A 72,089-nucleotide genomic window follows, 5' to 3' on the forward strand; every position below is an offset into this window, starting at 1 on the left:
GAACCTCTGAATCTGGAAGGTTCGACCTTATTTGACTTATGCAAAGGTTATCTATCAGAATCAACGTCGAACCTCTGAATCTGGAGGGCTCAACCATATTTGGCTTATGCACAAGCTATTTATCCGGAAAGCAACATCGAACCTCTGAATCTGGAGGATTCGACCATATCTTATTGACCATTAGAATCTGTTATCCAAGAGGCCTTGATCCTTGATCCTGATTTATGATACATTTGCATCTTCATTAACATCTTGCATTCATGCATATGCATCCATGATTACCAAGACTCTTACCTTCTTCTTCTCCATCAGACCAGTCAAGACGATTCCTCAACACCAATATCTGACAAGAGCTCACAGACAAAGAATCATGGGGAATTTCAAACAAGATCAAGCTACTATCAGAAAACCCCATACCTCCTCATGGGGGCACCTTCCACCATTAGAGCCTAAAGACTTTGTGTTTCTCAGAGAACATTTCATTTACATCATAATAAGGCCAATCTTGCCATTGTCTAGATTTCTCAAGCATTTTCAATTGTAATACTTTGTTGTTATCAAGTACTTCTCATTGTAAGAAACTCATTCTGTTTGAATAAATAAAAATAATACAATATACATGTTTTTCTCAAATCATTCTATTTTTGTCATTATGTTCATTGATATTCAACTCATTTGTCTTAAGAAACTAAAAAAGGAGAATGATGAAAATCAAAAAATACATGAACTATTAATCGTATGCTTTTGGAACAAGGATCCTGCTGACGATGTACAGGCATTATTTCAATTCCCAAACACTGGAGTTATAAGGGAGTGAAACCCTCGTCAACCCCTTTGAGCCTAAGGAGTAGTAGCTTCTTTTCAAAAAATACAAAACCCTCAATCTTAACCAGGGGCAGGGTAGTCTTCAGTTAGTGCGACCGAGCGCTCAACTTTCAGGTATTCCATCAGAGGATCAATCATATCTCAGATCTCACAACAAAAAAGGAAGAGCACAATCCACAATGGATGTCTCTCATTCACTAAGAAGAAGGCGATCGCTACCTTTTCTACAAGTCAATCACAAAAGCCATACAACTTGTTTCCGAACGAGACAAAAAGAATGAAAAGAAAGTTACGAATCATGATCAAAAAAAAAAGAAGAAAAAAAAACAATAGCCTGCTAAGTCAAAAAGAAAAAATCTTTGAAGCAAATGACTTAGGCAAAAATTAGGGCATATCCCGCTGGACAACGAAAACCAAAATCAAAAGAAACTTTCTGTCCAGGTAAAAGTTAGGGAAAGCAAAAGAAAAGAACAAGAACAAAAATCTTCCAAGGGACAAGTTGTTATAATCATCAACGAAAGCACCAAAGGGTGACTGCCACCTCCATCAAAGCCATAAAGGATCCTCATCCATCACAATCCTTCCTGAAAGGCGAATACTTGTGTCGAACTAGCTGAACGTAGGACTGGAGAACATCACGAAGAAGGGATGGGTTAAGTAGAACTTGAGCCTTTATCCTTTATTTCTCAAACCATGAACCCGACCACGTTACAACCCTCAAAAGTCCTAATTTAAGCAGGGTTCGTTCCGAAAGCATACAAACTGTAAAATCATGTCAAAACTAACTCCTAATGTTGCTTGTCACTTGTGTTAGTATCAATACAACCTTCTGACAAATAAAAACTTTTCTTCGAGATTAACATGTGAATTGCATTCTCATTATCTTTTTTAAAACATAATCGTCTCTAATCTGAAAGTAAGTACTTGATACCAAGGAAAGTTCAACATTGAAATTCCATCGAGTAGTCTTACAAAGGCAAAGGTTGGTCATCCGCTGAGCAAATATCCAAAGAATCCATTAAGTGGAAGAGTTCCTTTCAATCTGGAACATTCAATTATTCCATGATCTACACTGGGGCAGACCATTTCGACTCTCCATGATTCAAGCATTATCAAAGTCCTACATCAAAAGATCATACAAGTTGGGGCAAGCTAGTAATAATTCATCTCTTCATCTTCAATCAAGTGTCAGATATCGAGATAGGTGACGAGAAGTCAAGCTCAAAACCTCACCTTCACAAGGGCTATCCTTCAAGCTATGACCTTTCCATAAAGACATCCTCCATCCACTACTTATATCTTGGGAACAATCATTCCATTCATAATCATACATACATCATACATATCATTGCATCCCCATTGGCATATCTCCCTTAATAATCCAATCACCAACAATGCAAGGGGCATCCACCTCATCTTAAATCAAGCAGAGTTTCTGAACTCCATCCAATCTATTCCATACAAAGCAGAAACCCTGACAGATCAATCAGTACACTGCATATAGAATTCATTGCATTGTATCTCCAGAAGTGCACAAATAAATCAAACATTGCATGTGAAGCGTGAGCCAAGTTATTCATAAGATGAGTTCCCTACAAACATTCAACTGATATTCCATTGGATCACTCAGAGTTACCATTGTAGTGTCATCTCCCATAGTCAATCATGTTCATCTTTCTTCAACCCAGAGTCGATGTTTTTCTGTTCAACCCAGAGTTGACTTTCCTTTCATCTTTTAACCCCGAGTTAATTATATTTTCCCACTCAACCCAGAGTTGACAATCATCATTTTTCTCCTCCCTCTAACCCAGAGTTGACATATATCTTTTACTCAATCCAGAATTGATTCCTTTTCCCACTCAACCCAGAGTTGACGGTTATCTTTTTTCCTTTTCGCACTCTCCTAGAGTTGACGGATATTTCTTATTGATTTCTCTTTTCCCCCTCAACCCAGAGTTGACGGTTATCCTTTGTCTTTCCTAGTCAACCCAGAGTTGACGGTTATCTTTTAACTTTCCCACTCAACCCAGAGTTAACGGTTATCTTTAATTCGACACAGAGTTGATCTTTTCTCCTTCCCACTCAACCCATAATTGACAGTTATCTTTTGTCTTTCCCACTCAACCCAGAGTTGACGGTTATCTTCTTTCTTCCCCACTCAAACCAGAGTTGATGGTTATCTTCTTTTTTTCCCACTCAACCCAGAGTTGACGGTTATCTTCTTTCTTTCCCACTCAACCCATAGTTGACGGTCATCTTCTTTCTTTCCCACTCAACCCAGAGTTGACGGTTATCTTTTGTCTTTCCCACTCAACTCAGAGTTGACGGTTTTCTTTCATTCAATCCAGAATTGATTATCCTTTTCCCACTCAACCCAGAGTTGACGGTTATCTTCTTTCGTCCCCACTCAACCCAGAGTTGACGGTTATCTTTTGTCTTTTTTCAATCAACCCAGAGTTGACGGTTATCCTTTGTCCTTTCCCACTCATCCCTGAGTTGACGGTTATTTCTTATTGTTTCTTTTCCCACTCAACCCAGAGTTGACGGTTATCTTTTGTCCTTTTCCCTCTCACCCAGAGTTGACGGATATTTCTTATTGATTTCTCTTTTCCCCCTCAACCCAGAGTTGACGGTTATCTTTTGTCTTTCCCAGTCAACCCAGAGTTGACGGTTATCTTTTATCTTTCCCACTCAACCCAGAGTTAACGGTTATCTTTTATTCGACCCAGAGTTGATCTTTTCTCCTTCCCACTCAACCCAGAGTTGACGGTTATCTTTTGTCTTTCCCACTCAACCCAGAGTTGACGGTTATCTTCTTTCTTTCCCACTCAACCCAGAGTTGATGGTTATCTTCTTTTTTTTCCCACTCAACCCAGAGTTGACGGTTATCTTCTTTCTTTCCCACTCAACCCAGAGTTGACGGTCATCTTCTTTCTTTCCCACTCAACCCAGAGTTGACGGTTATCTTTTGTCTTTCCCACTCAACCCAGAGTTGACGGTTATCTTTTATTCAATCCAGAATTGATTATCCTTTTCCCACTCAACCCAGAGTTGACGGTTATCTTCTTTTGTCCCTACTCAACCCAGAGTTGACTGTTATCTTTTGTCTTTTCCCACTCAACCCAGAGTTGACGGTTATCCTTTGTCCTTTCCCACTCAACCCAGAGTTGACGGTTATTTCTTATTGTTTCTTTTCCCTCTTAACCCAGAGTTGATGGTTATCTTTTCTCCTTTCTCACTCAACCCAGAGTTGACGGTTATTTCTAATTGTTCATCTTTCCGCTTTCAACCCGTAGTTCCAATCCCTTACTCAACCCAGAGTTGACGGTTATCTCTTGTCTTTCCCACTCAACCCAGAGTTGACGGTTTTTCCTAATTGTTCATCTTTTCTCTTTTAGTCCATAGTCATTCTCCAATTCTTTGTCTAACCCAGAGTTGAATTACTTTCTCAAAACAGACCCTGCACGAGTTAAACAAATTAGCTTTCCTTTACCCAAATTCACCAATCCATATTCATGAAACCAAATGATATTCACAACCTAACCTACTGCAATAAACCAGCCCCACAAAATTCCTTTTTTTCACTTACATGTTCATATCAAAACAAGTTACATCCTTCATTTTCAAACCAGTTCAGTCCCTTAACCAAACCAACCGCCATATTTAATTTAAGACAAAAAACAGTGCAGCAGGCTATCAATAAAAACAGAAGAGAAATTCTTTGTTTTCCAACAGAGCCAAAACAGATTTGCTAACTAACTTATAACTACCAAACCTGTCAAACAGAATCTTAACTACCTCCCTAACTAACAGAATCATAACAACCCTATAACAGAGTCTAACTAACTCCTGAACAACCATAACAGAACTAACACAAGATAACAGAAAGTTTTGGGGAAGAGAATTTACTTCAGATTCAATCTCCTCCACTTCTATAAAATCAGAATCACCACCAATTCAGAAGCTCCTTCACTCTTTCTTCCTTCGATTCTTCACTTTCTCACTCTCCACAATTATTCAAATCTTCCTCTTCCATTCATCACGCATATTTAACCATTTTCTTCAATCTCTTCTCTTCACCACCTCCAATCATCACCTTCACTCCATCTTCACCTTCTCACTCTCACTCTCTGAATTTAGAACCACCATTCTTCACATTCATCTTTCAATCTCCACCATTTTTTTGACCTTCACCACTTTCTCCTCACTTTTATCTCCATTCTTCACCATTTTCATCATCTCCAATCCACCAACCTTCTTCATCATCACTGCATAACCATCTTCATCCTTCTCTTCATCTTCAATTGACCTTCTCCATAGTCTTCACTGTATTCTGAAAAAGGAACGCAATAAGAATTCAGGAGAGGAAAAGAGAAAGATTATCACAGAAAAGTAAAAAAAATCTAACCAATTTTGGCTCTCGATCTCTTTCGATTCTGGTTTCGCGCTTGAGTCCTTGTAAACCATCGGAGATTACCATTCACGATCTTGAACAATCATCGCGCGATTCATCTTCGATCATCAAGAACACCAATCGAAACAATTCAACAACGCTTCTCAATACACCTCGTCGACGTGAATTCGTCCAACTCAGCAACGTTGATCTGCGGCATCAACATCAATTCGTTCAACACGACTTCGGCGTTCAACAACATCTTCATCTTCAAGACCAATCGACAACAAAAGTTCTCACCATCATCGCGAGTTGTGAACGAAAAGAAGAAGAAGAACATGAAGTCAGAAACGAAGGAGATTTGAGAGATCAAAATTGATTTTGATCGGAGAAGAACGAAAGAATCGCCGCCGCACCTTTATGCTGGTAAAGAGGAAAAGTGTTGAGCTCGTGTAATATCAAAGGTCACACTTTCAGAACCCTAATCCTTTTCTGATTATTTTTTTATTTCGTTTTAATTCTTTTTGTTAATTGAAAATTCTGAAGATTAAATGGATCAATACGAAAACAATCCTGGGCCGAGTTAATGATCACACCTCCATGTGGCCCATCATACTTTCCTTGTTATGTTTCAATTTGAATAGAAACCGCCTCGGGCCGAATTGCTATAGTGCACCCCCTCGGGCCCATTGGCTTTTTTGGCAACACAAATCTGAACAAAATAACTCTGTGGGCCTGTAACTGAATTGCTGGACGCACCCTCTCTGGGCCCATATCATCTTTTTGACATAGAAAAGTCTGAAAACAAAAAACATCCTTTGGGCTGGGCCCTGCGCCCACTGCTCTTCGCACCCTGTATTTCAGTTTGCACCCCCCTGGTTCTATCATTTTGTTATTTAGATTAATTAGTTTTTTTTACCATTTTCTTTGAGTAATTAAATTGCTAATTTTTCTTAATAATTCTTAGACTTTGACAAAATTTTGACATATAGAAATAATCACAAAAATATTAGTTTAGACTATCTCTTTTAATTCTTTTTTTTGGTTAATTAGAATTCAATTTCCTTCATAAAAACCATATAAAAATAGCAGTGTGATCAGTGCATATTTATGCACATTCTCCTATATTTTTACTTACGCATTTCTTTACTTTACCTTGGTTATTTTTCTATTTTAATGTGTTTTTATAAATCAGTTTATTTTTGCACTTATTTGATTTTCGCAATCTATTTTCAGCATTAGCAGTCTGCACTAAATTGATCATAACTGGAGTTTCGGGAATCGGATCGACGCGTTCTAATAATCTCCGGAAAGCTAAGAGAAAGAGCTACATCTTTCATGTTGGAGTCAAAGGCAAATTCGAAATGCATAGTTCCCAGAATTTCGTTGAAGTTTCAATCATTAGAATAATTTATTATTGGGTCATTAGTTTATGGGCTTGGGTTATGTTTTTGACCCAGTTTGAGTTAGTAGAGAAGAAAACCTTATTTTGTTTTATAAGGGTTGGCAGCCGCTAGAATAGGGGAGACCTTTTTTGCCACAAATTTCACTTTTGGTTTCATGATTAGAATGAAGAACTAACTCCCGAAGGCAAATCATGCTGCTTATGGGTTCCATTGCTTTGAGGTTATTCTAATACTAATTTAAATTCGATTTCTGTTCAATTCTTTTCTATGAAATCATTTGCTTAATTTGATTACAATTGTTTGCTTAATTCGATTGTTGTTCATAGGATAGAATTGATTAAATTCGATTGTATGCATGTTCCTAAATTTAATTGCGTGTTATCGTTTGCTTAATTCGTTAACTCGTCATATTCTTAACCGTTTGCTTAATTCGGTAAATAGGAACATAAATCGTATGATTTTGATAAGCGCTTGTCTGATTAATCTCATAATCGAATAGGATCGAAGCCGTTTAGGGATTGGTGTTATTATAACCGATGATAAGTCGGAACCCGAATCAGTAGGATTAGTCGTTTAGCTTATTTTGATAATCACTTAATTTACTCTGTTTTATAAATTGATTCTAAAACCATAAACCCCCAATTTTATTTATATTAGTTAGTAACGAAACAAGAATCCTTGTGAGAACGATGTCCGAGTTGTCGTTACCGTTACACTATATTTTCAAAATACTCGTTTTTGATCCGCGCGCGACAGCGGGTCAAATTGGCGCCGTTGTCGGGGATTCTTGTTGTTATTAACTAATATTAGGCATAGTGTTGTTGCTAGGATTTTTTTTGTGTTGTGTTTGTTGATTTTCAGGGTTGCAATTCTGGTTGGTGTACAGTGATAAGTTTTCCAGCCTATCAGGTAAGTTTGAAAGCTACTGTTTCGAATCGTTCAGAATTTTTTCCACAAAGTCAGAAATAAATCGTTGAACAGTACTCTTTTAGAATAGAATTCTAAAGGAATTTGACCCTCAAAATCGCAAATTCGTTGTTTTTCTATTTTTTATGAATTATTTACTGTTTTCATAGTGTCAAAAAATTCCAAAAAAATTCTCAAAATTTTTATTTGTCTTCATTAGATTAAATTTCGTGCTTTTGTATTTTTTTGAATTTATTTTAATCATATTTGTTTTTTCGTGTCAAAAAAAAAAAAGGAGACTCATTGGATCAGTTGGCTTATCTTATTAATTTGATGGAAGCAAGAGAACATCAATCGTGCTATCAAAATCATATTCCACTTGCGATTTGCAATATTTGTTCTTCAAATTTTCATGGTAATGATGCATGTCCTATGTTGTTAGATACTAATTTTTATGGTGAGGCCCAAATGGTAGGTGATCTTCAAGGACAATACTCATACATTGAAGAGCAGCCTATTTGGCCATATCAACAATTTCAACAAAATGCATCATTGAAAGCTGACACACAATCATATTTGGAAGAAATTATCAAGCAAATGGCTGAAAATAATAAGCGAATGACTGAAAATAATTTGCAATTTCAACAACATATGCAATCTATGTTTCCAGTTAAAAAAGTCCAAGGTGAACAAATAATCTCAAGTGTCCATCAAATTCAAGAGAACGTGATGTTTCATGATGATGTACAACCTGTTGCATCATTAGAGTTAACACAATGTGGTACCAGCCTTGATGAATTTCCAGGTGAGCCCATTAAAACTGTGTTTGTTTCATATAATGAACTCATGGTAAGAAACAAACATTCAAGTGAATGCATGAAAGAGATTATGCCACAAAATTTCTTGAAATCTGATTTGGATGAATTATATACTTCTCTTGAAGTGGATAACTCTCTTGAAATTTTTGCTTGTGAATGTGGTGTTTGTAATGTTTGTCTTGAGATCAGTGCAGCCATTTCAGGTGAAGATAGTTTGATGCCGACAACCACTTGTGCAGAAATTCTAGCAAATTCAACAACTCTTGAATTTGCAACAAAAAATATGGATTTTTTCCATAAGCAACCATTGCCCATAGCAGAACTTTTTTTGGTGGAAACTCTAATTAAGCCAAACAACATGGAGTTATCTTTCACCATTTGTGCATCTCTTCCACCTATTTTATCAAACTCACTAGCTAAATGTGGATTTTCTATTCTTCATACTTTTTTTATTGCAGGTTTACCATATGTGCAGACTATTCCTCCTAAGCCACCAGATTTTTTACTAATATCCAAGTTCACTTGCTATTTACTTTTTCCTATTTCATATGTTCGTAGTGCAGAAAGGCCTCCACCAAAACCACCAGACATGAAAGCTACATTCCACCTTAACCCCTTGGGTGTGTTCTTTCCTTTCTCTCACTCTTATTTTATATTTATGTTCTTTCATTGAGGACAATGCATGTTTTAAGTGTGGGGGAGGGAATAATTTATTTTCTTTATTTTCTTTATTTTCTTTGTTTTTGTTTTTTTTCCTTTGTTTTCGTTCTTAAAAAAAAGCATCTTTTTGAAAGTTTTGGGCTATAGACTGATTTGAGTCGAGTTTGCGAAGACTTGGGAAAAATTCATAAGATCGGTATCGTTTTAACACCGTGAGTCTCTTGCATATGGAAATTGATTTGGATTTTTTATTATGTTTTAGCCTTAAATTCTCATTCTCTGACAGCTCTTGAGTAGTTTATTTCAGCAGTCGGCACCATCTCTCACACACTTTACGCAGGGAAGCCGATGAATATAAGTGAGTGTTCCGGAAAAAAAAAGAAAAGGGGAATGCACCTTCTAAGTTTGGTGACCCTCACCCGGTCACTTAACCCAACGGTTGTGAAATCTTGAAAAGAAAAAGTTGAAAATAAGACTCTTTGTTAGTTGGTTCAGCGGTTTCTGGTGCTGAACTTGGTAGGGAGGATTACGGTCCGATCCCCCGCAACTAAAACTGAGTAAGCAAAGGGTTATGCCACGTAAGTACCAGAACCCCGTGCAGAAAAGGATCAGAGTCACTAACCGGCCGTCTTGCTATAAGTGTGTGGAGATAACGGGCTTAATGTGATTGCGCCTGAATGAAAAAGAGCAAAAAGGATGAGTAAGTTAGGGTATGGTATAATAATATGATTTGAATTCGTTTGTGTATTTAGGAGGCTTATGTCTGCACAGTTGTGGATTAGTGTTCCTATGATATCCTTAGTGTGCAAGATTAGTACCTATTGATGCAAACTTAATCGAAGACTTTTAGCCTGAAATGAGTAACTGTTGATGTGTTTGTGCTTACTTTGTTTTGATTTTATTTTGCTCGGAGTGCAAAAGTTCAAGTGTGGGGGAATTTGATTAGTGCATATTTATGCACATTCTCCTATATTTTTACTTACGCATTTCTTTACTTTACCTTGGTTATTTTTCTATTTTAATGTGTTTTTATAAATCAGTTTATTTTTGCACTTATTTGATTTGCGCAATCTATTTTCAGCATTAGCAGTCTGCACTAAATTGATCATAACTGGAGTTTCGGGAATCGGATCGATGCGTTCTAATAATCTCCGGAAAGCTAAGAGAAAGAGCTACATCTTTCATGTTGGAGTCAAAGGTAAATTCGAAATGCATAGTTCCCAGAATTTCGTTGAAGTTTCAATCATTAGAATAATTTATTTTTGGGTCATTAGTTTATGGGCTTGGGTTATGTTTTTGACCCAGTTTGAGTTAGTAGAGAAGAAAACCTTATTTTGTTTTATAAGGGTTGGCAGCCGCTAGAATAGGGGAGACCTTTTTTGCCACAAATTTCACTTTTGGTTTCATGATTAGAATGAAGAACTAACTCCCGAAGGCAAATCCTGCTGCTTATGGGTTCCATTGCTTTGAGTTTATTCTAATACTAATTTAAATTCGATTTCTGTTCAATTCTTTTCTATGAAATCATTTGCTTAATTTGATTACAATTGTTTGCTTAATTCGATTGTTGTTCATAGGATAGAATTGATTAAATTTGATTGTATGCATGTTCCTAAATTTAATTGCGTGTTATCGTTTGCTTAATTCGTTAACTCGTCATATTCTTAACCGTTTGCTTAATTCGGTAAATAGGAACATAAATCGTATGATTTTGATAAGCGCTTGTCTGATTAATCTCATAATCGAATAGGATCGAAGCCGTTTAGGGATTGGTGTTATTATAACCGATGATAAGTCGGAACCCGAATCAGTAGGATTAGTCGTTTAGCTTATTTTGATAATCACTTAATTTACTCTGTTTTATAAATTGATTCTAAAACAAACCCCCATTATCGTTTTTATTGTTAGTTAATAAAATCAAGAATCCTTGTGAGAACGATATCCGAGTTGTCGTTACCGCTAAACTACGTTTTCAAAATACTCGTTTTTGATCCGTGCACGACAGCGGATCACAGTGTTTTACTTCATTTTGTACTATTTTTTTACTTGTTCTATTTCATGCTCTTGTACTTATTTTCATGTATCCTACTTGTTGACTTCTAATTGTGATCTTTAATTTTCATGTTTCTTTTATTCCTAACCTTATGTAGAAACCATGATAATATTAGGCTAGTTTTCATTTAGGCTAGTTTCTTTTCCTTTTCAACTTTAAAACACCTAACAATATCCAAATTAAATCCCCCTAAAAAATACCAAGAAAATACTAAAAAATCATTAATAAAAAAGTGAAAATCATTAAATAGGGAATGGAAGCTTGAATCTCCCTTGCTTAAGGGAATCATTCGAGTGCTTGGATCTCCCTTGCTTAAGGGAACAATTCGAGCGTAAGTTTCCAATTTCTAAAAAACACAAACCATAGAGCAACTCGAGTCTCCCTTGCTTTGGGGTTCGACTTGAAACGCTTAAAATCTCTTCTTCATCTCGCCTCCGAGGCAATCTTTCCCTTAATCGGACATGTTGCTTCCTTTCGATCGCAGACTGGTAACGCATAAGACTCCACTCAACGAGCTACTATCCTGACGCTAGATTGCGAACGTAACTCCGTCCACTAAAAAACACAAAAACAAACAAAAACATGTGAGCCGAACTACGTCGCTCTGACTCCTGAAAAGGATACGTAGGCATTAGGTCGCGGGGCCTAAGCGAGCACAACTATTTATAACCCTTATTTTCCCCGTGTTTCTTTTCTTTCTTTTGCATGCATTCACTTAGCATTGAGCTCTACACACCCTTTAGATAGCAACAAACATAGGTGGATACCATCGAGTACGATGGACGTGAGGGGTGCTAGCACCTTCCCCTCGCGTAACCGACTTCCGTACCTATTTCCTTTGGTCGTAAGACCTTCCTCTTATTCGTTTTAGGTTTGCTGACGTTCCTTTCCTTTTAGGATAGATATGTTAGTGGCGACTCTGTTGTTCATTTTCGCGAGCGTGCGACAGTATGTATCCGGATTTTCTGAATCATTATCGTGACTACGAATACCTGAAAAGTAGGGCTATATTGGCGTCGACCATTGAAATGGTTGACAACATTAACGACCATGGTTTGGCTATGATGCCAGGTATAATCAATTATAAAAACCGAAGCTATATTATTGCATATGATTATCGCGTATATTAAATAATCTATGATATTCTTTGTAGGTGAGTTGAAGGATTACTTTAGCTCTAATTCAGTGGATCGGTCCGAGATACATGGCAGGGACATGCTTGATGTCCCCAGTCCTGAGTTTTTAAGCTCTTTGAAAACTTCCAGATTGCCTAATCAGCACATAAAACTAAAGGTCGGTACACCAATTATGTTAATGAGGAACATTGATCAGTCCGAAGGTTTGTGTAACGGTACACGACTAATTGTTACAAAGATGGCTAACCATGTTCTTGAAGCGCACATCATGGGTGGCAAAAAACATGGCAACTGTGTATATATCCCCATAATGAATATGTCCCCTTCAAAGTCTCCCTGGCCTTTCAAGTTGAGCCGTCGTCAGTTTCCAATTATTGTCTCCTACGCAATGACTATAAACAAGTCATAGGGTCAGTCCCTAGATTGGGTCGGGCTTTACATTCCTCGAGATGTTTTTACTCATGGATAAATATATGTCGCACTTTCAAGAGTCACGACAAAAAAAGGAATGAAAGTGTTGATCCATGACGACAACAACAACGCGAAGGTTTCTACAACAAACATCGTCTACAAGGAGGTTTTCAACAATGTATGAAGAAATACCTTCCCTGATGCAAAAAAAACTTATAGTTTAGGTTTCTACAACAAACGTCATTTTTTGTCTCTTTTGTTTTCTATTTAGTGTTTTTTGTCTAAATCGAGGAATCTGTAGCATTTTGCAAAATTAAGATGTTTATGACATTGAAAATTGAAAACTTATCACGAATTCACATTAACATTGAAACAAGTATCATAGAAGCAAGAAGATTCAGATTTATGAAATACGAACCTTATATACGTGGAAAGTTTTTTTTACGTCGTTTACGTCCAGTCTGAATCTGATGGTTTCACCACATGCAAGTTTGTTGCTTATGCAGAAATCACCCCATTCGTATCCCAATTTTGTACGCTCTGGGTCATCTGGTTAACGACTAACAGAGATTGAGTCATATCGTTGTCGCCGCACAGTGTCAGTACCTCATAATCGTTATCTCGCAAGGCACGGTCAAAGTCTGGCGCCAATTTCTACACAACAAATACAAAGTAGTTGCTCAGTATAAGACCAGTCGGTACAAATGCAAACTACTTTTTGAACCTGCGGTTTTCACTGAGGTAAAAGAACCACTCAACTATTTTACGTGTCGACACATTATTCCCTTAGAGTAATACATCAAAGACATAGATGCATATACTCTGTGTGAACCTACTGTGGAAAGTTGGCAATTGTTCATTGGTTAGGACCTCTTCTACACCTACGATCTCAAAAATGTTTTTACCGTAATATCCAACATAGACTATGACGTCGTTTGAGATTTTGTAAACGGAGCACAACTGTTCCCGACCACCAACAACAACTGGGAAATCCTCATTTATATTCACAATTAATTTGTTCACTGTTCCGTCATTGTCCATAAAATTCCAGGTCCGACTAAGATCTGTTAAATGGTTTCTTACAAACAATGGCTCCACCTCTGCAAATTCCTAAAGCATGATATCCAGTTTGTAATAGAAATACAAAGTTAGTATTTGTTCATATAAAAAAATAACACATGAACATTGCAAGTTCACAGATTTGTGAAACACACATACTTACTTGATATGATAACTTGGCAATTGCAAAGGTATCAAGTAGATCCAGGTGGGGGCTAAACACACTTCCTACCATTGTTGGGGTTGCCTCTAATTGCAGATCTAAAACGTGAATTTAACACAACCACCTTCAGATCTAAGTTTGTGTATACAGCAAGAGGTAGGGGTGTATATGGATAATTGCCTTTGTGTGGTGAGAGAGTTTTATTGCAATATCACATGTCAACAATATAGCAGAGATTCTTTATGACAACTGAAATTCTGGACTCAGACACGCGATGTCGAACAGGATGTCACGACATTACTATCTGAATATTCTTAAACAAACGAACAAGAAGTAAACAAGCATATAACAACACAAGAAAGTTGTTAACCCAGTTCGGTGCAAACACACCTACATCTGGGGGCTTCCAAGCCAGGGAGGAAGTCCACTATAAGTAATATCAATTTAGAGTAATACAGTTCAAGATTACACCTTTCACTTAATATCTACCCAATGCAACTTCAACCTAATATTACTTAGATCAGAGATTCCACTCACTCCCCCTCAATCACAGCAGTGATGAATAACGCTCAATGAATATGGATAGAAGACACACTTCAAGGACACAGCTTGATCTTGCTTAAAAGCTTCAATCAAGTACAATGGTACTCTTGCTTAAAAGCTTCAAGTACTTCTTACAACTCAAACAAAAACACCTAGACCAAGACAATCATCATGATGATTGTTTGGCTTACAAGAAAGCTAGAACGTCAAAAAACTTAAACACGAAAAACTCTTAAAGCTTCTCAATTAAAAACCCTAATCCGGTCTGCAGCTTCTTCATAATATATATAGCCTTCAAAAACGCAGCAGCTGGGCCTTGGATCCAAATTAGTTTTAAACCTAATTAAACTAATTTCCACAAATCAAGGAACCTAAAATAAGAGCAATTAAAGACGTCCTTGAACAGATCATGATCCAATATTTCCAAGTAAAGCGCATAGGATATTAACAAATCACATAACCAGAATTAGTAACAGAAAGAGACGTAACAGCTACGGATGTCATGACATCGGCCTTGACATCAGGTAAAGGCCTGCATAAATAAAAACTTCACAACAGTAGAATGCATGTCATGACACCAGTGTTGACATGATAAAATCACAATGAGTTTTACCAAAAATTACAGCCAATCAACAACATCTACAAACTCCCCCTTTGGCAAATTTTTGGCTAAAACACGAATAGATGTAACCATATAATATCAGAGCATACACAGCAGCCAACAACACCAAGAGTACAGAAAAATAAATTCTGTAGTAAAACAACAGCCAGCTTGTTTAATCACCAGAAAACCAGAAAACATCTATTTAAACATCTGTTACAGACTACCACTTAGCATTGTCAAGGAGAACCAGAAAACATCCAAAATATCAGAAAATAACAACAAAAAAACCAAAATATCCATCACTCCCCCTTTTTAGCCACAAAAGGAAGCCAAACACAAACAGAAGATCAGCATAAAAGGGGAACAAAATCAGTCAATCAAAAGAGACACCAGTAGAAGAGCAGTAGAGCTAATTGTCAGATCCATCAGTCTCTTCATCACTAGAGCCACTAGTCTCTTCATCAGCATCACTACTCCCAGTATCTTCAGTACCCTCACCATCCTCAGCCTCTTCCTCATCACCACTATCAGCACCTTTGTCTTCATTCATATTGTCACCATCACTTCCACCAGCATGATCATCATCTGCAAACTGCTCAAGACTTTGAATGAGCTTTTCAAGCTTCATCTTCCTGTTGTCCAACTCTTTACAAGTCTCTTTCAGCTCAGCAATAAGAAAGGTTTTGTTCACAGACTTGCTGGTTTGTGATGTCCCAGCAGATGTTATGTCATCTGACCTTTGGAGCAGCTTATAGTGAAAAGACAAAGCACTCTCCCTTTTACACACAGAATCTTTAGCTTTCAGAATTCCAGGGTATTGCTCGAGGATTATCCCACATATCAGGGATGGAAAAGCAATGGGTAGCTTGGTAGCAGAGGTACCAACATGCCTCATAGTTTGATCAAATATGTAAGTCCCATAATCAAATTTTGTCTTGGTTCCCACAACATATATGAATCTACCTAGGCCAACAGCAATGGTAGAAGTGTGATTTGTAGGCACCCAGTTAGCAGCACCAATTTTATGCAGCAAGGCATACCTGACATTCAAAAGACTAGCAGACAATTTACTCTTTATGGGCCATTTCTTAACCTTACCACCAGTGATAACTTTGCACACTTCATTGTCAGTCACTTCAAGCTCAGGTTGAGCCTCATCATCTCTACCTAGATAGAGGTTGATAACAGTAGGGGAAAAATCTATACATTTTCTTCTAACATACACCTTATGAAAATCCTCAGTTCTCCCATCAGCACAATCTTGAGACAAATTTACTATAAACTCCTTCACGAGCATTTCATAGCATTTAGAAAAATGAGTAACAGTTTTAAGCAAACCTGCAGATTTGATGAGCTTCATGACCTCTTGACATTCCAGAGCATCATTTGCAAGTTCTCTTTCCAGAGCCAGTCTTCTTTGATACACAAACTTCCACTGGATAGCATTTGAAGCATAGTGCAAATAAATGTTGTCCAAGGGAACATCACGAACCTTTGTGGAGGATTTGGTGACAGCAATCTTCTTCTTTGAAGGGATGTCAGGGACATCACTTAGGACATTATCTTCGGAGTCACAAACACTTCTTTCTTTTCTCTTCTTCACAGCAACCTTGCTCCCAGTTCTTGAAGGTTCAGCAGAGACCTTCTTGATTTTTTCTTTGGTGGCAGTCTTTAGAGGAGCAACTTTAGTCTTGGGAGGATGTTGATCATCAACCTGCTTTCCCCTTCGAGCCTTGACTCTGTTGGAAATGCTAGAGATGAGGTCATCATCAGCAATGTCAATAGGATCATCAAGATTATCCAGATCCACCACATCATTTGCATTGTCAGTAGGGCGAGTAGGCTTCTCTTTAGGAGAAGTAGCAGTGACCTCTTCAGCTTTCTCTGTTTCAAGAATCTCCGCATCTTTATCTTCAGATGCTTCAACATCTTTAGCATCAGAACTCTCAACAATGTTAGCTTCAGATGTTTCGACATCAACATGATCTTTGCTAGCATCAACTTGATCGTCTTTGCTGTTCTCAGGAGCAGGAGCTTGAGCTAAAGGAACAGATATTCCTTCTACCTTGTGACCTTCATTCAAGATTCTCGTGACAAGACCTGCGATCGCATTGTGGACATAAGAAGAACCCTCTTTATCCCTAGCAGAAAACGTTTTTGGAATAGACCCACCAGTTGATTTTCTTGCATGCATCTTTCTTGGTATACTACCAACAGGATCAGTAGCCGGCACCGAGTTTAATGGCACAACATCCAGCACAACATCCTGATCACCTACCATATTTGGTGCCCTAGAGTCAGATGCTGTTTCAGAGCGTGAAGTAGTCTTCTTTGAAGGAGAAATCTGAGACATGCTGAGAGTGAATGAAATGATGGAGAAGGGTTTGTGAATGCAGCGAATCAGAGAGGTAGAGTGAATGCCGAAAATAGGTTTTGTGGGAATGGGAACCGTTTGGAAGGAGTGAAAAGGAGGGGGAAAATACACTTTAATATGTAATGATAACAAATATTTGGAGAGTAGAATACTGTTGGCCCCACACCCAGTTAATTGCTATAATCCCTCATAAAGACAAATGCCTAGCTTACTTCTCAAATTTTCAAATTGATTAGCATCCAAAGCTTTTGTGAAAATATCAGCCAGTTGAAGGTTAGTAGCAACATGTTCCAAGGCAATTACTTTATCTTCAACAATATCTCTTATGAAGTGATGCCTAATATCAATGTGCTTGGTCCTGCTATGCTGGATAGGACTCTTTGAGATATTAATGGCACTTAGGTTGTCACAATATAATGTCATGACATCTTGTGTGTCATTATATTCTGTTAACATTTGTTTCATCCAAACAAGCTGAGAACAACTACTTCCTGCTGCAATGTATTCTGCCTCTGCAGTAGATAGGGATACACAATTTTGTTTCTTGCTGAACCATGAGATGAGGTTATTCCCCAAGAAGAAACATCCTCCTTAAGTACTTTTTCTATCATCAGCACTTCCATCCCAGTCTGCATCACAATATCCAGTGAGAATTGGTTCACACCCATGAGAGTAGAGCTTACCATACTCACAAGTACCATTCACATATTTCAGAATCCTCTTGACTTGATTTATGTGACTGATCTTGGGTTCTGCTTGATATCTAGCACACACCCCAACAGCAAAAGCAATATCAGGCCTACTAGCTGTGAGATACAGCAGGCTTCCTATCATGCTTCTATACAAGCTTTGATCAACATTTGTGCCCTTTTCATCTTTGGACAATTTTAAATGAGTAGGTGCAGGTGTTCTTTTGTGACTAGCATTCTCCATCCCAAATTTTTTGACAATGTTTTTGGCATACTTGCTCTGAGAGAGAAAAATTGAGTCTTCCATCTGTTTAACTTGCAGTCCAAGAAAGTAAGTTAATTCTCCAACTAGACTCATTTCAAATTCTGATTGCATCTGGTCAACAAAATGTTTAATCATCGTGTCTGACATCCCACCAAACACAATATCATCCACATAGATTTGAGCAATCAGGATCTTTCCTCCTTCATCTTTAACAAAGAGAGTTTTATCTATCCCTCCTTTCCTGTAACCATTACTAGTAAGAAACTCAGTTAGTCTCTCATACCAAGCTCTAGGGGCTTGTTTCAGCCCATAAAGAGCTTTTCTTAGTTTGTACACATGATCAGGATGGTTTGGATCAGCAAAGCCTTTAGGTTGTTCCACATAGACTTCCTCACTCAAGTAACCATTTAGGAAAGCACTCTTCACATCCATCTGGTATAGTTTGAATTTCAGAATACAAGCAACTCCTAACAACAATCTAATTGACTCAAGTCTAGCAACAGGAGCAAAAGTTTCATCAAAGTCAATTCCTTCAACTTGAGTGTATCCTTGAGCAACTAGCCTTGCTTTGTTTCTGATTATAGTTCCCAGTTCATCTGACTTACTCTTGTAAACCCATTTAGTTCCAATGACATTTGTATCTTTAGGTCTTGGAACCAGCTCCCATACTTCATTCCTTTCAAACTGGCCTAATTCTTCTTGCATAGCATTAATCCAAAACTCATCTGTCAGAGCTTCCTTAACATTCTTGGTTCAATTTTTGATACAAAACAGGAGTTTGAGACCTGTTCTCTTGACCTTGTAACTACTCCACTGTTGGGATCTCCTATAATAAGTTCACTAGGATGATCTTTTTGAACTCTTATAGATGGTCTTTTGTTAGAGGGTTCAGCTTCAGCTTTTGTAATAGTGGGACTGCAATCATCTTCTTTCTTAGATTCTTCAGCTGCGTGTTCCCAGAATGTTCCAACATCATATGTGACATCTGCTTGTTTGTGTTCGTCATCAACCACCGCATTTATGGATTCCATGATTATCCTCGTTCTTGAGTTGAAAACTCTATAGGCTCTGCTGTTTGTAGAGTAGCCAAGAAAAATCCCTTCATCACTCTTGGAATCCATCTTCCTTCTGTGATCTCTATCAGCAAGGATGTAACACTTACTACCAAACACATGGAAGTATTTAACAGTGGGTTTTCTTCCCTTCCAGTTCTCATACAGAGTGGTAGAGGTTCCTTTCCTTAAGGTAACTCTATTATGAACATAACAGGCAGTATTCATGGCTTCAGCTCAGAAATAAATAGGGAGTTTCTTAGCATGAATCATAGCTCTGGCTGATTCTTGAATGGTTCTATTTTTCCTTTGAACAACCCCATTTTGCTGTGGAGTAATAGGGGATGAAAACTCATGGTGTATACCTTCAGAGGAGCAAAAATCAGCAAATTTTTGATTCTCAAATTCCTTTCCATGATCACTTCTGATTCTTACAACATCATTTTCCTTTTCCCTTTGAATTCTTTGACACAGGTCTTTGAAAACATCAAACACATCTGACTTTTCTCTAATGAAGTTTATCCAAGTGTATCTGGAGTAATCGTCCACAACCACATAAGCATATTTCTTTCCTCCAAGACTTTCCATTTGCATAGGTCCCATCAAGTCCATGTGAAGCAGTTCTAGAACCCTGGAAGTAGTCAGATGTCTAACCTTTGGATGTGACATCTTGGTTTGTTTTCCTACCTGACATTCACCACAAATTCTTCCTTCATCAATTTGTAACTTGGGAATTCCTCTCACAGCTTCCATAGAAATAATCTTTTTCATACCTCTTAGATGAAGGTGGCCAAGTTTTTTATGCCACAACTTTGCTTCTTCTTCTTTAGAACATACAGTTGAGTAGTTAGATTTATGAGAGACCCACAAGTAATAGTTATCTTTGGATCTGACTCCCCTCATTACTACATTCTTTCCTTTATCAGTGACCACACACTCAGTTTTAGTGAAGTTAACTTGGTATCCTTGGTCACAAAGTTGACTAATACTTATGAGATTAGCCGTCAAGCCTTTGACCAACAAGACACCTTCCAGATTTGGAACTCCTGAGCAGTCTAGTTTTCCAACCCCTTTGATTTCTCCTTTAGCTCCATCACCAAAGGTTACATAGCTAGTAGAATGGTTTTTGATATCTACTAATAGATTCTTGATTCCAGTCATGTGTCTGGAACATCCACTATCAAAATACCAATCTTCTTTGGCTGATACTCTGAGAGATGTATGAGCTATTAAGGCCATATTTTTAGGTGTCCACTGTTGCTTCTTGATGGGTATGATCTGCTTGGGTCTGTAGTATGGAGCTTGATCTGGGTGTCCATATAATCTGAAACAGAAGGGCTTAATGTGTCCAAATCTACCACAGTAATGACATCTCCATCTTTGAAATTTCTTCTTCATTCTACTTTTGTCATGATGTTGAGTCACATGTTTTGACATCGGGTTCAACATCTTGGATTCTGGTTTAGTATTACTGCTAGCTTGAGGATGTTTCATAGCACCAACAAATCCTATACCAGACATATCTCCTGAGCTCTTTCCAATCTGTAGAATCTCTTCCAACATATCAGAACTACTGTTTAACATTTTGACAGATTTTGACATATGATCAAGTTTGGATGTTAGCATGGTAACTTCACTGTTTAGACCAGATATAGTTTCACGAAGCCCTGTGTTGTCTGCCTCCAACTGAACTATGTATTTCTTCTGCTTTTCACCTTGTTGACAGACTTCAGCACTTCTGATGCATAGCTTTCTGTATGATGCTGCCAATTCTTCAAAGGTTAACTCATCTTCGCTAGAATCTTCATCAGAGACACAAACACCAGTAAGGGCTGTGACATGTTTGGCAGATTCTTCTTCACAATCACTCTCAGAGTCTTCATCAGACCAGGAGACTGACAGTCCTTTCTTTTGTTTCTTGAGATAAGTGGGACATTCAGCTCTAATATGTCCATATCCTTCACATCCATGACACTGAATTCCTTTGCTTTGATTGTACTTTTCTTCAGGTTTAACCTTTCTGCTAGAATCATAGGATCTGTTAGTGTCAAAAGGGATGTTCTTGACATTTGGTCTTGACTTCTGATCCATTCTTCGTATAATCTTGTTAAATTGTCTTCCAAGCATGGCTATAGATTCAGTTAGATTTTCTACTCTACCTTCCTCTTCTTCTTCTTGAGAGTTGGACACAAAAGCTAGGCTCTTATTTTTCTTTTCAGTATTGTCACTGATCCCTATCTCAAAGGTTTGAAGGGATCCAATTAATTCTTCTACCTTCATCTTGCTGATATCCTGTGCTTCTTCTATAGCTGTGACTTTCATATCAAATCTCTTAGGCAAGGATCTAAGGATCTTTCTCACCAGCTTTTCATCAGACATTTTTTCTCCTAAAGCTCCTGAGGTATTAGCAATTTCAAGTATATTCATGTGAAACTCTTGAATACTTTCATCATCTTTCATCCTTAGATTCTCAAACTTTGTAGTTAGCAACTGAAGTCTTGACATTTTAACTTTGGAGGTGCCTTCATGAGTAGTTCTGAGGGTATCCCAAACATCTTTGGCTAGTTCACAATGGTGTACTAGTCTGAATATATTCCTATCAATTCCATTGAATAGAGCATTTAAAGCTTTAGAGTTGCCAAGAGCCAGCTCCTCCTCATCTTTGCTCCAATTTTCCTCAGGTGTGAGGGAAGACTTGCCATCCTTATCAATAGTGACAGGATGTTCCCATCCTTTGTTTGCAGCTCTCCATGCTTTACTATCCAAGGATTTCAGAAAAGCCACCATACGAGGTTTCCAATAATCATAATTAGATCCATCCAGAATGGGTGGTCTGTTCACAAATCCACCACCTTCCTTGTCCATAGTACCAGAAAATGCTGTCCCTAGATCTCACCCAGTAAGAAAAACAGGAAGGGTGCCTGCTCTGATGCCAATTGAAATTCTGGACTCAGACACGCGATGTCGAACAGGATGTCACGACATTACTATCTGAATATTCTTAAACAAAAACAAGAAGTAAACAAGCATATAACAACACAAGAAAGTTGTTAACCCAGTTCGGTGCAAACACACCTACATCTGGGGGCTACCAAGCCAGGGAGGAAGTCCACTATAAGTAATATCAATTTAGAGTAATACAGTTCAAGATTACACCTTTCACTTAATATCTACCCAATGCAACTTCAACCTAATATTACTTAGATCAGAGATTCCACTCACTCCCCCTCAATCACAACAGTGATGAATAACGCTCAATGAATATGGATAGAAGACACACTTCAAGGACACAGCTTGATCTTGCTTAAAAGCTTCAATCAAGTACAATGGTACTCTTGCTTAAAAGCTTCAAGTACTTCTTACAACTCAAACAAAAACACCTAGACCAAGACAATCATCATGATGATTGTTTGGCTTACAAGAAAGCTAGAACGTCAAAAAACTTAAACACGAAAAACTCTTAAAGCTTCTCAATTAAAAACCCTAATCCGGTCTGCAGCTTCTTCATAATATATATAGCCTTCAAAAACGCAGCAGCTGGGCCTTGGATCCAAATTAGTTTTAAACCTAATTAAACTAATTTCCACAAATCAAGGAACCTAAAATAAGAGCAATTAAAGACGTCCTTGAACAGATCATGATCCAATATTTCCAAGTAAAGCGCATAGGATATTAACAGATCACATAACCAGAATTAGTAACAGAAAGAGACGTAACAGCTACGGATGTCATGACATCGGCCTTGACATCAGGTAAAGGCCTGCATAAATAAAAATTTCACAACAGTAGAATGCATGTCATGACACCAGTGTTGACATGATAAAATCACAATGAGTTTTACCAAAAATTACAGCCAATCAACAACATCTACAACAACAACCACTTTCTGTTGTTTTTTGTTGGACTTTAGTGTTTGGTTTAATGTCCACAGTGTCCACAATTATTATTTGGTGTTTTTTTTGAATATGTTTCATTGAGCATGTTGCACATTAAGCATGTCAATTGGAAAATGAGGACAATATTTTAAATGTTAATAAAGCATTTGGGTATACTACAACATGTGGAACCCACCACATAAAAAATGAAAAAAGAAATTGTGTGTGTAAACTTGAACTTTGTGGTATTGTACAATAACCCATGCATTCACACATGCAATATAGCAGGTTCATAAAATACAAACATAATATGACTATAGGAGCATAACAGACAAAACATGATTGCGAATAATTCCAAACAACTATTAAACACTTAATTGTACCCAAAATGGCAGTTATAAATACTGCATTAAACATGAAAAACACAATATGATTTGAGGAAGTTGCTTACAAAGCAACAACCTCCCAATATCCTTGCATCACATGACAAAAACCAGTCTACTACTGGTGTAAACTATTATACAACATCATGATAACATTTTTCTTCAAAGTTCAGCCACACCGTTCGACACCTTCTTCGGGGATTCACCGACCAGATTGTAAACGCCTCACCGACACCAGAATCTCTTCCTCTGGGGATACCTAATGCAGAATTTCAAAGTGTCGCCTGCTTGGAGGTTCCTGTCTTTATAGAAGTCGGACCAACCACCGCATAAATACCTTTCAATGCCGTCTTCCCTTTTCTTCATCTCACAGAAGTATGGGACATTGGTGTTGCAGTCGACCAACTTAATCCTTGGAATGTGACCACTTTTGTAGGCACGAATCACCCCTCTGGGAATTTGCTGCATCAGTAAAGCAAATAACAGGGTTACAATACAATAAAATCAGATGCACGGTTATTCTTCCAAAGATTCACAGCTTCGTAACTTACAAAAACATTTGTTCTGAGCTTCTTTGGGTTATCGACCACCCTGGTCCACCTTATGTCACCATCACGAACAAAGTCCAGTTTTGAAGGCCTACAGAACATTAACACGAATTAAACATATATACCCTTCCATTGAGATAAGTTATACAGTCAAAGTACACGAAACAAGTGTTATTCATTGAGATTTGTTATCAATGAGCATATACCTTCCCCTGGGGCCACGGTATTCCCTATGGCGGGAAACCTCTCCTTTGCCCTTGCCTTTGACAGGAATGGTTGGCTTACCTAGACAAACCTCTGTGGCTCTCGCCTTGCCCTTAAGATTGTCTGACACTCTTTCACGTGTGGGATTCCTAAGGCGGTAAAACACATATGAAATGCAAACTGACTTTTTTTGTACATTCAACTAGCGGTAAAGATATATTATATGATGATTAAAAGATATACATTTAACTAAACCTACCATGCCGAAATCTATTGACGACACGTTCTAGGTGCACAACTCTTGCACCTGCCAGCATCGCGTCTCCTTCCAGCCTCATCATTGATGGTAATACCTACTGCCTTTCGGTTTGATTTTCCAACATTGGTATTGCCTCGCACAGGCCTACATGTTACCCATCATCATATATTATGCTTTGTTCCCATTGTAAGCATATGTCATGTTATTCAACATTTTGTAATAAGGATTAGAGAGACAACAACAATACTTGTGAGATGAAGATGAATGGAAAGATTTGCGGTAAACAGCCGCGTGATAACTTTTGTCATTCAAACCACCAGCAACACCGTCTTCATTTCGTTTCCTTGCAGTCCCTTCAGCAATTTCCTCCTCCATCATAACACGTTTTCCTTTAACTGCATTGTCCTGGTGCTCAAGCCCTGGCTCTGTCTTCACCTTTGAAGACTCGATTTCTGTGATTGCTTCTGATCTTTCCTTCTTTACACGACGTATTTCTTCAAGCATTTGTTTCAACACAAAGCTCCTGGTGTGTTTAGGAGTGTGTTTCACTTCACCTGAGGACGTGAAATGCCTGCATGACGAAAACGATAAACTAAAACTTAATATCCTCATCTTTTTATCGTTAAATGATAGTATAATATAGGGCGATGTTACATCTTTGTAGTATAAACAAACCCATGGAAGCCTCATTGGATAACACACAAAAAATAACACACATATTATATCTTAAAAGCATCTTTTGAAACAAGAAAGACGACATGCAACTGAAAAACATGGTATAAATGCTTCAAAACAGAAATCTTAGTAACTTCAGATACGATCGAAAACCAAGTAGTATACGGTTAAACCAACCAGAAACTTTAACCCTAATAATCCCCGTAAACCCTCCGATCACCATCCCAAAACACAAATTAGTAGATATAACCAACAACGGTAACATGTTCTAACCTTGCAGATGACGTCTTCAATGCAGTAGCCGGTTGCTGTGATGAACCTCCTTCCATCGTCTTCCGTCACAGTGAACAGGGTTGGACTGAGTTGTGTTGTACTTCTTGAAACGAGACTAACCTTTCCTCTTCAACAAGCATTTGAATAAATGACACTGATTTGAAAAAATGGGTTTTACACAACTTAGGCCATGAAACAAGTGTAAGTTTAATGAAACGTTTCAGTGATTATTAAAACTTATGTCAATATTATTGTTTACTTTTTTTAATAAAACAAACATTCAACCTAATGGAGTTAAAGAATACCATAGGTTTTATTTTTACAAATGTCAAAATAACATGTCATTATTAATTTAAATGATCAAAAATTAAATATTGAATATTACCTCTAATATTTTAATTAATTCATTGTAACTACTTATTTTGCTAATGGTAATCACTTTATTTTTTTAGACTTTAATTTAAGTGTAATATACATGGTATGTGTTTTACATAGTATTTCTAACATTGTATTTGTATTATGAGATTTTTACGGTTATTTGTTAGAGTATATTAGGTCCCGTGAATTATTACAGTTTTAATTACATGCTTAATATCAGTTAGATTTTTAGTGTATTATATTTTTATTTTTTTATCATCAATTTTTTTTAGAAACTCTATGATATATCGAAATAACTATACAGTTTGTCTTTGTTATTATTTTTTTAAAAATGTCGAAACATATTATATTTTATAGCCTTATGGTCACTTATAAATATAGTCTAAGGTAACTTTTTTTTTCATCTGGCTTTTTTTCCGATCTAATATATATGTACAAGAAAAACTCGGTCCATCCCACAACAGAATCCATGCGGATGCACGGGTTTCCCACTAGTTTTTTTTATAAAATATGATGTTTTTCCACCAACGCAATTATTAGATATAATCGAATAGAAGGAAAAGATTATTTTAACCAAATAAAACAATTAAGCAATATTAAATAAATTAATTTTTGTTTTTTTCGCAGGGGGTGTATAATTGAACTAAGGGTGGTAAAACCAGGGCGCAAATAGTAATTGGGTTAGGCCCAGTTAGGGTCTTGGTCCGTGTGATCGTGTGTGACGCAGGTGTATGCTCAGGTGAGGTGTAGGGCTGGGATACGTTTATGATGACATCCAAGTTCGGCATGCGTTTGATCAAGAGGGTGTATGGAATGGATGGCGCACTGAATCATGTTCAGTTGTGCAGACAAGTGGCCATGGGAGGGCCACTTGTCATCATCCGATGATGCGCGTGGGTGATTATAAAAACGATGCCTCTTCGGTCCCCTTTCTTTTTTCTCTCTCTTCCTCTCTTCGGTCTCTCTCTTCTCTCAAGCTTTCCCCCTTCTCTTCAAACAAACCCAGAAACGGCCCTCACCACCACCGTCCTCCGCCCAAATCGCCACTGCCCAACCCAGTTTCTCGATGAATGTTCATCGAAACATTCATCCCCAACCCAGCAACCTTCAAACCCTACCCAGAATCCCAACCCAGATGAACACTTTTGAAGATCTTCATCTTCTCCGCCCTCGGCCCTTGACGATAAACCCAGAATCCCACCTAACCTTCACCCAAACTTATGAACCCTAACCCTAACCCCTTGAATGAGGAACCCTAAACCTAGATTCGAGGAACCCTAACCCTTATTTTTCCAGAAGAACCAATCCAAAACAAAACACATGCGATCAATTTAACAAACCTAAGCTAAGTTTCGATTTAAGTTACCTTTTGTTCTTGAATTCTGGATCGTGTAAGCTCCTTTTTTCTCTAATCCCTTCTTCTCTCTTTGATCGCAGGTTTTAATTGAGGGCTCGAGTTGGCAGCGACAAGCTTCAAGCCTCTTCTCCAAAAAATTTCGTCTAATCCCCTCCCTTATGATTTCTTCTTAGATTTATACTTAGGGTTTTAATTTAGATTAGGAAAACTTAGATTAGATTTACGTTTTTAGTTTGAGATTTGATTTGATTTTGATTCAATCAGTGTGTAATTGATTTGTTGTAATATTGATTGATTAACGAAAAAGATTTGATTTGATTTCGTTTGTTTTGATTTTGATTCACGTTACATTCTATGGGCTTGGGTTAATCTGGAAATTAGGGTTGTTGGTTGAAGGAGCTGGTTGCACTAGGGTTTGCTGAGGAAGATGGAGAATGAACAGGATCCGGGTCGGTTCTGACCTGGTCCACCACCTGGTACACATGTCCAGCCCAAATCCCGATCCCTGGCCCAATATCCTATTACCAGTCCATCTTGTAATCAATTAAACCAACTAATTAATAATAACTAATAATAAAAATAATTAATAGTTTAATAACCAAACCAATTTTAATAATATATTAACCCCCTAATTGACTTAATAAACAAAAGGTTAATAATAATCCTACTAATATTAATAATAATAATCCAAATAATAATTAATAATAATATTAGTTAGTAAAAATAAAAATGTAAATGATAATAAAAATGAGTAAATAATGAAAACTAAATTGTAGTAGAATATCCAAAAAAATGATAAAAAAAACCCTTAGAATGAGATAAATGGGCCCAAATGTTTGGGCCCCAAAATGTTTGCTATCCACCCCTTTATTTTATTTTTAACCCATTTATAAGAGAATGGGTTTAACAATAGTGATGTTAAACCTCGTGGCTATTATTTATTATTTTTGGAATATCCTTAGGGAATTAATTTTAACCAGGCGTAAAATGATTGGGTAAATTTTGGGGTACGACACTCGGCACATCGTGTTTTCCACTCTCCACACAGAATTCTCCAGTCTTTTATTAATGTTAACAGATATACGCTTTTCCCACAAACATCAATAGTATTACAACATACAGGGACAACATAACACTATAACAACTATATCATCAAGAATAATTATTCACCGATGGATTCGATGATTTTGTTTGTGTAAGTTATGCAAACAACTCATTAACGTTTATATCATAAAAACAAACAATCAACCCAACTACAACGCAACAACACACAAATTCAGAATTAATCATAACACAATAACAGACAAAACAACAATTTTACACAAACCAATTCCTGCATACTCTTCATCGTAATTCCCATTATAGAGTCAGAATTCCACCCTCACCTTTGATTGGGGACCGCTCTATTCTGCCGATTGAACCTAGTTTTTGCCCTAGCTTTCAACCCTCTTTCTTCTAAATCAGAATCAAAAGTTGAAATTTTCCCAAATATGCAGTTATAGTGCGACATTGATATCTCACAACTCATACCTTATTTTGAAGATCCGAACGGTCAAAATTTAGATACTGTTGTTGTGAACCTAACCTCAAAATATTAATATGATCCAACGGTTAAAAAACTGAGGATCGTCGATTTAGTGAGACTACTGCAAGAAAATAGGAATGAATTTCTCTCCTCTTTTCTCTCTTCTCTGCAACTTCCCATGACCAATTCCCCAAGAATTTTTCCATTCTAATTAATGTAATCCTTATATAATTAACTTAACCTAATTTCATTAAACCTATTGGACCTAACATTCACACCTCCACTTATACATTTGCAACAATCCTTATAATTGATTCGACGTACAAGACCAACACGTATAGGCTTCCGCTTCTAGAAATGATTGGTGTCACCTCTATAGACAAGACATTTTATGTTAAATTCGCTTTTCTGGAATCTGATAAAGAAGATAACGTTACATGGGATTTGAGAATATTTTGTTAATTGATCCACAACATATGCCGAATGTCATTGTTAACGATCGAGATAATTCCTTATGAATGCGGTTAGAACCGTGTTTCCAACATCAACCGCATTACTTTGTCAGTATCATATAACAAAAAATGTGAGATCTAAGCTCAAATTTGTAGTTGGCACCAAAGAAAAAAAATAATGAAGATGGAAACATCATCAAACCCTATGTTGTGGTCGAATATCTCGATTTTCTGAAAAACTTTGAGTCTATTATCCTTGAAAAGGTGAAAGAGAAAGTTGTATGCGCTTGGACGGACCATGTTAGACATTTAGGTTGCACAACAACCAACAGAGTCAAATTTGCACATGCGGCGTTGAAGAAATGGTTGGGTGATAGCAAAAGGGATCTTTGTGGGGAATGGGACACGGTGAACCAAATTCTTTAAAATCAACATAATAAAATTCAGACAACGATTAGTCAGAGAAAGACTGTGGATGAACACCGGCTTAAGGATAACACTCTCTACTTGCAATTGATTTTCAATATATATCTGGCGGTATTGAATTTTATTTTTCTTCAAGAGAAACAGGCGGATACTACGGGACCGGATAATTCAAAGTGTGGGTGTACAATTAGAAAAACTTACGGGCTTCCATGTGCTTGTCTTATTTCTAAAAAGATAAAGTTGAATTCCCCCATACACATGGATGAAGTCCACGTTCATTAGAAAAGACTCTGATTTGATGACTACGAACTAGCAAAGGAGGGTACATCCAATGTAACCATCACATTCGAGTTGGAAGTGAATCATGAATATATTTTCTAAAGCGGGTGACACCATGAAATTTCACATAAAAGAACAATTGAGAAAATTGCTTTTCTGGAAACAACCAATTTGAAACCTCCTTTGCAACCGGTTAAAACCAAAGGTGTGCCTAAAAAGGTGAAAAGTACCCAAGACGACATGTCAACTAAGCGAGCTCCTTCTTACCCTGAATTTGTTGATTCTTTGTTCCCGGATTCACCTACACCAAAATTCAAAAGTAGTGCTAACAAGGGAGCTCGCATTTCCAAACCGCCTCGTACACCTCCGATTAAAACACCATCGATGATTTAGATTGATGGGGTGCCTCTATTTATGCACAAAAACATTGAAAATATGGTTGATATGGGGACTGTAATATCCAGAATTTTTATCCAAGATATTATTGAAATTTTCATATTAAAAATGCAACTATTTTTTTTAAATGGAAAAATATAACAATAAGAGAAAAATATAATTTAGAGAAACATAGATTAAATAAAACTGTGTAATAGTTTAGAAATTCCTAGCAGAAGAAAATCCAAGTTCGCATTTCTAAATAAGTTCAGATGCTGAAATAATTGAAATAAAAATAGTGTACTGCGATGACAAAATATTAAAGAAAGTTCTAATTTTGCAAAAGACCATGTTTCCTTCATACGCGCTTCAAGCAAAACACTCAGTCATACTTTTCTCCTTGAGTACCTAATATGTTAATTGTAAGGGTCAAATTCCATATCCATATTGAATCATACTCACCATAAGAAAGTATCATAAAACAATAGCAAAAATTTCACTAATTAAAATATAATTAATAATTTCTTTTTAAATAATTACTTATAATATATGAGATGCAATGTGACTGACACTAATACATGATACACAAATAATGATCCAGATAAATAAATCCATTTCAATGGGAAACTGCCACAAAGGCCCAAAAAGCGTCAAATTTGCCAGAAAGGCTCCTGCCTCTATTTATGAAAAACACATTGAAAATATGGTTGATGTGGGACCGATGGTAACTGCGGGTATTGGGTCGTTGTCGGTTTACTCGGTAAAGGAGTGGATGTCCTTCCTTGAGATGGGTCATCTTATAGCAAGTGCGTATGAAAGGGTGTGTGTCGATCTGACGAGATTTATATTTTCAAAAACATTTTTCCTCTTCATAGTTGCCCACCTATAGGCCTGTCAGGTTGCATCATTTGTATCGTTTATCTATGATAGCTCTAATTTGTACACGTTTATTTGAAAGCGGAGTGTCCTATTCCGGCTACAACATGTCAATGGATGGCACATCATACAAAAGAGGCGGGCACTTGGCTGGATCACTTTTTTGAAAGGATGGTGGAAGTCGGAGAATTTAGTGATTTTAGATTTAACCGGTGAGGATTCGTTCGGTGCATTTTAGAATGTCATCAAATCAATTTTTGTCTGTATTTTCGTGAAGAATGTAAAACCAATACGATTCAAAACATATATAATATGTCAATATTTAATGTAGTCAATGTTTATTCCTATCGATTTTATTCTTTCTATGTTGAATATGTTGATTTGCTGTTGATTCTGCTATAACCGAATGGTCCTCTAGTTCCGCATAATTCGGATATACACATCCGAAGAACCTTCAATTTTTTTTTTAAAAAGCATCAGACCTTATTTCGGAAGCGTATATCCAAAATATTCAAAGATAGCAAAATAAGATTTCTTGGGTCCATATTACTCCAAAAAGTAACATCACAAGCCACAATAAAAACTGACTCAAACCTATCCTCACCTTGCTTTTGTCTACTTCAGTAGTGGTTACACGATGCCACTTCAATTTAGGTTGTCGCACGACACCTCGTTTGCTGAGCTGATTTCGATACTGATTTCTCTTGTAATATCCTGAAAATCGGAAGGTGGTCAAGCTTGTGTATCGTTCACCTTCACTTGACATCGAAGGAAAATTAAAGTTCACCCCATTTGAACTCAAGAACGACGATGAATTAGAGGTTATGTGGACAATATTCATCAAAAGGTATGATTGAGTTGGATACGAAGCTTCAAAGATCGGGAGAAGATGTTATCAAAATGTTGCGACGTCCTCAACTACCAATTTATAACAATATGTAATGCTAAATTTTTGTTGAACTATCTATGTAATTTCAATTGTTTATGATGACTTTAAGCTTTGTTGCTTTGGTGATAAGGATTCTGTCTCAGACACCTTTTCGGATATGCAGATCAGAAATCACATTTATTTCCAAAAAAAATGTGTCTTCGGAAGTGCAAATGCGAAAGCACTTTCATTGGAAAAAAAGGTTCTTTCAAATGTGCATATGCGAAGTCACTTTTTTTCTGAAAAAAAGGTGACTTCTGACATGCATTTGCGAAGATACCTTTTTTTTAGAAAAAAATGTGCGTTCGAATATCCACATGCGAAGTCTAGGAGTATTTTGAGATTTTCACCAGAAATTCCTAAGAAAATATATGAATGTGTTAAAATATTCCCTTCACTTAGTGGGGCGCACTCCCTTGAATTTACCTAGGCCTTGTACCTCAAAATTTGGGGAGACAGCCCTCTTAAGGCCTATGGCCTCTTCTTAAGTTTTTGTTTCTTTTTTAAATTTATGTTATTATTCAAAAAAACAAGACTAAAAAGTATATTTTAGATGTATGCATAGTTGTTATTTCTTTCTATTAAGATATATAATATTAAAAAGAACAAAAATTTATTTCTTTGGATGTATCTTTAGGATTTCTTTCAAAACATTTAAAAAAACAAAAAGTTTTTTTAGTTACTTATTTTTAAAAATAAAAGGTGCTTTTGTATGAGTTGAGTGTTATCTCGTGTATGCTTTGTGTGTTTTGATCTTATGCTTGATCTTTATTCTCTCTTTCCATTCATCTTTAGACCATACTCTTTTTTAATCAAGATAAAATTAATGCATAACAAAATCAATTTTTCAAGATAAGTTTAAACGATTAATCAACATCAAATTGTTTTTTCATTACACTTCATACTCAAGCCCACCTCTCAAACTATTTCACTTTAAATCTTGGTCGACACCAAACCTCTTTTTCAAACCTGTTTTTCATAGTTAAATCCTTTTCAAATAAACTTCAAATAAGTCAAATGCTTGGTCAACATCAAGCCCCTTTTCAAAACCTAATCAAGACATTTTACAAACGTGTGAGTGTGTTGGAAGGCTTAATGCATACTTTGTTTGAACCAAATACTCACTCCCACAAAGAGCGATTCATACATTGTTCATTAAAATCAACCAATACACAATCATTTGATACCCCGAGGTACGAAGTTCTGATTTCTTCATTACACTACGAAGATACGTAAGTACAAGATTTTGAAATCTTGGCGAGTACAATAATAAAAAATTCAAAAACCCTTTTCTTTCTCCTTGTATAATAAATAAAATATAGCAAGTAAACCTCACGCTAACACTTGATCCCAAGACTAACTAAATGGGTATCATTGAGTACAATGGATGTGAGGGACGCTAATACATTCCCCTTGCATAACTGACTCCCGAACCCTAATTTGGTTGTGATGACCATCTTATCCTTTTTTTCGTGGGTTTTATCCATATTTTCTCTTTCCTTTTGGAATAAATAAAATTCGGTGGCGACTTTGTTGTATTTCGAGCGTGTGATGTGCTTGAGTATTTTTCGGGCCGTGACACTCAGTTCCTTCTAAATTTGAGGGGTAAACATATTTTACCTCGTTAAAAAAACGAAGGGATAATTTTGGCGTGATTATTGAGGATATTGATCATTGTCCTTAAATAAATTTGTGTCGTCTATTTCATGAGTATCAACACTCAAGACAATATCATTAGTGATTCGCGTGAAACATAAAAAACCGCCATTATAAAAGTATGCTGAATATAAAAAAGTAAGTGAAACATCATGAAGCGCTTGAAACTATCTACATTCACCACTTCAATTTGTAAGAGTATTTGCCATAAAAATATCTCAACGATGGATTGCAAGAGAAGAAAATTATTTGGATTTAAGATTTGTGTTCTTATATATTTATTTGAGCAGAAAATCATTCATTTATCTAACCTCTTTTTCAGAAATAAATGCATACAAAAGCAATTGAAAATATCTTACACCCAATATTTTCTCTCCCCTAAAATTTTATTATTCGTAGATCTAAAATCTAGATATTCAGAAAAATTAATTTTTACTTTAATATTCTATATAAACAATGTAATATTTTGGGTAAATAATATAGTTTGTAAACAAATTAATTTATTAATATTTTGTGTAAAAAATGTAACGAGTTTAAAACAATTTTATCGTATCCCTCGGTTTTATCTATAAACTGAGAGGTATGATGTACTAGTTTTGAAAATAATTAAAATGCAGATGATGAGGTTCGAACCCATGACAGCTTTTCATGACGCTCTTCATTACTCCGTTTCTATAACCGAAATTAAATACATATCGCGTCTGACGTAAAACGTATTATTTATAATAATGAGGTAGGACTGTGACAAATACTAAATGTAACTATGTGTAGTACCCTCACGGATGCACTACACATGCGTCTCCAATCATATGCTCGACAAATCGATGTATGCCTAAATCAATGACTATTAAAGACTTGGTATGAGAGGTTTTAGTAGATGGGGATCCCTCCAAACTACCTCACTCCTCAGTATACACTCTAACAATACATGAAGTGAGTGCTACACCTGATCTATTATGAACACCAACATCAACATGTATCTTTCTACAAGAGTGTATGACGCTGATCAATGGATAGAAAATTGCTGTTTAGCTGGGTGACTTTGCCAGGTGACATACACCTTGCAAATTATTGCAGTTGCGGGGTGCAAACAACCTCTCAACCTAGTTTTTTTTTTAAAATATATATATAAGTGTATTTCCATCCCGCAACGAAGGGAGAAAAGTTTGAAATTTTGTGAAAAACTTTTGCTGGGTGTTAATCACCTCGCAAATATATTTTTAAAAAATTAATGGAAAATCAAATATTACATTTATTAAAAAGTCAGGGTGGCAGGTGACCGTTTAGGGATTTTATTGACAAAAAAGTTGTGAAGTGTAAAACACCCCGCAAGTCTCAAGGCGTTTATGCTTTGCGGGGTGCCTACCACAACGCAGGTTTTCTAAAAAATTGGGGGGAAAATAAATCTGAAAATTAATGATGGTACAAAATAGTGGGGACATGTGTCAGACACGGAGGTTGCGGGGTGGTTAACACGCCGCAAGGTTCAACGTCAAAAATATTTACAGGGTTAATTTCACCTCGCAAACTTTCTTCAATAATAACTTTTCATTTTCGTTTCTCACACTCAGTGAACACCCAGAAAAACCCTACAGCCATCCTCTTCACCTCAGGGCACCGCGGTCTTCAGCCCAACACCATCCTCTTCACCCCAACGCCACCACCGTCTCAGCCTCTCTCTTTTTTCTGCAAATCAACACATCAAAACAACTTCTATTGGCTTGTTGGATTTGTCTATCACCGTCTTCGCTCATCTTTCGAAGCAATACACAAATCAATGTAAGCTATTGCACTTAATTTTAGGGTTTTTTTGAAAATAGTTTAACTGTATTTTATTGTCTAATTGAATTTTAGATTTGTATGGTTGTTGCTTTAAAACTTGTTGATGCTACTAACTAATTGAAGAAGATTGTGTTGTTATGTCTATAGTGGAGAGAAACTTAAGCCTTAGGTCTAAGACAAAAATGAGAGAATATAAAGTTCCATGCTGAAAAGGATAGAAACCCACAGAAAATACACTAATCGATTCATAAAAAGAGGAATATGGAATCTATTAATAAGATGCACATCATGTTGAATATTAAAATGCCAAAAATTTAAAGTCGTTTTAGCTTGAAAGGAAAGTGGTCTTGCATCATTGAGATTCATTGCAAAATGTTCTCCTTCATTTTGTTTTAATTATGTATGTTTGTATTTGCAAGTTGGGAAGATATATTTAATTGATCACATCTAGTGAGGATGATTCAATGTGCCTCTATATATGCCAACAAAACAAATAAATAACTTACTGCACCTATGTTTTCTCCCTTTAATTAAGTGGGGATGCTTTCTAGCTTGCTGCAAGTTTATATGATTTACAATTTCCTATAGCAATAATTACTATAACTAAGAATTTTGGCATATCTAAAGCATTTTATATGATTCATAGCCTTGTTGTATTTATATAGCTGATGAAAAAGTATTTATATTATAGCTGATGAAAACAAGAGTTTTCCTCATCTTGTCATAAATTGATTTATGTCTTCCTGTAGCTTTCCAAAATCCAGCCATGGTAGCTCTGTTAGTTCTTGTACCTGTTGGATACTTGTAGCATCTGTGAAAAGGATTCTGGAAAGACAAGTGAGTTTTTGATATTTGCTCTCTATTTGATTTTGATGATTTGATGCTTCCATCATCTAATTCCTGTGGTCATTGATAAATTGTTCAAGGTGTTTTGCCAATTTTATATGGTTAGGTAGTTGAAACGAGATAAATGGGATAAGGATGCATTATTTTAAGTGTGGATGTTCTCATGAATGATTATTTATTAGCATTGATTTATAAATATCACAAACTGAGGTTTTATAGCAATCAGTGTTTAGTGACTTATAATTCTTACATTTGAATTTGCTTTTCATATGCTTACTCCCTCAAAGGCTGTCATTCTATTTTGAATAAAAAGACTAAATGATTTGAGTTTAGTGTTTAAGTTAATCTAAGTACTTAGTTTATAAACACAGCAGTGTCCACAAACTGTTTGCAAACTTCATGATTTGAGTTTAGTGTATAAGTTAATCTAAGTACAATGTTTAGAAATTTCCTTTACCATATAACATAAGTTAATCAAAGAGTGTTTCTAGAAAGTATAACTCAGTTTTAATCGCAATACCTCAATATAGAGAGGACAAATATGAGAAAAAGATGTGCAACTTTGAAGAGACGTTTCTTTTTCTCAAAATTCAGTTTTAATCGCAAGCCTATATTCATGCATGTTCCAATCAGATTTCTGTCCATTAGGTGCTCTTCCTTTGTAGAAAACAAGAGTTTTCCTCATTCCAATAAGTTTCATCTTGTCATAAACTGAATCAGGTTTTTTTCCAGCATAAGTATTTGATTTATTACTTCAAAATTCATACTGTGATCTATCTTGTATGAGGCTGGAGGTAGCCACTTCTATTTTTCTGCAGGAACTGAGCGAATTTCAAAATGGTTTGAGCACCAAAGTAATGGACCTTACAATTTATTGGTTTTGATTCAATTGTGCATGTATGTTTTAATTTTAAGTCAAAAGAAAAGGATTTAGAAAATTCAATGCCATACTTAAAATTAATCAGATATATATACTTAAAGTCTGCATTGTGGAATCTTGTTGATTTTATCCAATTCCTCTTTGTTCAGTTCCCAATCAAATATTTCAAGGTTTTGTTTCATTCTCTCCTTGTTGAAGCTTTTCACAATTACACTTGTCCCTTGCTCATGGATCCATCTTAGTACTATCTGCAATATATCCAACTTAGAGATTAACTTAGATCATATAAATTGCATGCTTGGTTGCTTAATTAGTTTCTACAAACTAAAATGTCTGGAATTTTGCTGTGTGTGAAAAAATAAGGTGAGGGAAGATAGAATGGAGAGGAAGAGAGAGTGTATTTATAGGAAGGAAAAAACAAGGTTGTAGGAAAAGCATTAGGTGGAGCAGCAAGCAAACATAAAGAGTTGATCAATCTATATTAAAACACTTCACCATGTAACTTTTATGGTTAATGCATTTTAAATAGTATGTATCTGTTCCAAATTCAAATTTTGTCTTGAATATGAAACAATGTCAAATATTTTGAAATATTTTGAAAGAGAGTTTTACAATCTATTGGAGTCTAATGAGCACATTAGTCATTGTCTTCTATATAGTCGGCAGTGAAATGAACAAGTGTTGCTATAATATTATAGTCTAATATCTTTACTATGTTTTAACATAGAATTATATGATTGACCAAAATTCCCGAATTGGTCAATTGATTAAAGTCATTTCTTTTATTATAATGGGTACAATATTGTAAACGTGCAGTATGAAAAATTACAAGCGCTATCATAGTTGGATGTACGATCGTATGTATGCTGGGAGACGTGGACTTATTTCAACAAGTGCAACAACATGTGCAACAACAAATACAACAACAAATGCAACAACAAATGCAACAAATGCAACAATTATTTCAACAACAATATGGTGGTGGTGGATTTAGAGCGGTTGGTAACCAAGGAGTGGTAGACGAGAATGATGAAGAAAACAAAATAACGCAGACGAAACAAATCTCGAGTGAATATTATTTTGAATTTAAATATTTTAGATTAATTATGAATTTCTTTATATTAAATATGAATTTATTTATATTAAATATGAATTTAAATTTTTAGAATTAATTATAAATTTAATATTTTAAAATTTTTTTGAATTTTAATTATTTATTATATTTATATTATTCTAAATATTAATTTTAATATTTAGAATAATATAAATATATATTTTTTTGTTATCCATGCTACTATTTGCGATGTGAAAGTGTAATGGTGTTTCAAAACATTTGCCAGGTGAAGGTTACCTTGCAAGTGTTTGGATATTCAAATATTGCTTGGTAAAAAGCACCCCGCAAGTCAACTGTACCAGTTACTCTAACACAGCTGTGCACATGGAACGTAGTTGTCTGCAACTCTAGGAAAACATGTTTGCGGGGTGAGAATCACATGGCAAAGTTGCGGGGTGCAATTCTCCTTGCAAAATGTTGCGACTAACGTTTTTGCAGGGTGAGCGTGTCACCTCGCAAATGTTACGTTGCAGGGTGGTATTTAGCTTTGCGGGGTGATTTGCACCTGGCAAAATTGAGTTTTTTTTGTAGTGAAGAATATAAATGGCTTAACAAATTTGAAATTTAGTACATAGATAGAAGAATATAAATGGCTTAACAAGTTAACAGCATAATATGACTCTATAAAAAAAATAAAAAACAACATAGCATCATACTCTCTTCACGAGTTCCCTCCGTCTCTTATGGCTACACCAGACTTAGCGGTGTGTCAATAACATGTATATGTTGCCTTTCCAATACAAGCACTCAATAGTCCTTTGCCCCTCTTCAAAGGCACATAGGTCAACTATCAGTTTCTCAATACTAGAATTAAATTATACAAGAAACAAGATAAAAAAACATTAATGCACTTGTTTAGTATAAATATATGGTAGGGTGACGGAGTAGGGAAAAGAGAAAACATCATAGGAAAGTTTATTTCTTTGTATTATTAGAGGAAGCTAGTAGTGATGGGTGTCTCAAAGAGAAATTGCTTAATATTTTTTGTGTTGCTTTCTTTGGCAATGAATATGGAAACAATTGCAGGAGCAGTAACAGACAACCTGAGCTGCAACTTTCTGAGCAGTCCGTGCTTTGGAAAGAAAATAAAATGCCCTATTCAGTGCCCTCTTAAATCACCCTCTGACCCAAATGCCAAAGTTTGCTCTCTTGACTGTGCTTCTCCCATATGCAAAACTCAATGCAAACGTAAGTTCTTTATATTCTATCTTCATATCTATATCTATATCTATATATATATATATATATATATATATATATATATATATATACCATTTTGTGTACAAGTTTTAATTTCTCTGTTTCAAAATTCAATAACAACAGATCGCAAACCAAACTGCAATGGTCGTGGATCAGCATGCTTAGACCCGCGCTTTGTTGGAGCAGATGGAATAGTTTTCTACTTCCATGGAAGATCCAATCAACATTTCGCCTTAGTATCTGATCAAAATCTCCAAATCAATGCACGTTTCATTGGCCTAAGACCCAAAGGTAGAGCAAGAGATTATACATGGATTCAAGCACTTGGAATCCTCTTTGAATCTCACAACTTCATTGTGGAAGCAACCAAACCAACAAAATGGGATCATGAAATTGATCATTTGAAATTCTCTTACAATGGAGAGGAACTTCATGTTCCTCGAGGTTACCTCTCTAAATGGGAGTTTCAAGAAAAGAAAATTAGTGTAGAGAGAACATCAAACACCAACAGTGCTGTTGTTAATGTTCATGGAATTGTGGAGATATATGTGAATGTTGTGCCTGTAACTAAGGAAGATAGTAGAATTCATAACTATCAAATTCCTGATAATGATTGTTTTGCTCATTTGGAGGTTCAGTTTAAATTTTATGATCTGTCTTCCAAAGTTGAAGGTGTTCTTGGGAGGACTTATCAGCCGGATTTTGAAAATCCAGCGGCTAAGTTAGGTGTGGCAATGCCGGTGGTTGGAGGTGAAGATAGATATAGAACTACATCACTTCTTTCTTCTGATTGTGGTGCTTGTTTATTTGTTCCTGGTGATAATTCCAGAAACAACAACAATGTGATTGTGCAAGTGTTGCCAACAGTGGGAATGGTGTAGTTTGCAACAAAAAATTATTGATGTTGTTTGTGATAATATTATTGTTTTCTGTTGTGTTATATAAAAAGACAAGTGTTTGTCATGGATTTACCTTGAATAAAAAGTTCAATGTTTTATTGGCTACTGTGAAAAACTTTAACACCTTGATTTTAATACTGGTGGCATGTAACACACCAATAAAACTGGAAAAATTGATCTCATTGTTACAAAAAAATACTATAATTAAAATTTCTCTCAACGCACACCAATATTTCTTACAATGTCATATTTGATTGGTATCAAAAACAATTTTTTAAAGAGTTTTTATTATGAAAATATTATGGCAACGAAAAAAGGATGGCTATCATTCAGTATCTACACGTGACTCTATGGACGATTCTGTTGGATAAATGTATACTCTTCTTCTTTTTCATTTTCTGGATATTATAGGATTACTGGTATATTCAGTTAAATATTAATTTCCTATTATCAATATGCTAAAAAATGAGCTATTAAATGAATACAAAAACTCTGGAGTGAGCAAAAAAGCCTCATAAATTTGAGGAGTCCCAGCTAGCATAAACAGCATCAATCAATTTTTCATGCAATGTGACACCAGAACATGCAATTATGCCACGGTCAAGACCCTCTAAGTGTGTTCCCTTTGAAAAGTCCAGAGGGCGGCCTCCAGCATCGGTCACCACACCACCTGCCTCTTCAACAATCACAACACCGGCAGCATGATCCCATATCTTCTCCTTGTAACCGGACTTTGCAAATTTCATGAATATCTCGGCATCTCCCCTTGCTATTGCTGCATACTTTACCATGCTGTGGACGCGTAAGGGCTGTTTTCTGTACCAGATTTTGAGATTAGAGCATTTCAATCCCAAAGATCGTGTTAACAGAAGAAAGAAATATAGTAACAATTATCCCTAACTCCCCAATCATGACTCAGGTAGTCACAATTATGACAGAGAGGATATGAAACACAAGTTGCAAATAATGCATTTTCAAAAACAATGAAACGTGTTTTGACAATTTTCAAATTTTCAGGAAATGCTAGGTTTGTTTGCAAACGTTGTAAAAGAAAATGGTGAAAATGAAAACATGAAACATTGAAAGTAAACGGGCCCTAAGGTGTTTGATCTATAATTCCTTTCTTTCATAGCTTTCTTTCTAGGAAATGCTTTCAATCAGAATATGAATATAGTAACTTATTCTCATAGTCAATTAAGAAATTCCGTTATAACTTTCCAATGTTTGGTGAGAAATTAAATAAACCAAAAATCGATTCCTACGTGGTTGTCCAAGATTTTTCATTTGAAGTACCTTATGGTTTCCTTTGAAAATACAAAGAATTAAAATGTCTGGCATTCTATTATACTGTCTTAATCAATTCTTATATATATTCTTAGAATTTGGATTTTGGAGTGAGCTTAATTCAACCTTAGAAAACTAGTTTGTTAGGTAATACTTGTCCAAGCTTTATAAATACTACATAGACCATATCTCTAGTTAATACCAGACTCTCAAAACACCTCTCACACTCAAGACAAGGTATATCAAGAGTGGATCAATGTGGGTGGAATAACATGGATCACAACACAAACCCTCTAGCATAACTAGAGCCCAATAAGAATACTAGGATGCGCTTTGGTATCATCTTAAAATTTGGGCTTGTCCTAACTTAACCATACTATACTAACTTGTAAGACTCAGATGCCTCTCACTTATTAACACATTTTAAGGTCATATCTCATGTAATGTGGGACTCTCAAAATATATAGTTGCTAGTGACCCTGTTGTTACCTAGTCTAGAAATGATTTCTGTCATGGCACTTAAATCTTTAAATATAATACAGTTTAAATACAGTCTGCATTGCTATTATATGGATGTAATTTCTGCCAATTAAATGTGTGAAATTTGTCAAGATGCAGAGCATTTGAAAGAAAAGTTGAGAAATATTATACCTAAGTCCCACACTGTGAGCAAGGCCAGCTGTGAAGGAATGATTTGAGTTTGCCCTTTCGACTGGTTCACAGAGAGTTGCTAATGCTGGATCATCCACTGAAGAAACTTGAACAAGTCTCGCACAATTTGGCCATTCTAGCGTCTTATCTGTAGGAATCAACGACTGCAACCACGCCTCACCACTGCCTCTCTTAGCATACAACACACATCCTTTTCCCCACGCATCGGTAGTTGTTGGAGATGATTGTGATGTTGTTTCATGATGCTGGTAGTGATAACTTAGCCATTCTGTCTTCACTGGGTAATTGGGGCATCCAAGAACTCCAAGAACAACTTTTCCATTCTCAATCAAAGCTAGAGCAACCGCATACTGATCACCACGTACAAATCCTAATGTGCCGTCAACAGGGTCAAGTACCCAATGCCTTCCACTGGGGCCTCCTGTTGAGCTGCAGCGGCCAATGGCCTCAAGAACTTCTGTTGTCCCAAGAGTTGTCTCTGGACTTTGAAGACCATACATGGCTGCAAAAGATAAAGACTCATTGACTGTATCCACAACAGCTTCCAGTAAGGCTGCTGAATTGTCCTTGGAGAAAATTTCTACGTCTTCTTCCGCAACAATTGACAAATTTTGAACCCCGAATGTTTTTGCTAGGAACCAACTAGTGATTGCTTGAACACTCAAGTCTTCTCATGCAGAGATATGAAACAAAAATGTTGACAGACTGTAAATTACAGTATTTACAGCTTTTAACTGGCAGAAAATAATTCTATCCGTAAATAATTATTTTGTTCCTTTTCTATATAGTTTATTTTAGGTAGTTTCTTATTATGATTTATTCTTTCTTTAATTTAGGATTTCCTTCCTAAACTATAGTCAATCACCTGTTGTAATTCCCTCTATATAAAGGAGGAATCCTTGTACAGTTATCATATAATATTATAAAATATTTCAACTTGGCATCAGAGCAACGATCTCTGCGCCTCTGATTTGCAGCCATGGTTGACAGTTCCTCAACCACCAGCAATTATCAGAATAAAGAGGAGATTGTCGCCCCCAAAGACTTTCAGCGAGTTTTTTTCGGCGAATCTCATTCTGTCCAAATCACCACCTTTCGACTGAGTCGAACTACTTCCGGTGGCACCAATCTGTCCAGTTGTATATTCGTGGCAGAGGGAAAGTCGGATACCTCAATGGTGAGCGACCCAAGCCAGATACTGATGATCCACAGTATGCTGTTTGGGATGCTGAAAACTCCATGGTCATGACTTGGCTGGTAAACTCCATGGAGGAGGACATTAGCAGCAATTACATGTGCTATTCCACAGCCAAAGAGCTATGGGATAGTGTCACAGAAATGTATTCTGACCTTGGAAATAAATCTCAGATTTATGAACTCACCTTGCAAGCCAGAGAAATTCGACAAGGAGGTAATAACGTGACAAAATACTTCCACTCTTTGAAGCGGGTTTGGCAGGACCTTGATCTCTTCAACACTTACAAGTGGAACTCTGCAGAGGATGCCAAACACCATCAACAGACAGTGGAAGAAGGTAGAATATTTCAATTTCTTGCAGGTCTGAATGAGGAACTAGATGAAGTTCGTGGCAGGATCATTGGGAGAGAAACCTTACCTTCATTGGGTGAGGTCTTTGCTGAAGTCAGAAGAGAGGAAACTAGGAGAAGTGTGATGATGGGAAAGATCAAAATTGTTCCACCTCCTCCCGAAACCAACACTCTTGCCGCAGAAACTACTGCCCTTAAAAGTTCAACTAACCAGAAGAATTTTTCAAACCTCTGGTGTGACCACTGCAACAAACCACGTCATACACGGGAAACTTGCTGGAAAATTCACGGGAGACCAGCTCATTTAAAGGGCAACAAATCAGGTCCTAAAGTTCACAGACCCTTTCCTACAGCTCATGAGGCAGAAAAGAATTCTTTGAGAAAGGAACAAGTTGAGGAACTCATAAGGTTGTTAAATTCTAATTTTTTATCTGGTACCCCTAGTGGTTCTGTGGCACAAACAGGTAATTCGAGTATCCCTAGCTCCCTTAATTGTACCTCAAATATGTGTGTACCTTGGATCATTGATTCAGGTGCCTCGGATCATATGACCAGTCTTTATTCAAAAATATTGATTGTTCTTCTCTTGAATGTGAAAGTTGTGTTCTTGCTAAAAATCAGAGAGCTCCTTATTACTCTCAACCTTATCATGCATCTAGACCTTTCTATTTAATCCATAGCGATGTTTGGGGTCCTTCAAAAATTACAACACAATTTGGAAAAAGGTGGTTTGTAACATTTATTGATGATCACACCCGATTATGTTGGGTCTACCTTATGCATGAAAAATCTGAAGTTCCTAATATATTTAAACTTTATTCACAAATGGTAGAAACTCACTTTGACACAAAAATCTCCATTTTGAGAAGTGACAATGGAACTGAATATTTTAACAAAAATCTCAATGAGTTTTTGAAAAATAAAGGCATTCAGCATCAATCGACATGTCCAAATACTCCTCAACAAAATGGCACTGCTGAGAGAAAAAATAAACATCTCCTTGAAGTGGCTCGTGCCATCATGTTTGAGAGTAATGTTCCAAAATATTTGTGGGGGGATGCTGTCCTAACAGCAACCTATCTTATAAATAGAATGCCCACTCGTGTGTTAAATTACCGCACACCTTTGGACACTTTCAAAACAATTTTTCCAGCATGTCGATTACATACTGAAATACCTTTAAAAGTGTTTGGTTGTACTGTTTTCATGCATACACCCTCCATATCTCGGTCTAAATTGGACCCAAGGGCAGAAAAGCACATTTTTGTTGGATATTCTCCAAAACAAAAAGGGTACAGGGTATTTAATCCTATTACAAAAAAGCTTTGTGTTAGCATGGATGTTACCTTTCTAGAACATCAACCTTTTTTTCAAAAAAATTCCCTTCAGGGGGAGAATGATAATTTGAGTGAAGACAATTTTTTACATGTGCATGAACCATTGCCTATCCCTGTTGTGCATACTGAAAATACAAATTTTATTGATCAAAGAAATGAACACAACAAGGAAGACCATGTGGAAACAAGTCCTGAATTTTCCAAAGGAAATCCTATGCCAGACTTAGGTGGAGCCCAAACAGGGAAAGAAATACCACAGTCAAATAAAGAGTGTCGTGTTTATATTCGGAAATATCCTAAAAGGATCAAAGAGCAGTCCATCATCTCAGCAACAAACCAAGCAGAATTTCCGGAGGAGGGCCAAGGAGAAATACCAAGAGAAAGTCGAGGTAACACTGAAATTCCCACTTCTACTATTGAACTGCCCATAGCTATTAGGAAAGGAACCAGAACCTGCACTCAAAACTCAAAAAAGACTACCACAAACCATCCCATTTCTCAATATGTTTCTTATAAAAAATTTTCCCAAAATCACAGAGCCTTTACCTCTAAAATAACAAATCTGTTTGTGCCTAGAAACATTGAGGAAGCACTAGATGATCCAAATTGGAATTTAGCAGTCTTAGAAGAGTTGAATGCACTGAAAAAGACTGGGACTTGGGAACTTGTTGACCTACCACGTGACAAAAAACAGGTGGGCTGTAAGTGGGTCTTTACTATTAAGTGCAAGGCTGATGAGAGTGTAGAAAGGTACAAGGCGAGATTAGTAGCAAAGAGATTCACCCAAACTTACGGAGTAGACTATCAGGAGACTTTTGCTCCAGTCGCTAAACTTCACTCTGTTCGAATTCTTCTATCCCTTGCTGCAAATTCCAACTGCATTTACATCAATTGGATGTAAAGAATGCTTTCTTGAATGGGGAACTAGAGGAAGAAGTGTTTATGAGCCTTCCCCCGGGCTTTGAAGAAGAACTTGGAAGAAATAAGGTGTGTAGACTAAAGAAGTCATTATATGGCCTAAAACAATCTCCAAGAGCATGGTTCGAAAGGTTTGGAACAGTGGTAAAAGGGCTTGGATATATCCAAAGCCAAGCTAATCACACATTATTCTATAAACATTCAACAAATAATAAGATTGCTATCTTGATTGTTTATGTTGATGATATTATTCTAACAGGTGATGATAGTTTGGAACTCAAAAATTTGAGGGAGAAACTTGCTAAAGTTTTTGAAATCAAGGAACTTGGCCCCTTGAAATACTTCCTTGGAATTGAATTTGCAAGATCAAAGGAAGGTATATTTATGAACCAGCGAAAGTATATTTTGGATTTTTTAAAAGAAACAGGATTACTTGGATGCAAGGTTGCAGAAACACCTATGGAGCCCAACTTAAAACTACAACCAGCTGAAACAGAAAATATGGTGGACAAAGGAAGGTATCAGCGACTAGTGGGAAGGCTAATATATCTATCTCACACGCGTCCAGACATAGCCTTTGCTGTAAGCATGGTAAGTCAGTTTATGCATGCACCAGGTCATGAACACTTGGAGGCAGTTTTGAGAATCCTAAGATATTTGAAGGGATCACCTTGAAGGGGACTTCTTTATAAAAATCATGGACATCTTCAGGTAGAAGGTTACACTGATGCTGACTGGGCTGGGAGTGTGACAGACCGAAGATCAACATCAGGCTATTGCACCTTTGTTGGAGGAAACTTAGTTAGTTGGAGAAGCAAAAAACAGAATGTTGTAGCAAGGAGTAGTGCAGAAGCGGAATTTAGAGCACTTGCTCATGGAATTTGTGAGTCATTATGGGTGAAAAAACTTCTACAAGAGTTAAAGGTTCATAGTTCTCCTCCAATAAAACTATATTGCGACAACAAGTCAGCAATATCTACTGCACATAACCCGGTCCTACATGATAGGACCAAGCATGTCGAAGTTGATAAACACTTCATCAAAGAGAAGATAGAAAGGGGGAAGATCTGTATTACATATATTCCCACTACAGAACAATCAGCAGACATCCTAACCAAAGGATTACCGAAAAAATCATTTGACAACATCACTAGCAAGCTGTCTATAGAGGATATCTTTAAGCCAGCTAGAGGGGGAGCGTTGACAGACTGTAAATTACAGTATTTGCAGCTCTTAACTGGCAGAAAATAATTTTGTCTGTAAATAATTATTTTGTTCCTTTTCTATATAGTTCATTTTAGGTAGTTTCTTATTATGATTTATTCATTCTTTAATTTAGGATTTCCTTCCTAAACTATAGTCAATCACCTGTTGTAATTCCCTCTATATAAAGGAGGAATCCTTGTATAGTTATCATATAATATTATCAAATATTTCAACTAAAAATAACTAGTCAAATAACTTCAAACAATACTACCACCAAAAACAAAAATATTAAGTACCAAAAAAACAAGGTTAAGGGACAAAAATAATATATCTCCATTTCCGATATTAAAACGATTGTTTACAGTGGTATATATAAACAAGCTAGTTTGTTCTGAGTGCAAAATTGTGAAATCTAATAATGTGAACTCCTAGTCCGTAGAAGCAAAAATGTGATGCAAATTGGTGTTTGGATCTTTGGACTGTCACTAAATAACAAAAATAAAAAATGTATCCATCTTTATGAAGTGTCAGAAAAAATGTTACGAAAACTAAGGATAATCACAACTTGAAAATGATATGTTGACATTCAAATATTCATAAGCCGTATACTCGATAGAAATGAAAATATAAAAACTCTACAGGATGATAGAGCCAATTTCATATCGACCTAAAAGATAACAAATTATTGAAAGTCTATAGGAGCACTGTAAACATGATTTAGAAAATATTAACGGATTGCCAAAAAGAGACACTATTACCATAAATGCGATACCAAGATAAGTAAGAAAAGATACGGCAAGACTACCACATCCCAAAATAGAATAAAACCATTGTCATCTAAATAATTTTCCTTTGCGAAACTAACATACCAAATTCTAACGTTAAATGAATTCTCTAACATTTTATATGTCATTAGTACATTGATTGCACCAGTACAACTATCCGTGATAGTTTATGAACTGCAATACCCAAATCCTTATTATATTAAGTAGGGCCTGCTAATCAAATGTGACCATCCTAGTGTCTCATCATGAATCATGTCTAACAATAAACTGTTTATTAAATCAAAATAATACTCAATGGTCTGGTTTATAGACTATCCTCTATCTGGTCAATCATCCCCACAGGTGTGTATAAGTCTTCTCCACAATGTGACCTTCCATGTTTTCTACTACAGGTGTTAACTTGAATCATTCATCATCCTACCTCGTCTAGGAAGTATTGGGTGTAGTTTCTTGATGACTCTTTACCATATATCAATTAATCCTATACAATTTTGTAGATGTTATAGTTGTGCTGTAGTTTTTTTATACCTCTATCTCAAATAACACAAGAAAGTATTCTTCCATTTCTATTTGATCCTGTTTGAATGAATTCTTTGATTGACTTCTCTTTCTATCTCCTTGTTATTTATCATGATGAATCTGATATACTTAAACCCAAATGACAGTTTTTGTACTATAATATAAAAATTCAAAGTACTTCAATAAGCCAGCCATCTAGAAACATTCAGCTACTGGTTGAACAACTTCTACAATTTATTGCATCATGAATTCAATGTTTTGTAAGCCTATAGACTAGGTGCATGTTTTTATTACGATCAAGGAAATCTAATCCCGGAATGCAAGAATTCCATCATACAACTAGGTGCAAGATTATATTAGATGTATAAAACTTGAACATCATTTTGATTTTCAACCACCATTCCACAATCACAGATGAATAACTTGTGAGTTCATCTGCAGATATGCTACATTTATATCTCAAGCAAATGAAATCACAGCTTAAGAATCATCTTATGAAACCCATTCATACATATTTGCCTAATAGCATGAGCTTTTAAGATTATTATTTGTTGACATTGTATCATAACCTCTACAATGAAGTAGTCAGGAGTAAGACTCGTTCCACCCTAATTGTTTGAATTGGATCACATCATCACAAGGAATGTGAGCCCGCGCACAGGTCTCTCTTCAAGCCGAAAGAGATCCTGTGTGAAGGGATGTGTTAAGCATAAAACCGTTTTGATCCTTCCCCGAATAGCTTAACACGGCTAAATAAGGTTCACAAACGCTTTGAGGTAAAGGAATGAATACTCCAGTTCCAATGAACATATTACTTTCATCTAACAAATTATAGTTCCTAACCATGGCACATGAGCATCTACACAGTTTTATAGAATAACCCATAAGAGAATTAAGTGGGTGCACAAGCCAAAATCATACATGCTATGCAAAAAAATTGACAATATTTTTTTCCGCATTGCATATGTCTTGATTAGACTTGGTATTTATAATACATGCAGTCCAATTATGATAACAGCATTATGATTCAAATATGAAACCAATCTATAATAAGTATTATGGAACACCATAAATGTATGTGTGAGAGAATCTACCTAAGATTCAACCTAACAATACTGCCCAATCAGAGGTCCAGCTAACCCAATTTCACTAGATTCATTTCGAAAGTGACCCATCATAATAAATGCTCAGAGTCCAATTATTTCAATATTGAGATTTTAGGTAAAAACACGTGATCGATTCTGATAGGGACGCCTAAGTCCACAATTTTTGCAATGCTATATGAATCTATTAGCTCCATCGTTACATATTATACATTTCAATTTTACTAATCATCCTAGTAACATCGATTAGAATGCAAGTTTCCCACAGAGCACAATCAGAAACAAAAACAAAAAGTTAAAAACCAATAATATATGAAATTATCTACTATCACGCCAATAAAGATTAGGACTGAATTGAAATTAAAAAGAAATAGAAAATGCAAATACCTGCAACAGTAACAGGAGAATCATCATCTTTGGACACAACCTCCGTGGCAAGGAGTTTCTCCTGCACCCTCCCACAGAGAGCACATGCGACGTGGACAATCCTCACAGCTATCTCCAATTCGTTGGCGTAATTTTGATCCTCCATGTGCTCCAAAACGACTCAAAATTACAGAACGATATTGTTTGGTTTTGGAAGCGACATTGCTAACGTTTGCCCAAGATAAACGAAAAGAATGCGAAAGTGAGAGAGACGAAAAGATTACAGTACGAAAGTATTGCGGTTTCAGTTTCACACCAAAAAAACGCTTTTCTTTACACACTTTTACATTACAGTTATGCAATTTGATGTTTGCTTCTTCTATACAGCCGTCACGATTTCGCCACGTCACCAATTCGCATTTTTATACTCACTCGCCTTAACTCAGATTACCAATTAAGGACACCACCCCACATAACACTCACATTTAAAATTATGCTTCAATTAATTTAATTATTTATTTTAAAAGTAATGTTATTTAAATACTACATGTGATACCGTGAGATTCAAAAATAAAAAATGAAAGGCAAATGTGCCTAGACTACAATGTGGGTGACATTCATTGGAATCTCTTATACATTGTTTATTTTGAAAAATAAAGTAAGGAAAAAAAGAGAGGAGGTTTTATTTGTTTCATGTAAAAAGATATTCAAGAGATGAAAAAATTAAAAATTTCTTATTTTAAATAAAAAGTGTGAGGAAAAACTATCTAGGGCGCGATGGCCCGAAACGGGCGGCCCATGAACTGTTAGGTCATGCATGTCTAGAAGTCTAATATACATTTGTGTTGTTTCTTGGGCCGACCGAGTTATGGTCAATCCTCTCTTAGGGCTCAATCGAAGTTATTTCATTTTACAGTCTCTCAAACATGAGGTTTTGAAAGGGCAGAATGATTTAAGTCTAATAGAGAACGATTTCTTTCTAAAGAAACAAGTCCATTAAACGTGTTGGTTTGAATATGTGGTTAATTATTTAGAAGGGGTTAAATAAACAAAAATTCATTCTAATATTTTAAAAATAAAATAAAAACTTATATAATTTTTGTATGGTGAAATATATTTGAAAACACCTCTATGCAATTCGAAGGTTTGATAGTAGAGATATACACATCAATGAAATGGAATCAAACGAGAAGCAATATGATAATTTACCTTTAATATATCAAATAAGCAATTTGATACAATTATTGATTAGTCATTCTTAAAAAATCTCTAATCACAACTTGACAATATATCAGCAATAAGATTCTTTGGAAAATCCAATCTAATCAGACCTAAGCTTACAAAATTAATCTCTACGAAAACAAGAAATCTAACAGACATGCAATTCAAATCAAAGGAAGAAAACCTATTGCATGTAAATCTAAACAAGAAATCCAAAAAGATAGGTTGAAAAAGTGCTCTAGAATTTATAATGGTTTAGTTTTTTCGTCCTTGCATGCATTTAATACAGTTTATGATTCAGAAATTCAATCTTCCACTATATTACTTTATTTAGGTTTTAGGTTACAACAATTCAATGAAACAAATAAGATAAAACCTCTTAAACCATATTATCTTTACAACAATTCAATGCAACTTAGCTAACCACGGTTACCACCTTGATCTTCAACTTGATCTCAATCTTCAATTTTTGGTGGACTTCAATCTAAACACCATAACAATCTTCACTTAATCATGTTGACAAGCCTTGATTCCTTGATTCCTTTGTTCAATAGGTTGATAGACACGAAAAACTCCAAATCATTGGAGAAAAACTCTATCTTTTTATTCAAAAGAATTTCACTCTTTAATTCCACCAACTATTAAATCTTCTAGAAAACTACAGACTTCGATGATAATTAGAACTCTAATGCTTGAGAGTTAACAACACTTATGAATTTTCCTTTCCTTTCATGTTGAAGGACCATTAAAAAATCTCGTTCATGGGTCGTAAAGGATCCATGAGCAAGATTTGTGACTTAACTACAGCAAAATTCACATTTAAGCCAGTTAGAATTCCTATTGCATATAATATAAGCTATGGTTCTTTCTTTCTTACCACATAGCTTCACGAGAACGTCGAATACGACATGTACAATTGAGATTTGGCATATAAATCTCTAATTCTTCCTAAAGAACTTCCAAAGTTGAATAGAATTTGGTGACTGTTTTGGAATCAACTTCAGAACATAGATTTCCCTCTAATACTCGAATAAGATCTCCTTGAGAAAACCATTCTCTTAGATCAGTCCAAACATCAATCTCATTTTCCAAAAACACAATAAATTGTGCAATCGATTCAAAAATTGAATTGAGTAACCAAGAGTGAATTGACATATTACATCAGTTCCATGCACGAAATGAAGAATCAAAATGATCATCTGGAGCTGTTATGGATACATCCACAAACTCAAGCTTCATTTTACCACCTAGAGTTCGACGCATGAATCTGACCCAAGAATGAAAATTGAACCCTTCAATAATCGATGTAACTTTGATAGATGAAGGTCCATCACTATGATGAAATTAATATAGGGAGTGTTTTGATCTAATTGTGGATCAATATGAGCTAAACGAAGAGGCATGATTACAAGTAAATTGTACAGAATCAAGATACCATGTTAGAAAATAAAAATTTCCATGTTATTGAAGAGAAGAAGAGAGAAGAAGGAAGAACAAGGTAGAGAAGACATAAAGCTAGAATCTCCAAAATAGATTGATTGAGCTAGAATGAAATCATACAAGAATATCCTTATATATTCAAAGGATAATATGCAAACTATCTGTTAGTGCTTTTGAGGATTGGCTTTATGTTTGGCAAAACTAATTTAGTAGTAATAGGTTAAATAGAATTATAACTTGTAAGAAAAAGCAAGTTGAAGGTTTATTTAATGGAGAAACATGTTGTGTTGAAATGTTTCAACATCTGGAACAACATGTCGAAGAAGATGTCATGACATCGTATTTAAGCTGACAGTTTGGATTCTGTTATGACAAAAATAGAATATTCCTAAAACATTGAATCCTATGTGGAGCTATATCTAAGGAGATCAAGGAGAACATTTAGGAAACTAAATATGGAAAGATTTTATAGGAAAATCTGTTGCAAAAGTGTAACAACTTATTGTTGTTACTTGGATCATATTTTATGGAGATATTTGTGGAGAATATCTTGGAGCTTATATTGTGGAGCAATTTCAGCAACAGTTTGTTATGTCAGTTTGTTAAGATTTAAAGGTCAAAAGAATCAAGACAGAATATTGAAGATCATATAGTTTATAATTATGGAGACAATTTAGGAAACTTGTGATTAAAGACCTTTCTTTTAGCAGAAGAATTCTGCTGATTTGTAACAGCAAATAAAGCTGTAATTGAAGGCCCAAGTCTAATTGGGAATAGGTTATAAATAGGAAGCTTTGTAACCTATTTTAGTAAGCTAGCCGAGTATTGACAAGATGTAGTTTTTAGGTTTAGCCGTGTAAGTGAACCACCCGGATTGTGGGATGGTCAGTGATCTCTACCTCGAAGCCTGTAGGTAAGAGGTTTATTTTCCTCACTCAGAAGCTGTGAAGCAATGAGTGCAGGATTTTTTGTGGAGGAAGCTTTGAAGCAACTCTAAGTTGTATTTATTTCAGTGCTTAGAATGTTGGAAATTAGGCCGTCGATGCAGTGGCTGGGGTGTTGACTGTTAGACATCATTGCTATGATCTAGGGAGGACCTAGGTAGAAGGATCATTGGGTAGTGATTAAGTGAGAAGTTGTAAACGGGGGAGGTTAACTTTGAATTGATACTGCTAATAGTGGACTTCATCCCTGCCTTGATAGCCCCTAGAGTAGGTATTGTTGTATATCGAACTGGGTGAACAATTTTGTGTGTTATTTATTTTCTGCACTGTTATTTGTATTCCTATCTTGTCTATTTTTATAATGTCAGATCAGATGTCATGACATCCATATATGACATTTGAGTTCTGTCTTACTAGAATTTAAATTGGTATTGGAGCAGGCATCCTGTTTGTGGCTGGATGAGATCCATGGGGATACTTTCTAGTTGTGTACAAGGTAGAAGATTGTTTGAACAAGAAGTGTTCATATTGTATGGTCCTTTGAAGTGGGGGATGGACCTATTTGTGGAAGACCTAGACAACCTGATCAGCATGTGAAAAAGAGATGAAGATGCTTGGACAAGAGGGTTAAATTCAGAAACTTCATGCGGGAGTGAGGATTTTGGATTGGATTGTTCAATCATTATACACAGAGAAGAGAATTATCAAAAGCTTCACGCGGGAGTGAAGAATCTGATAAGGTAACCTCTGTAATTAAGTTTTATGATCATGACTTGATGTTTGGAGTAGGGTCTAGTCTGTTGCTTGGTGCAGAAGAAAGCTTTTTTCAGGGTTGAGGTACATTCAATCCTTGGATGTCATGCTTACTATTGGTTCATGGAGTAAGCATTGTGTAAGTTCTGTTGATATATGGCTATTTTCCGCTGCATAGCCTCTGGTGCAACCCCTATTGTAAAAGAAAGATCTAGGATTATCTATATTCAACAAAATGTATGGCAGAACCTTACAGCTATAATTAAAGTGTCAAAGATACTTGAGTAATCTCTCAAGTCCACTCATAATGGCATGGCTTATTAGAGCTGATGAATGTCAATTGATCAATGATATTCATAATCATATGCAAGTGTGAACCTTGAAGAGTTTCAAGGCTGGAATGTTCCTAGAAGGAGGAACAGATGTCCTACCGGATGTTGGGACATTAGTACTAGTGTGCAGCTACCAGCTTAAGAATAGAAGTTCTGATGCTAAACTAGTGTTGTGTGAGAACATTGGTTTGAAACCTACTTCTGGTCTGGAAGAGGAGACATCTGATTATAAGTTGATCAGGACACGATCAACATGTACTTCGACTCCAAATATTATCTTATGGGAGGTTTGAAGTAAAAGCTCAATGCTAAAGAAGACTCGTGAAGGTATTCTTTTCTGATCCTTTATGTTTAAATCAAGATGAGCTTATATCTAGTATCTTCTTTTGATCAAAGGAACCAGATATGTGGATTTTCATTCATAACCATAGAGCAGTTATTGGAGCTGAATACTGTGTCTCAACCACAGTGAAATATGGTCACATATGGTGACCGCCCTAGTTATTATCCAAAAAGGGTAGAGTTTTTTTTGGAATCAAGGAAGTCAGATGGCTCAGAAGAATCTTACTAATTCAGTGTTATGCTATAACTAAGTTTGTTCCAGAAACCTAAATGAGGGAATCTCATCTATAGGTACGCACTATGGCATCCATCATCTCAAAATCAGAATGAAAGTCTGAAGAAAATCTTATTGAGATGTTGGCTATTCTATTCCTTGATAGGTCTGGATGTTACTGATAATTACACTCTGTTGTTTCCACCCCAAGTTCTATAAATTAGATGTTAAAGATGTTAACCAAGAACCATGAAGGATGATGTCATATCAGATGTTACAACATCATCTTAAGATCTTCAGTTTCCTTTTGTTTTTTCTTGCCAAGAGGAAAATATTTGAGTGTGAAGAGGTAATCAGTCGGAATGATCTAGTGTGAGTAGTAAATTCTAACTGACTAACTGATAAGTACTTTGACAGGAGACTTAGTACTTATTAGGTGTAGAACCTGGATGCAAGATTGTGAAGAAGAAATCAGTCAAGATGAACTAGTGTGAGTAGTAAATCCTACTGAGTAACTAATAAGTACCTTGACGGGAGACTTAGTACTTATTAGATGAGAAGCCGTTCCAGTTGTGTATTCAAGGACTAGTGTGAACTAAATGTTAATGTTCACTATTATCTTCACAAGCTTAGAAAGTGTGGCAGTGGTATCTGGTGAAGCATACTAATTCTGTTAAATATCTTGATGGGAACTGGATATTTGCAATATATGTATGAAGAGAAGAAGTATGTGATGAAGAAAAAGATCTACATGAAAATATATCATCACTACTGTTGAATACACCAGAGAGATAAGGTTCATACTTATCTGTTGAAGATTGATTTATGGTTATACAATTATAATTTTTCTACTTCAAGTTGCAGAGTGTGGCAATCTGAATCTTGTGTAGCAAGCAAACTGAAGATTCTAAATTTGGAAACTATGACAATTCCAAATGAAGGTTGCTTCAAGGACGAACATCAAAGATGTCCTCAATTTGTATATCTCAGGGGGAGTAAGAGAGTATGAAGATCAGCAGGACAATGTTATTCTTCTTCTAATCAAATGGAAAGTCTCTCAAAGACTAATCTTTAAGCCAGAAGAACAATGTCATACAAGATGTCAGAACATAACTCAAGACACGTTTTGTCCTTGAAAACCAGCAAGGATCATTCTTTGGATTATCATAAAAAACATGTATTAATGGTATATATCACTTGTTCTGATTTAGTGCATGTTCCAACCATTGCACAAGTCCATCTGATGTAGTTCTTTTTCAAATAACATCTCTTGATTAAGACATTTGTTAAAGTCCAGTTATGTTGTTTAAATTGCTCAGGTTTCTAGAGTCTTTTATGTTTCATACTTTTAAGTCTTGTTTGAGTCTCTCATGTCCTTATTTCGGGTATGGGTAAGTCTAGAGTCTATATAGATTATGTTTGTCAAATTGTGACAAGCATAGGGTATAAGGGTAGTGTTCAGACATTGTTAAGTCTGAGGTCATTCTTTGTAGTTGTTTTGTAAAGATATTTTTCAATTTTAGAGTCTTGTTTTGAGTCATGAACACAAATTGTTTCTTGTATTCTAAGTCATTCTATAGAGGTCTGTTGTCTCTATGGATAGGCTAAGTTATTGAATCATTCTAAAGTCATGAACACTGGCTGTCTTATGTTTTGAATTATCTAATATTGAGTTCTGGTTCTCTATGTGCTTAAATTTCCAAGTGAGTATCCTCTTATGCTCTAAAAAGAGGATGTTGTGTCAATTTGTGTCGTAGCATAGTTCTCAGTTCGAGTGGGAGCATTTAGTATTTTCTTCCTCATGTGCATCATGGCCTCAGTTTTCTCTTTCTCTATGAAGATGATATCTGTGATGTTATGTTTCCTATGCTATAGTGAGTTCTCCTTCCACAAAGCTTTTGTCTTATTATGGATAAAAAGGGGGAGAAGTGGTTATGTTATGTTATCTCTGAAGAGCAACTTTTAAGGGGGGGAAACTTTGTGTGGTCTGTGGGATCCTTAAAAGAAAGAGAAAATGTTGGAGTTGGACCTGCCAGAAAGATGTCCTAGTATGATGTTTTAACATCATAAAAGAAGACTGAAGACTGTAACACCCGTATATTTTAATTTTTAATTTAAATGGAAATTTAATTAATAATTAGAATTATTGGTGATTTGTAGAATTTAATTGGAAAAGGATGGTTATGGTGTTGGGCCATGTGTGATGTTAAGGGATGAGGGGGTGTTACGTTAGTAAAGGCCCTATTCTAATTAAAAGGTTATTTTATAAAATAATAAGGAATTGGGAATAAGAGAAAGGAATGTGAAAAGAAGTTTGGAACACAAAGAACGTGAAAGAGGAGCAATGGAGGGAGAGACCAATCAAGAACTCTTGGCTAAGGTAAGGGGGGACTCTTCCGGTTAATTTCTATTATGTGATTATGGGTAATAGGATGGATTAACGTATGATTCGATTCGATTGGGCATATTGGGATTTGATATTGTTAGGTATGTTATGATTTGGGATAATTGATGAATTTGTATAGATTGTTGGTTATTGATGTGTTGTTTTGATGTATAATGATGTGTGATGAGAAATTCGATGATTATATGCCTGTCTGCTATGTCTGGAATCGTTTTTGGGTGAAAAGGATGTGAAATCGCAGAGTCTAACGCAGACCCGTAATTCTACAAAATCGCCAGGTCGCGCCGCGTCCATGTGTTGGCGCCGCGAAGGCGTACTTATTTTCTCGTATCCCGCCGCGTGCATGAGTTGGCGCCGCGAACGTGTTTGTGTGGTTCAGGTCGCGCCGCGAACGTTGGTTGCGCCGCGTGCTGTAGCGTTAGTTATTTCTTGGGAAAGTAAAATGATGTGTAACTTTCGAACCGTAGGTCTGTTTTTAGTGTCGTTTCGAGTACGATGAATCTTATGAGATAGCCTACGTGTTTAAATGATGAAATGAGGTGTAAATCCAATTGTTTTTAAATATGATTTTATTTCTTGGTGAATGATGTATTGTACATATATGTGATGAGATGTGTTAAATACATGCTATGTTGAAATATTAATCATGTGACGATTTGTGTAAATGGGATGATGTATTGTTGACATGTATGATGAAATGTGACAATATAAGATATTGTTTGAAAACATTATGATGTGATGATTGTTGAGAATTATATGATGATGATTGATGATTTGTGAATATTAATATGTTGTTAATATTAATATGTTGATTGTGGTGAATGTATGTGAATGATTGAATGATGCTGGGACATGTACATACTTGTTTGTGATGATATTGGTGAGATGAAATGAGACGATGTTAAGCATCGGATCGGTGATGATATAAGTATGTGATATGTGTGCATTCATTCATAAATCATTTACATTGGATCCCGTTGATGAGTGGATCGTTGGTGGCTAATTCCCATTGTGCGGAGATTAGTAAGCAGTCATCGTGTGCCCATGGGGGTGTGAGCGATGAGGTTAGTCGTGTGCCCATGTGGGGTGTAAGCGACTTGAAGGGCAGTATCACAGAGAGAAGTCCTGTGAATGTGATTCACGAATTTTGGTACCACATGCATAGTGTCAGTTGTGTCATATGCGTTTTGTCATAACATGATTGTATGGATTTCTGTGTTGTGTTGTAATCTATTATTGTGTGAATTGATGAATAATAGATGTGAATCTGAATATATGACAAATTGGGTGAATGATATATTATGATGTTTTGTTGCTTATGAATGCATAACATTGATTAATTGAGAATGAGACTCACCCTTACTTGTTGACAATTTTCAGATTGAGGATAGCTGCTTTCGACTTGGTGAGGATTAGCTCATAAGTCGGTTTAGTTGTTGTGTCGGTGTCATGCTCTGATAGATGTAACACTGGGGACGCGATGTTTTGAGCTTCGAATTATAACTCTATTGTTTATTTTATTTGAAGTCTGATACATTAATGATATAATGTTGACTTGATGATTTGATTCCGCTGTGTAAACATGATTTTTATCTATGAGTTATAATTTCAGATGTTTCATTGAATGCATGACATATGTCGAACGTGTGTTTTCTTTTATTTTTGAATTGTGACACCTTTTGCATGTTTACTCTGATTTAATTTTGTTAATTGCCATGGGGTATTAGAGGGGTGTTACAATAGTGGTATCAGAGCAGGTCGGTCCGTCCGGCCTATTGTTGAGTCAGTTGAGTTGCGCGATAGTTGTATATTGTCGGCATTTTATTCCTTGGTACGCGACATGTGAGTGAATCACTGTCGGTACTTGGTTGTTTGTTGCAGGTGTTGGATTGAAACAAGTGGGGGAGAAGCTTCGCTTCTCGGTTATGTTTCAGTTGTAAGAAGATTGATTCGGTAGGCGGTTGTTGGCAACAGTGCGAGCGTTGTTGGAGTTTGTTGTTTCCCGAGTTGAAGGTGACATGGAATTAAGACTTCACTGGAAATTTAGTTGGAACATCTTGAAGGAAGATGATTAGAGGTAATTTACAGTTATTGTAAGAGAAGGAAATTGGAAAGTTGCGATGTGTCAGCCCTACTGGTGTACTGCGAAGATGTCAGTTGAGTAGCTTTACGTCTCGGAAGAGATTCAGCTGCAAGTTTGCAAAGAGGATTGCTGTCGTAATGTTCCGGAAATTGCACTTCGGCGATAGGATGTGTTGCTCAAGTCATAAGGATGTTTGCAAGTGAAGAGATACGATAAGGGGCTGTTTGGAATGTGATAGAGTTGAAGAGAATGAGTTTTGGAGAGAGATTTTCGTAAGAAAAACGCAGGAAAATTGCTGAATAGTTGCGGAACTTTGAAAATTCATAACTGGAGTTCTGGACATCCGAATTGAGTTCCGTTTGAAGTGTCAGAAAGCTAACGAGATGAACTTTGTTATAAAAATGGTTGCAGCAGCTGTAACATAATTAATTCTGACAGGATGACGTTGGAAGGAGGCGAAGTTACGGTTACTCTTGTTCTTATAACTAGACTTGTTTATTGGTACTGCACGGGATGTCAGTGTCAGTGTTGAATGGATCGAAGGAATAATTAGAAGTTTTATTGAGGAGTAATTTTAAGAATTGAATTTACCAATTGAGGAGTTTTGGATATATCGTATAGAGTGTCGCTGCATGATATCAGTGTTGCATTTTCGGGCAATGATTGGAAAATTCATATCTTGAGTTCCGAGTGTCGGATTAATGTGCCGTTTGAACCTACAAGGAGGAGGGATTGTGTTCTAATTTATGGAAGAGTTATAAATACAGTAGAGTGACCCTATGAGGAAAGGTTCTGAAGTCGGTTATGGAAGCGTGAAACTTGTTGAATAAGAATGCCTACTACCGCGATTGTTTGAAACGACGTGGAGTAGAACCCTTGGAACCGTATTTGTGATGGCAAAAGTAACGATAAGTATGAAAGAAGCATTGTAGGGAAATTCTAACATTTGTTGACGTGAGGAAGACTTTGTTGAGATTCCGAGTGGGATGATATTTGGATGTGAAGGATGTAATAGAATTTGGATTAAAACCACGAGTTATGAATGTTGTGCTACTGTGTTGCGTAAGAAGTCTTTAAAATGTCGGTGCTAATGATGAATGAGTTGGATTTAATTGGACAATTTAGAGACTTGAGTTAGTATGTGAAGACACTCCTAATAGTGTTAGATTGAGTATGCTAGAGATGACTAGTGGTATTCTTGACGAGATTAGAAAAGGTCAGGAAGATGACGTTGAGTTGATCGATAGGTTGACTTTGAATTACCAAGGTAAAGGCGGCGAATTCAGAATCGACGAGAACGGTGTAATGAGGTTGAGTGATTGGATTTGTGTAACTGATGTTTTGAGCTTCGGAAGAATATTCTAGAAGAAGGACATTATAGTGAATTATTGAACTATGACGATGTTAATGAGTTTGGGCGCAAACCCGGAAAGGACACTGTTATGTAGTAACGACGGTTTATGCTTAAATATGATTTTTTAACTATCTATTGAAAAATTGAGGACTTGATCACCCTTAATCTCTTGTTGGTAGTAGACAGAAATCATATAAATGAGATGAACTTGTTTTGTTACCTTAATGGTATAAGATGTGATGAATACTAAGCCGTGAGAATAATCACTCACTATGTTGTGTGAACTTATGAAGAAGTGAATATGAAAGAGTGCAATATAGTGGATGATGACTTAAGACGGGTAATCAGAGTCGCGCAGCGAAAGTGTGATGTAGAGTAGTGTTATGAGTACTACTTGTGGCAAGTGAGGAATTAATAAGTCGGAAGCCTACATAGAGAATATGTCTTGATCTATATGTTGGATTTAAATTCCAGTGGATGTAAGGATGTCGTGTCGAAGAATTATAACTCTTTTGAATAATTGCCGAGATGATGAATATGTTAATACGGTTGTACGTAGTTAACGAGTATGTATTTGGAAAAGTTAAGATGACGAGTTGATACTATATGATGCTATAATAATTTTGTTCGTTGTTAAGGTGATATTGTGGATTCCATATATAAATAGGAATTATACTCTATGAATGACGAAGTTGATTTAATTCTTAAAGAAGAGTGGGAGTCAGTTTGAACTATTATGTAAGCAACGGTATATCGAGGCTGATGAGTGTGATTATAACTACTTGTGTGCACTCATTCCGATAGTTGGAATGTTTAATAGATGAAGTAAATCAGGAATTTTTTTTTGAGTGCGAGTAAGTATTACTGAGTGGTAAATTGGTACCATGAATGATGAAGGATGATTCTTGGACGAATGAGTAAAGAGAGTCGGAATCAGGTGAAACTCAGAAATCTATTTGGTATAGATGATTGTGATCAGTAATCAGAGTAGTGCGGAAAAACGGAATGTAAAGTGTTGGATAATCGATGGCTTGACTTAAGAGGAGTCAGATAATTGGAATTCAATGGTATAGGAATATGAGTATTGAGTTTCTTGAAGGAAGCGGTTGGTGAAAAGTGTAAGTATTATTTTATCGCTCAGATGGAAGAGTATGTCTAAGGTTGGTATGTTGGTAGATGGTATGCATTACTGCAGTGTTGATCAGTGTGATCATACTATAGATCGTGTAATTGTATTACTCGGCTGTTGAGCGTATTGTATAGGTTGTACCTCAATGTTCCGTTGTTGTTAACCTTTTGGAGCTATAGCGAGTGGTATACTTTTGGATAGTCAAAGGCGACGTAAGAACGGGGATTTGAATGTATGAAACATGTTTCCTGTTGGTTATGTCAGATGGATCTTTGGGGATTGACTAATGGTAATGTTAACTGGGAGCTGGAGAGTCAGGTGAAAGACTCTTATACGAGCTGGTTACTTGAGGTATGTTTTCGAGGACGAAAACTCTTTTAGTGGGGGAGAGTTGTAACACCCGTATATTTTAATTTTTAATTTAAATGGAAATTTAATTAATAATTAGAATTATTGGTGATTTGTAGAATTTAATTGGAAAAGGATGGTTATGGTGTTGGGCCATGTGTGATGTTAAGGGATGAGGGGGTGTTATGTTAGTAAAGGCCCTATTCTAATTAAAAGGTTATTTTATAAAATAATAAGGAATTGGGAATAAGAGAAAGGAATGTGAAAAGAGTTTGGAACACGAAGAACGTGAAAGAGGAGCAATGGAGGGAGAGACCAATCAAGAACTCTTGGCTAAGGTAAGAGGGGACTCTTCCGGTTAATTTCTATTATGTGATTATGGGTAATAGGATGGATTAACGTATGATTCGATTCGATTGGGCATATTGGGATTTGATATTGTTAGGTATGTTATGATTTGGGATAATTGATGAATTTGTATAGATTGTTGGTTATTGATGTGTTGTTTTGATGTATAATGATGTGTGATGAGAAATTCGATGATTATATGCCTGTCTGCTATGTCTGGAATCGTTTTTGGGTGAAAAGGATGTGAAATCGCAGAGTCTAACGCAGACCCGTAATTCTGCAAAATCGCCAGGTCGCGCCGCGTCCATGTGTTGGCGCCGCGAAGGCGTACTTATTTTCTCGTATCGCGCCGCGTGCATGAGTTGGCGCCGCGAACGTGTTTTTGTGGTTCAGGTCGCGCCGCGAACGTTGGTTGCGCCGCGTGCTGTAGCGTTAGTTATTTCTTGGGAAAGTTAAATGATGTGTAACTTTCGAACCGTAGGTCTGTTTTTAGTGTCGTTTCGAGTACGATGAATCTTATGAGATAGCCTACGTGTTTAAATGATGAAATGAGGTGTAAATCCAATTTTTTTTAAATATGATTTTATTTCTTGGTGAAAGATGTATTGTACATATATGTGATGAGATGTGTTAAATACATGCTATGTTGAAATATTAATCATGTGACGATTTGTGTAAATGGGATGATGTATTGTTGACATGTATGATGAAATGTGACAATGTAAGATGTTGTTTGAAAACATTATGATGTGATGATTGTTGAGAATTATATGATGATGATTGATGATTTGTGAATATTAATATGCTGTTAATATTAATATGTTGATTGTGGTGAATGTATGTGAATGATTGAATGATGCTGGGACATGTACATACTTGTTTGTGATGATATTGGTGAGATGAAATGAGACGATGTTAAGCATCAGATCGGTGATGATATAAGTATGTGATATGTGTGCATTCATTCATAAATCATTTACATTGGATCCCGTTGATGAGTGGATTGTTGGTGGCTAATTCCCATTGTGCGGAGATTAGTAAGCAATCATCGTGTGCCCATGGGGGTGTGAGCGATGAGGTTAGTCGTGTGCCCATGTGGGGTGTAAGCGACTTGAAGGGCAGTATCGCAGAGAGAAGTCCTGGGAATGTGATTCACGAATTTTGGTACCACATGCATAGTGTCAGTTGTGTCTTATGCGTTTTGTCATAACATGATTGTATGTATTTTTGTGTTGTGTTGTAATCTATTATTGTGTGAATTGATGAATAATAGATGTGAATCTGAATATATGACAAATTGGGTGAATGATATATTATGATGTTTTGTTGCTTATGAATGCATAACATTGATTAATTGAGAATGAGACTCACCCTTACTTGTTGACAATTTTCAGATTGAGGATAGCTGCTTTCGACTTGGTGAGGATTAGCTCATAAGTCGGTTTAGTTGTTGTGTCGGTGTCATGCTCTGATAGATGTAACACTGGGGACGCGATGTTTTGAGTTTCGAATTATAACTCTATTGTTTATTTTATTTGAAGTCTGATACATTAATGATGTAATGTTGACTTGATGATTTGATTCCGCTGTGTAAACATGATTTTTATCTATGAGTTATAATTTCAGATGTTTCAGTGAATGCATGACATATGCCGAACGTGTGTTTTCTTTTATTTTTGAATTGTGACACCTTTTGCATGTTTACTCTGATTTAATTTTGTTAATTGCCGTGGGGTATTAGAGGGGTGTTACAAAGACTGTCACTTGTAAAGTCTGAAATATCATAAACAGTGACTACTGAAGACTTCTAAATTACTGCTTCTGAATTGTAATTTTTAAACCCTTATATTTTTTATGCTTTTGTAATACAAAGGTTATGTAAATTAGTTTTAGCCAAAATAAGCCAAAGAGGGAGATTGTTAGTGCTTTTGAGGATTGGATTTATGTTTGGTAAAACAAATTTAGAAGCAATAGGTTAAATAGAATTATAACTTGTAAGAGAAAGCAAGTTGAAGGTCTATTTAATGGAGAAACGTGTTGTGTTGAAATGTTTCAACATCTGGAACAACATGTCGAAGAAGATGTCATGGCATCGTATTTGAGCTGACAGTTTGGATTCTGTTATAATAGAAACAGAATATTCCTAAAACATTGAATCCTATGTGGAGCTATATCAAGGGAGATCAAGGAGAACATTTAGGAAACTAAATGTGGAAAGATTTTATAGGAGAATCTGTTGCAAAAGTGTAAGAACTTATTGTTGTTACTTGGAGCATACTTTATGGAGATATTTGTGGAGAATATCTTGGAGCTTATATTGTGGAGCAATTTCAGCAACAGTTTGTTATGCCAGTTTGTTACGATTTAAAGGTCAAAAGAATCAAGACAGGATATTGAAGATCATATAGTTTCTAATTATGGAGACAGTTTAGGAAACTTATGATTAAAGACCTTTCTTTTAGCAGAAGAATTCTGTAGATTTGTAACAGCAAATAAAGCTATGATTGAAGGCCCAAGTCCAGTTGGGAATAGGTTATAAATAGGAAGATTTGTAACCTATTTTAGTAAGCTAGCCGAGTATTGACAAGATGTGATTTTTAGGGTTAGCCGTGTAAGTGAACCAACCCGATTGTGGGATGGTCACTGATCTATGCCTCGAAGACTGTAGGCAAGAGGTTTATTTTACTCACACAGAAGTTGTGAAGCAATGAGTGCAGGATTGTTTGTGGAGGAAACTTTGAAGCAACTCCAAGTTGTATTTATTTGAGTGCTTAGAATGTTGGAAATTAGACCGTTGATGCAGTGGCTAAGGTGTTGGCTGTTAGACATCATTAATATGATTGAGAGTGGAATGGACATATTCTATATCTAGGGAGGACCTAGGTAGATGGGTCATTGGGTAGTGATTAAGTGAGAAGTTGTAAACGGGGGAGGACCTTGCCATTTCACTCCAAAACTCATCCTCTTCAAATCAATTACATTCCAAATAGTCCTTTATCATATCTCTTTGTTCCCAAACTTCTTATAAATTGAGCGACACATTCCTTCGCCAATGTTTGATTTCTGAAGCATCATGACAACAATCCTCTTTGCAAACTTGCAACTGTACCTCTTCCGAGAAGCAAAGCTTCTCCCCCACTTCGCTCAAGCCAACTCCTGCAACAAAACAAACAAGTATCGACAGTGATTCACTCACATGTCGCGTACCAAGGGTTAATACGCCGATGATATTCAACTGCCGTGTAACTCAACTGACTCGACAATTGGTCGGACGAACCAACCTGCTCTGATACCACTATTGTAACACCCTTCTAAACCCCGCGGCATTTATATAAAAATTCAGAGTTAAACATAAAAACAAAGGTGCCACAATTCAATTTAAATGAATTTATCATAAGTCATTTGTCATGCTACACTTAGGAGCAAATCATCACATTATCATAATCATGTTTCTACACTGCGGAACATACTTTAAGGATAAGCATAATATCATTTATGCAAAATACCACAAAATAAATCCAAAACAAATAAATAAAGTTATAACCAAAGCTCTATACTAGCGTCCCCCCAGTGTTACAATATCAGAGCATGACACCGACTCAAACTAATGAACTAACTTATCAGCTATCCTCACCAAAATCAGGCCGCTACTCCTCAATCTGAAAATGTCAACAGTAAGGGTGAGTCTCATTCAAATTAACAAATGTTATAGAGTCACAAACAATAACACATCATAGTCACATTATTCACCCAATTGTATCATATACAGATATTCAGACAAGTTTCATCATCACAACAACCAACACATCTTCAATATTCATAACATTGGAAAACATCCAATCTTGTTATAAAATCATGCATATGAATGACTGACACTATGCATGTGGTACCAACACCATCAATGGGAATAACCAACCTACCGATCCAACATTATCAAGATATGGCCCTGCCAGCACAAATTCCACACAATGGGAATTATGCTCTTACTGAATCCACAACATCATCTGGATTCAGCCCTCAACATATGATTATGAATGGATGCAAACATATATGAAACATACTTATACCATCGTCAAGTCTATGAGTAACATCATCTAATACTCAATCCATCCTTATCATCATCATCAAAGCATGTTTATATATATTAACATAATTCAAATACCATCCAATCGTCATCATCATACAATCAATAAATCATCACATGATTATTGCTTCAAACATAACATGTATTATCACATCTCATCACATACATGCACAATACATCATTCATCAAGCAATAAAATCACGATTCAAAATAATTGAAAGTTATAATACCTTATTTCATCATTTGAACACATGGGTTATTTCATAAGGTTCATCATACTCAAAACGGAACTCAAAACAGGCCAACGGTTCAAAAGTTACGCATCATTAAACTTTTCAAAATCACAAAACAGAATAATTATGCACTCACGCTGGTCATACGCGTACCAACAGAGACTGATTTACACACAAAACGTGCCATACGCGTATCACATCATCATACATGTATCACCACCTTCTCATACACGTATCATACGCTTACAGGCAGAGGAGTGTAATTTTGGACGGGACAGGGCGCGTACCATACGCGTACGACCCCTAGGAATTCCCTCATACGTGTACCATACGCGTATCATATGCAAAACGCCAGAGACTTTCCAAAACCTGCAACTCGCACCAGTTCATCTTCCTCTCGTTTTACACCATTACAGTCTGCGATTTTGGGTCTAAAAAAGAATTTTTGCACATTTTAACATACAGGATTCATCTAATTCAACAACCTATCATCCTATATCAATTTTACATATTAAAAACCTAACTTTTACTCATTTAGTTAGGGATTCATACTCATATATCCAGTTTCATGGAAGAACACAATAACACATCAACAACACCGTATTTATACAAAAACATATATTCACACACACAAATATACACAGAAATTAACACAGGTAACATCGAATTATATGTTCTATTAAAAAATTATCCCAAAACCCAAAATCTATCATACGACTCAGTTGACATGAAATAATTTACCTATATCATTCCTATTATCCATAACCCGATAATAGATATTAATCGGAAGAGTCCCCCCTTACCGTAGCCAAGAATCTGGACTTTTCCCCTTCTTCTCCATCAAACCCGTAAGCCCTCTTTCTTCAAATTCAGCAAGAATCTTCAATCTTCAAACTCGCTTATGTCTCTCATCAAGAACTTCCCTGACACGATTTAATATATCAAATCGAAGGAAATTTTGTGTAGAATCCGAATCTCTTTCTTCAAATTCAGCAAGAATATCCAATCTTCAAACTCGCATATCTCCCTCATCAAGAACTTCCCTGACTCGATTTAATACATCAAATCGAAGGAAACTTCATGTAGAATTCGAATCTTCAAGAATTACCTGATTTGGAGCTACGAGCAGAAAGTTATGATTCATTTTGTGAGGGTTGCACCATGAATACGAAAATGGGGCTTGTCCATGAGTTCGTCTTCTCCCCCTCTTAGGTTTTCCTCTTCTATTTCTCAATTTCCTCTTATTTCCTTATTTTATGAAAACATAGCATAATTTAGTAATGGGCTCAACAACTTAACACCCCCTCATTACTAATACCACACTTGGCCCAAAGACCAATATTCAATAATTCTTCCAAATAGTTCAACGAAAATACTAAATAATTCTAAATAATAATTTAATTTCTGATTAAATTAAAATTAAAAAATATATGGTGTTATAACTCTCCCCCACTGAAAGAGTTTTCGTCCTCGAAAACACACCTCAATCAAAGAGTTTCGGATAGGAGTCATTCATTTGACTCTCTAGTTCCCAAGTAACATTTCCATCAGCCGGTCATCCCCAAGCTACTCTGACTGATGCTATCTCTTTTCCACGTAATTGCTTCAACTTCTGATCCTCAAATTCATCTGATATAGCCAACAGAAAGTATGTCTCATACATTCAAATCTCAACTCTTACATCACATTTGACCATCCAAAGGTGTACCACTCGTTATATCTCCAAAAGGTTAACAACAATAGAATATTGAGGTACAACCCATACAATGCGTCTAATAACTGAATAATATAATTACACAACTATGGTATGACCACACCTGATCAACACTATAGTAATGCATTCCATCTACCAAACGTACCGACCTTAAATATACTTTCCCATCTGAGCGATAAAATAATACTTACACTTTTTACCAACTGCTTCCTTCAAGAAACTCAATAATCATATTCCTATACCATTGAGTTTCAACTATCTGACTCCTCTCAAGTCACGCCATCAATTATCCAACCCGTTACATTTCGCTTTTGCTGCACTACTCTGGTTACTCATTACAACCATCATTACCAATTAGATTTTCGAGTTTGACCCAATTATGGCTCTCTTTACTCATTCGTTCAAGAATCATTCTTTATCATACATGGTACTAATCTACCACTTAGCAATACTTATTCGCACTCAAAAACAAATTCCTGATTTACTTCCTCTATTTAAATATTCTAACCATCAGAACGAGTACACACAGGTAATTATAATCACACTCATCAGCCTCAATATACCATTGCTTACAAAATAGCTCAAACCGAGTCCCGCTCTTCTCTAAGAATTAAATAAACTTTGTCCTTCATAGAGTATAATTCCTCGTTATATCTGGAAATCTACAATAACACCTTACAACAACACAAAATTATTATAGCATCATATAGTATCAACTCATCGTCTTAACTTCGCCGAATACATACTCGTTAACTACGTACAACCACAATAACACATTCATCATCTCGACAATTATTCAAAAGAGTTCTAATTCTTCGGCACGACATCCTTACATCCACTAGAATCTAAATCCAACATATAGATCAATACATATTCTCTACGTATGCTCCTGACATTTAAATTTCTCACTGCCCACGAGTAGTACTCATAACACTACCTCACATCACACTCTCGTTGTGCGACTCTGATTACCCGCCTTAAGTCATTGTCCATTATGTTGCACTCTTTCATATTCACTTCTTCATAAGTTCACATGATATGGTGAGTGATTATTCTCACGGTTTAATATCCATCACAACTTATACCATTAAGGTAACAAAACAAGTTCATCCCATTTATATGATTCCATCTACTACCAACAAGAGATTTAGGGTGATCTAGTCCTAAATCTTTCAATAGATAGTCGACAACCATATTTAAGCATAAACCATCGTTACTACATAATAGTGTCCCTTTCCGAGTTTGCACTCCAACTCATTAACATCGTCATAGCCCAATAATTCACCTTGAGTCTTTACAACTCGCACACTTCCCTCTCATTGGATCTTGTTGGTGAGACACCAACATCAAACATTTTACATAATCCGCTTCATAGTCACTTAGCATCACACACTTGTTAAGTACTTCCAAACTTCATAATCACTAATATACTTGATTAGTGCATTTTTATGCACGTTCTTCCATGTTTGTACTCAAGCATTTCCTTGGTTTGTTTTGATTATTTTTATTTCTTAATGTGTTTTCATAATTTATTTTATTTTTACCTTTATTTGTTTTTCGTACTTATTTTTCAGCATTAGCAGTCTGCACTAAAATGATCATAATTGGAGCTCTGGGAAACCGATTGAGGCGTTCTAATAATTGCCGGAAAGCTAAGAGGAAGAGCTACAACTTTTGTGTTGGAGTAAAAATCAGATTCGGAGCGCATATTTTCCAGAATTTCGTTTGAAGCTGCAGCATTAGTTTTATTTAGTTTTGGATCGTTAGTTTTGGGCCTGGGTTATGTTTGTTTGACCTAGTTAGGTTATGACCCGAATTATTGTTTCTCCTATTTACCTAGGGTTGGTCACTAATGCTCATTGTTACGTTTTTATTATTCACGAAATTATGAGGCAAGCTTGTACGAATTCCATGGAGAACTAATTCCTTTGAGACAATTTGTTGTATTCAAGTTCCGACCTTGAGGTTATTATAATTATAAGTCAGTTCTATTCCTTTCAATATTAATCTATGTCTCTTGTTTGCTTAATTTGATTTGTATAGACTATATTGATTTAATTCGATTGGTTGTATGATCCTAACTATAGTCACGTTATCGTTTGCTTAATTCGTTATCGTGTCCGTTTAATTTATGTTTGCTTAATTCATGAAACTTAATCCCGTTTGCTTAATTCTGATAATTCAGTTTTTGGAAAAATTGGGTTCGATTGTAAAACTTTTTTTCCTACTGGGAGCAAAAACAATTGTGTAATCAATACTCCTTTACTCTAGAAGAGTAAGGGAATTCAGCCCCAAATCGCCAAATTCGTCTTTTTTTCTATTTTTAATTAATTTTTTACTATTTTTTCTTTTTCGAAAAATCCAAAAAAAAATTCATAATTTTTATTTTGTTTAATTAGATGAAATTCTGTGTTTTTATATTTTTCTGAATTTAATTAAATCGTTTTGCTTCTTTCTATTTGTTTCTGCCTGTTTGGGACACAGTTAGTATTTCTGTGTTTGTTGATAACATGGCTGAACAAAGAACATTAAGGCAGTTGGCTGCCCCTTATGCGAACTTATGCATTCAGTATCCTGATGTTGATGTACATTTTGAATTGAAATCTGGTTTAATACATTTGTTGCCTAGGTTTAATGGTTTTCAAGGCGAGGATCCGCATAAGCATCTGAATGAATTTCAGGTTATGTGCTGGGCACCTTCCGAACCTTCACTAGAGGATATTGTCAAACAAATGGCTGCAAATAATCTTCAGTATCAACAACAAATATATTCTACTCTTCAAACTTTGCCAACACAAATTGGACAACTTGTCACTTTGATGAATGCCATGCAGCAAGCTCAAGGATCAAACCAATAACCCT

The 72,089-nt window shown here is 36.1% G+C and overlaps 3 protein-coding genes across 3 annotated transcripts; 1 reads left to right on the top strand and 2 right to left on the bottom strand.

Annotated features, from left to right (window-relative positions):
- Positions 1-15,386: 15,386 nt before the first annotated feature.
- Positions 15,387-17,330, bottom strand: LOC131618673 (uncharacterized). Its single transcript, XM_058889847.1, has one exon. It carries the CDS (start codon positions 17,328-17,330, stop codon positions 15,387-15,389), a length of 1,944 nt encoding a protein of 647 aa, XP_058745830.1.
- A 17,975-nt stretch (positions 17,331-35,305) lies between these two features.
- Positions 35,306-40,657, top strand: LOC131620326 (uncharacterized). The gene is made up of 5 exons (XM_058891372.1): positions 35,306-35,605; positions 36,358-36,445; positions 38,151-38,402; positions 39,475-39,636; positions 39,772-40,657. Exons 3-5 carry the CDS (start codon positions 38,198-38,200, stop codon positions 40,527-40,529), a joined length of 1,125 nt encoding a protein of 374 aa, XP_058747355.1. The 5' UTR covers positions 35,306-35,605; positions 36,358-36,445; positions 38,151-38,197; the 3' UTR covers positions 40,530-40,657.
- A 99-nt stretch (positions 40,658-40,756) lies between these two features.
- Positions 40,757-50,641, bottom strand: LOC131620325 (PAP-specific phosphatase HAL2-like). The gene is made up of 3 exons (XM_058891371.1): positions 50,306-50,641; positions 42,483-43,170; positions 40,757-41,363 (listed from the first exon to the last, which is right to left on the bottom strand). The coding sequence occupies exons 1-3, from the start codon at positions 50,448-50,450 to the stop codon at positions 41,060-41,062; spliced, it is 1,137 nt and encodes a 378-aa protein (XP_058747354.1). The 5' UTR covers positions 50,451-50,641; the 3' UTR covers positions 40,757-41,059.
- Positions 50,642-72,089: the final 21,448 nt, after the last annotated feature.

Source organism: Vicia villosa, linkage group LG7 (assembly GCF_029867415.1).
Source record: "Vicia villosa cultivar HV-30 ecotype Madison, WI linkage group LG7, Vvil1.0, whole genome shotgun sequence".
NCBI classification, from domain to species: Eukaryota; Viridiplantae; Streptophyta; class Magnoliopsida; order Fabales; family Fabaceae; genus Vicia; species Vicia villosa.

Coding starts and splice junctions, on each gene's coding strand:
- LOC131618673 (XM_058889847.1), bottom strand. CDS start 17,330: ATGTCTCAGATTTCTCCTTCAAAGAAGACTACTTCACGCTCTGAAACA.
- LOC131620326 (XM_058891372.1), top strand. CDS start 38,198: ATGCTGGGAGACGTGGACTTATTTCAACAAGTGCAACAACATGTGCAA. Junction 38,403..39,474: donor GCAGACGAAACAAATCTCGA/GTGAATATTATT, acceptor AAACAATTGCAG/GAGCAGTAACAGACAACCTG. Junction 39,637..39,771: donor ATGCAAAACTCAATGCAAAC/GTAAGTTCTTTA, acceptor CAATAACAACAG/ATCGCAAACCAAACTGCAAT.
- LOC131620325 (XM_058891371.1), bottom strand. CDS start 50,450: ATGGAGGATCAAAATTACGCCAACGAATTGGAGATAGCTGTGAGGATT. Junction 43,171..50,305: donor TTCTCCTGTTACTGTTGCAG/GTATTTGCATTT, acceptor CTGCATGAGAAG/ACTTGAGTGTTCAAGCAATC. Junction 41,364..42,482: donor GCTCACAGTGTGGGACTTAG/GTATAATATTTC, acceptor AATCTGGTACAG/AAAACAGCCCTTACGCGTCC.